The 72,089-nt window shown below is 33.2% G+C and overlaps 1 protein-coding gene across 1 annotated transcript; it reads right to left on the bottom strand.

Moving 5' to 3' along the window:
• Positions 1-14,656: 14,656 nt before the first annotated feature.
• LOC145298029 (thioredoxin-like protein 1) lies at positions 14,657-64,490 on the bottom strand. The gene is made up of 9 exons (XM_080144291.1): positions 64,287-64,490; positions 49,389-49,485; positions 47,907-48,077; positions 39,469-39,591; positions 29,485-29,551; positions 24,226-24,319; positions 22,387-22,465; positions 19,978-20,082; positions 14,657-15,125 (listed from the first exon to the last, which is right to left on the bottom strand). The coding sequence occupies exons 1-9, from the start codon at positions 64,376-64,378 to the stop codon at positions 15,096-15,098; spliced, it is 858 nt and encodes a 285-aa protein (XP_080000417.1). The 5' UTR covers positions 64,379-64,490; the 3' UTR covers positions 14,657-15,095.
• Positions 64,491-72,089: the final 7,599 nt, after the last annotated feature.

The raw sequence follows: 72,089 nt of genomic DNA, 5'->3' as shown, positions 1-72,089 counted from the left end.
TCAACTGTTTTGTTTTCAATTTTAACCCCTTGGCAGCAACTTTTGCTAGTTACAGACCAAATTGAGTGTGCTACAGGTCCAAATACCCTGTATATACAATTTCAACTCTGTAGACGAAATACTCAGAGAGGAGTTTAGTAGGGACTTTTCACACACACAACAAGATAAATTTTTTTTTATATATACATTTGTGTGCTGGAACATTCTGATCTTAAATTGTATGCAATTTTGCAGAAACTATGTATAAACAAGTTAGAAAAGCATTTCATCCGAGGCATGAAAATTGTTAAACAAAATGTTTTTACTATAGGCTTTAAAAATAAATTTGAAATTTATTTATCTTCAAATTGCACTTTTATAAATTTTTCAAAGTAAGGTATAAAAATTTAATTTAAATTGAATCAAAAAATTACCCTGGATTTATTTTATGTAATGTACATTCTGTTGCACTTTAAAAAAAAAAATCATTGAAAATTTTATATCTATATCATTAATTGCTAGATGGAAGATTAGACCTCTTCAAAATTGACCTTTTTCTTCAAACATATGGAAACTGCTATTATTCCCATTCTCCAAGGTCTAAATTAGCTAAATATACCAGTTATTGTGATCTTGGACCTTGGCTATGCCTGCCTCAAGAGCCATATAATTTTATTGTTGACGTTTTTGAAAAACGCTGCAAAATTTGGGATATTATATCCTTATTTTCATTGTAGCTTTTCAGAGGTTGATGCTATAGCATTGAAAGTGGTACCAAATGAAAGCTAATAAAATTTTCTTGCATATGGTAGTAAACACATGAACAGCTGTGTTAATTTTAATTAATTTTAATGCACAAACATATATATTTTTAATGCTTGGAAAAGATGCCATCATATAATGCATAACTTTATCTCAAAAATGTTACTCTTAATGCATGTATATAATTTATTATCACTAAGTATGTTTTATCTCTTCATTTCAGATTGTAAGTTAAAGCTGATTTGTTAAGATTTGTGAACTGCTGACAACATGGCATCTGGAAGACAACTACGCTGTGGGGAAAGTGATCAGCGATACAAGTGAACGGGATGAACCAACTGAAAAGAGAAGAAAGGTGGCAACTCCTGCCACAAGGTCATTCAGTGATGTGTATCTCATTGGGCAACCCAGCTCCAGCATCAGGGGCTCTCAACTTCCTACTAATCGCCAGGTGTTCCAGTATTTCCTGCATTTGAGGAATGATAATTCCAACAGTGACAATAGGTCTTTAGCCCATGATAAAGTGGATGTCGTTTTGCCATTCTGGAATATGGCAAGGATTAAAACACTAACTAGACCAAATGCAGTCAACCGTTTCATGATCCTCCATGAAAAGTACAGGAAAATTGTTAAAAACACGGGAAGAAATAACTAACCAAAGGAAGAGAAACGAGCTAACTTTCTGAAGGACTTAGACAAGTTATTTGATATTGGAGCAATGGATGTTGTAGAGGAGATAAGAAGCAACAGGCTGCTCACAAAGGAGACCAAGGAAGAGGACGTCAATTTCTACTTGGACCAACAGACCACTCGCCTGGCACACATGTCAGGTCATGATAAGGTGTTTGAGAAGAAGTCTAGAGAGAAAAGCTTCCGAGAAGAAAGAGAAGAGAGAATGTTATCATCAGTGACTGCTGCAGCAGCAGAAGTTGGGAAAATTTCAAGTGATGAAGACCCAGAGAACAGTCAAGGCTCTGGTACTAGTGAGGGTTCAGAATACACTGAGACAACACCAAGCTGTTCATCAAAGCCAAGTATGATAACCTTACACTTTCCACACTCAGTTATGACCAGTGAAGAGATTTGTAGCAATGCAGATCGGTTGTCACTCTCTGACAACCAGACTACAGCCATGGTGTCTGCAGTATTGAAGGCAGGAGGCGCAGATCTTGATGACTTTGTTATATCAGCCTCTACTACAAGACGAAATAGGATAAACACTCGTCATAACTTGTGCCAAAGTTACATGAATAACTTCAAGGAAAGTCCGCCAGATTACTGCACACTACACTGGGATGGAAAACTTCTACGGGATGTTCTTGGTGAAAGATACCCAGTGGAGTCTTGCAGTGCTCGTCTCTGGTACTCCACAGTATGAAGAAGGGAAGCTGCTTGGTGTGCCCTTCATAGAAAGTTCCACAGGAATCCAACAGTGTAATGCTACATTGGAACTGATAGAAGCATGGGGTCTCACAGACAACATTGTAGGCTTGGTATTTGATACCACAGCAAGCAACAGTGGCATCAACAAGGGTGCAGCAAAGCTTATTGAAGAAAAACTAGGCAAAAAGGTATTCTACTTCGCTTGTCGCCATCACATATCAGAGGTAATAATTGGAAGTGTATGGGAGGCTGTGTTCAGCAAGGTCAAGAGTCCTGACAACCCAATGTTCAGCAATGTGAAAGAGAAGTGGGACAAGTTGGTTAAGGACTGCCCAAGAGTTCTAGGCCTAGTTGAACAAGACTTGAAACAGAAGAAGACAACCACAATTGCAGTCTTAAGCAATTTCCTTGAGGAAGCAAGTCCGAGGGCAGATTACAGAGAGGTGGCAGAGCTGTGCCTGATCCTGCTTGGTGAGGAACCTCCTCGAGGTATCCACTGGGCCAAGCCAGGTGCCATTCACCAAGCCCGCTGGATGGCCAGGAACATTTACTGTATGAAAATGCTCATGTTTTCCAAGGAACTAAAATACAACACAGACACTATCTTCAAGCTGGAGAGGATGAACAAGTTCCTGGCCTTATTCTACACCAGCCACTGGGTGACCACCACATCTGCAGCTGATGCACCTATCCATGACCTCCAGCTTATGAAGAACATGCTGCAATACAAGCAGTACGACTATGAACTGGCAACCTCTGTTCTCAAGAAAATGAACAACCACCGCTGGTATCTGACCCAGGAACTAGTGCCATTCACCTTGTTCAGTTCACATGCCAGCATGACCAAGTCTGCAAAAGAGAAGCTCGCAGTCCAGCTGTCAGAAACAGAGAAACCTGAGAGTTACAGGAAAGGCAAGCCAGTGTTTCCTGTCATCAATGCAGCTACAGTTCTCACAGACCTGGTAGGGCCAGAGTCTCACTTTCTGTTTGATGCTCTTCGAGTGAAATGTGACTGGCTCACTACTCCTGCTGACAGCTGGGAAGACAATGACAGCTACAGGAATGCACAGAAGTTTGTGAGGTCAGTGAAAGTGACCAATGATGTGGCTGAGAGAGGTGTGAAACTAATGAGTGACTTTGCAACTCAGATCACAAGTGACCCAAAGCAAAGAAGCTGCTTACTACAAGTTGTGGAGTACCACAGGAAAAAATTTGACAGTTTCAAAAAAAGCCACATTGAACAAGTGATAATACATGTATTAGTAACATCCTATCTGACAGTTTCTTATGCAATATATGTGTCAGTGCAGTGCTATCATACTACCAAACTGATTTTTTGTAGTGTCCCAGCTGTTTGTGCATTAAAATTAGTTAAAATTTACACAGGTGTTCATGTGTTTTATTGTGCTTACTACCATATGCAAGAAAATTTTATTAGCTTTCATTTGGTACCACTTTCAATGCTATAGCATCAACCTCTAGAAAGCTACAATGAAAATAAGGATATAATATCCCATATTCTGCAGCGTTTTTGAAAAACGTCAACAATAAAATTACATGGCTCTTGAGGCAGGCATAGCCAAGGTCCAAGATCACAATAACTGGTATATTTAGCTAATTTAGACCTTGGAGAATGGGAATAATAGCAGTTTCCATATGTTTGAAGAAAAAGGTCAATTTTGAAGCGGTCTAATGAAAGATAATGTTTTTAAATTGCAAGCTGTGAAGTTGAGAGAGCTGTTAGGTATTAGAAAACTGACATAAAACTTTTTTCACATTGAGGGGCAGTGTTGAAATCGTTAATGTAAATATAGATTTTAGCTGAAATCATGTTTTAATATTGTGAAAATTGTAAGAGTTGTCTTCCTTTTCACAGCTAAAGATTCATCCTTATTTTTCAGTGACACAAGGATTTTAAGTTACTTCCCTTTGTTTTCTCATCTCTCTCTCTCTCTATATATATATATATATATACATATATAAAAAATGAACTCATTTTTCCCCTATGATTTTGACCTTAATAGGATTAAAAATCAAGACATTTCATGCGAATGTAATATGCACAAACTGCAGCACAATATCTGAGATGTGTTATAAACATATTACCTCTCCACTTCCTCGATAATCGTAGATTCCTATATTTTTTCTGCCGAGAGTTAACTGCCACAATCAGTTAAAATCAATGGAAGTAGTAAAATCTTTTCTCTCTAACTAATTCCTCCTTCCCCGCACCCCCCCCCCACCGCTTACACCGTTTCCGGGATTGTTCACAAGGGACAGTTATGAAGGAACACCGGTTTAGGTTTTCTTTACTTCGTAGTTGGTTAAAAAAACTGGAATGGAATTTTAACGTTCCTTTTCGTTCTATGCTTTCTACTGGGTGAAACGCACCATAGACTTAACCGAATCGAAGGGTTATTTATGCCATTTTTTTTTCACTTTTTGCTGTGTTTTTTGTTTTTCCAAACACGTTCATCATATTTTTTCCCTTATTTTTGCCTTTTCCGATTTCTTTTGTAAAAAAGTTTTACGTGTTTTTTGGTTTTTCCAATTTTTTTTAAGAAGATTACCATCGTTTTTTTTTTTGTTTTTTTTAATACTAGCATTTCAGCCCCGTGTTGCTCGGGGTGTTTGGAGATGTATGTTAAGCAAAAAAAAAAACGTAATTTTTTTTTAACTTTGACCCCTATTATTAGCCCTTAAAATTTATTGTTTTGGGCTCAAATCAAGTTATTAAGTTAGATCCATGTCCAAGGAAACAATATCTAAAATGTTAAGTGTTTAGACCCAAAATTATCGGAGAAGTTTGGTAGAGTTCTCAAAGGTCAATTCGTTGAACTTTGACCCCTTAACAGCCAAATTTCTGGCCGAAACCCGATCACATCGATTTTCCCAAATCTCAGTACCCTGTACATCAAATGTTGAGTCTGTAGACTTAAAATTGACAGAGTTATTGCGAAGGAAAATATACAGACAGACATGTTCACTTTTATAGATATATAGATTTAAACAGGGTTATTACTTCGCTTATTCTTTATTTTAAACCCCCCCCTTACACACACCTCCAAAAACCCGGGCAACGCCAGGTACCCCCACTAGTAACTATATAAAGTTGTGATTATGTGTATTTTCCCTCTCTTTGCATCAGAATGTAAATAAAACAGACGTGTCTCTTAGTGTCTATGTGTTGAATGAAAAACATGTTTACGTGTTAATTTATTTTTGTTGACGTTGGTTGCCTTCTGCAGTTTGAGTTTTATTTAAAACAAGGTATGTTTTATTTGATTCTTAACTTTCATATATAACCATCAATCTTAATTTATGCAGATTTCTTATTATACAACAAAACCTCTGTTGATTATTATCCAATATATAGTAATGATTTCAAGTTATAAAAAAAAAAAAAAAAATGACTTGGATACTATCTGCTAGAATCGAAACCAGAATGTTTAATGCTCCAGCTTTAGTCATTATCTCTCGAGCGTGGTTACCATCTGCTTTATTGACCGATGGATACAAAAGGTTAAAAATTAAACAACGTTGAGCTATGAAAGTTTAATTTTGCGTATGTGCAAAAGTAACAGCAGGAGTAATGTTTTATTCGACTTACCCTGGCAAGGTCCACTATTTTGCTTACAATTTTGAGCCTTTAGCAATAATTTTTGCTGGCTGAAAACCAAATCGAAAGTGTGCTACAGGTCCAAATACCTTGTTTCAACTCTGTAGACTAAATATTCAGAGAGGAGATTACTTTTCTGTATGTATGTGTGTATAACGATGCATTTGAACAGTACTAGCTCAATATACCAGCATTTAACAAATCAACATAGCTTTCCCCCCTCTAATCTTAGAAAGGTCCTCGTGGACAACACAAGGATTTTGCAACGAGAAAGTAATTGTAAAAAATTAAAAATACTTGAAGCACTATATATAAAAACCCAGCACCCATCTATAAATAGCATTAATTTTGAAAGTAGCAATAATGTGCTGAAATGTTTAGCATAACCAGTATATGACTGGTTTTACTAACATTGCCTTTCATCATCCTAATTTTTAATCGAGTTTTTTATCACTCGTAAATGTATATTTTAATCGACTTTTCATTGACTCTTTTTATCATTCGTAACTATATATTTCACTTCTATTTTTAATATTTTATCTCCACCTGATGATGATTCAAGAAAGAATCGAAAGCGCTCGTGTGAACCATGGAAAATTTGTAAATACCTTCCATCTTGAAGTTAAAAAAATCTTACGAAAGATCGAAAAAATGAAAAAAAGAATCATTAAGCAAGGTATCTGTTATTTTTAATAATGTTTGCCTGAATATATATATATATATATATATATATATATATATATATATATACACACACGTTTTATTTTTTATTACCGTTTTTTTCTGTTTAATTACATTATTGTTTCAGCTACTCAACCGTTTTTGGCCGTCTTGTAGCCTCCTCAGACTTTACAGAAATTTTTGTTTCTGTAAAGTCTGAGGAGGCTACAAGATTGCCAAGTAGCTGAAACAATAATGTAACTAAACATTAATAAATGGTAATAAAAAAATAAAACGCATATTTGCTCTACAACAGTATTGAGCACTTTCTTCAGGTTTTTATTAATTACCATTCCTACTATATATATATATATAAAAATATTTCGGTGTGCTAGAACATTATGATCTTAAATTGTATGCACTTATTCAAAAACTATGTATGAATAGAATTCAGTATAATAGTGAAATTAAACTAATCATCCTATAAGAAACCATAAAAAAATGAATTAACGCTTGTTTTTCAAAGGTATATGCAAATTAGTTAACCTTCGTGTAGTTGCTCACATATCAATGACTGAGTATATTAATAATTTTGTGATAAATTTTAAATAAAAAAAGTAAGCTTTTAATATCAATGTCAAAGCAAGAAAAAAAAATAACTCAACTTCATAGGCATATAGATAAATAATTGAATCACAATCAGATAAACGTCCATTGTTCTTTCTTGCCACGATACGCTTATTGGTGATGTAACAGAAGGTATTAGAGTAGAAGGCCTTCCAGTACCAATATTTCAATGTCAGGTCATATTTGAAAGAATTATGTAATAAGGTTTCAAAGTGGGACCAACTGATTTTAGCGTGATGTAATATATTTAGTAATGCTCAAATATTTCAAGATTTCAGGGTAGTTCTACTAAAATGATTCATTTTAAGAACCAAAACTCTTCAGTCCTCAAAATACCACCATTTTGTTCAAAAATGAATATCCTTTCACATGCTTTAATAAATAATATACACAATATATCTGAAGAGTTTTTCAGGAAAGTAATGATAAAAATATTAACTCTATGAAATGGCCATTTTACCTCAAAATCTTCTTTTTTTTTTTTACCAAGCGGTGTTTAAAACCTTGATACCATTTCTTTATAAGGAATTTAGTCATGAAATTTGGAAAACAATCAGAAAAAACATAGATCTCACTTATTGTCAGGGTACAAAATAAACAAGTCCATTCGTTTTTTTTTTTTTTTGTCTTAAAAACAAAACTTCAACATGACAGGTCTCAAACTTTTTTTTCTAAATATTTTGTGTATTCCAACTAATAAATAAAACAATATTTTCATTATTTTAATGTGTCAAAATGATAATTCTATGTTGATTTCTCTCTTGGTACTGGTGGTTTTTAATGATGCTACCCCTAAAATATTAACCCCTTTTCAACAAAAGTAAACAATGTAACTAGTAGCAAGCTGAAGCAGCAGTTGTTTAGTTTAAAGTAACAAGTTTTGTGAATTACGTTTATTTTGAAAATCAAAACTTGTTTAAAAATTAATTCCATTGATGATTCTTTTATAGAGAAATAGTGCTTTTTAAGTATAGTTAACTTTTGTGATTTAATGATAGTAATAAATAACTTTACAGCTGTCAGTAAAAAAAAAATAAAATAATAATAAATTATACTTCTACTCTTTTAAGTAGTTATACATGAATACCCTAAAAAACTTAGTGGAAAAAAATAACAAAAATAATTTAGAATTTAGAGAAGACAGGGAATCATTTTCGCAAATAAATTTAATTTATAATGGTCACCCCCTTTCCCAGCCTTTCTTGCCTTTTAGAGTAGTTAATACTCCAAATTCTTTTGATATTTTTTTTAATTTGCAAAGTTAGTGTGAGATATATATACATACATATACACACTGGCGGCAAAAAGAACGTCTGCACTTGTAATTTTTCAAAAACTGACAATTTAAACTAAATTTAATGTAATTGTTTAAACAAACTATACCTCATTTGATTGGCCTTTTATTTTTCTATAATTTTACCTGTTCATTATTGACTTTTAATTGAAATATTCTAGCGTTCACATCAATTTAAAAAAATAACTTCAAATTGAGGAGGCAAAAATAAAGTCTGCACAATGGAAAATTGTTATTTAAATGTAACTTTAAGACATTAATGCGACACAAATACAACAGGAATACAATGAACTAGTTAATATTTAGTAGCATAGCCCTTCTGCAATTTGACAGCCTGCAATTTTTTGGGAATTCCTTGAATTAGACTGCAGCAATACTCCGGGGAAATGGCATCCCACTTTTCTTTAATTTTTGTCCAAAGTTCTGCCAAATTTGAAATTTTATCATTGCGTAACTGTTGCTTGATGTAATGTCATACGTTTATGATAGGATTGAGGTCTGGAGATTGTGCAGGCAACTCCAAACACAGAATATCATGCTCTTCTTTCCAAGAACCTCTTGACATTGCCAGCTGTGTGAATGGGAGCATTATCTTGCATGAAGATGGGATTATCATCCAAATTCCGACCAAAGTAAGATAGAAAATGCTCAGTCAACATATTAATGTACTTGGTCGAATTAATTTGACCTTGCAAGCGAACTATAGGCCCTGGACCATTGGTACTAATAATGCCCCACACCAAAACTGAACCTCCACCACCTTCCAGCGTTGAAACTGACCATCTAGGATTAAATTCGTCTTTCCTCTGACGGACGTACTGCCTAGCCTATTGAACTTGCTTTTGTCGCTAAAAAGCATTTTCGACAAATATGAAGAGTCATGATCTTCATTGGATCTGACAAAGTCCAGACGACGCTTTCTGTTTACAAAAATCATTGGCTTGTGTCTTGCAACATATCCTCGCAAATTAAATTCTTTTAAGCTGTTCTTGACAGTAGAAAGAGAGCACTTTTTAACAAGATTGCACCGTTGTTGGATTTGAGGAGCTGTTTCAAATCTTTTTCTTAGGCTGCGGATCTTGATAGCATTGTCTTCCCTGTTAGAAATAAGTCTAGTACGACCAAGTTTAGGGGCATCATGAACATTGCCGATGTTTTTGGTGCTTTTGTAGTCTTTCGTCTCGTTTTCTCATCACATTTCAATCTGCAGCCGATTTCTCGATTGGATAAACCAGAAAGCTGGAGGTTAATGAGCTCCTGAAGATCATTAAGAGAAAGTCGTGGCATATGGACTAAATGTTATGTTGTATAACCTGGAACAACAAAAATTACGATTAGAGATGCTTTGTTGCCTGTTGGTGGATATTTTAAACAGATTCAAGGGCGATAATTTAAGCGAATTTGTTGCTGCGAACTTTCTTTTTGCCTCCTCAATTTGAAGTTATTTTTTTAACTTGATGTGAATACTAGAATATTTCAATTAAAAGTCAAATATGAACACGTAAAATTATTGAGGTTTAAAAGGCGAATCAAAGGAGGTATAGGTTGTTTAAACTGTTGCATTAAACTTAGCTTAAATTTGCAGTTTTTGAAGAAATTACAAGCGCAGACTTTCTTTTTGCCGGCACTGTGTGTGTATATATATATATATATATAAAAATGGGAAATTTGAAAACTGAAGTGTCGGATATAATGATAAAATCATTTTTATTTACTTATTTTTTTTTGTAAATCCGATCTTTCACTTATAGATAACCTCATCAGGGTAGAAAGTCCGGTCCATGAATGTTTTTTTCTTTTTCTTCATTTTGGTGTTATGGCGAAGAGAAGAGAATGTACATGCTGTTCTGGTGATTTCAAGTGTATAATGTTCCAGTTTTGAGCGAGATTTAAAGTAAAAGATGGTCACACACTTTTTAAAGACACTTATTTTTAAAGTAAAATTTAAATGGGAAATGGAAGTTTTCAAATTTCCCATTTAAATTTTACTTAAAAAATAAGTGTCTTCAAAAGGTGTGTGACCATCTTTTACTATATATATATATATATATTACATACTAGCATGGGAGTCCGGCGTTGCCCGGGTGATTGGAGGTGTATGCTGAGCAAAAAAAACAAAAACAAAAAAAACAAAAAAAAAACAACAACAACAAAAAAAGGGTCAATTTTTTTAAATTTGACCCCTATTATGACCCCTTATGATTTATTGTTTTGGCCTCAAATCAAGTATTTAAGTTAGATCCATGTCCAAGGAACCTAGATATAAAATTTCAAGTGTTTAGACCCAAAATTGTCAGAGGAGTTTGGTAGAGTTCTCAAAAGTCAAATTGTTGAACTTTGACCCCTTAATAGCCAAACTTTCTGTCCGAAAACCGATCACATCAGTTTTCTCAAATCTCAGTACCCTGTATATCAAATTTCGAGTCTGTAGACTAAAAATTGACAGAGTAGGGAAATGTACACAGACACGTTCACTTTTATATATATATATATACTAGCATGGGCGCCCGCCGTTGCCCGGGTGTTTGGATGTGTATGTTGAGCAAAAAAAAAAAAAAAAAGTGGTAGGAAGGCAGGCTTGAACCCGTACCGCAAAGGAGGAAAAGAACTGGGTAAAACCTAACGTTTATGCTATTACAACCACTGCCAAACCGGAAGCGACATTTTTAAAAATTAAGGCTAGACAATCTAAAGAGGATAACTTTCAAAAATATCGGTGAAAAAAGTGACCCCCCCCCTGTAGAAAAGTGCCTAGTTGAAGGGGAAGATATTAGTGTTTTAAGCCAATTTTTCGATATTTGTCGTATGAAAGGTCGAACTTTAAAATGATACTGATCTTGGTAAAATCCGTTGCCTCTATCTATACACAGACACGTTCACTTTTATAGATATATAGATAGATATATATATATATTACACTATCACTAAATCTAGGTCTGAGTAACAAATGCTCCTCTTAAAAGTGCTTCTCTCGGACCCATTGTACTATTAACCTTAAATCTGAATAATGTCCCCACCTAAAATCTCCTTTAACCCTACCACTAACCCCAAGTCCAAGTGGCAAGCCCTCCCCATCATACAAACCATTAAAAACACACATAAAACACAATATTTATCTCTCATAGAAAAATAAATTAACTGCCCTAAAAATGGTGGATTATTTTACATCAAATTTATATGTGAAACTATTCCCTCACTCTAAAATAATTGTTTTTGTCTTTCTATGTTTTTAGGGTGCTCACATGTAATTGCCCCTAGTCCTACCACTAACCCGACGTCTGTGTGGAAAGCCTCCTCCTTCTACATAGACCCTCTTAAAACCACACATAATTGTCTAAAACAAAAAAAATAAATAAAATAAATAAACTTACAGGATTATTTCCCATAAAAAAGGATTAACTGCCCTATAATGTTATCATATCCCTAAAATCTAAAATTATCTTGCATTACATTTTTATATTAAATTATATATATATATATATAATATTTCTGCCAAGTTTTTCAGTGTGTTCATATGTAATTGACTAAAATGAGAAAACCACATATTTTGGGGAAGCAGGTGGGGCAATTTAATAGGTGTTAATCTACAATAATACCAAAGAAATCTTTTAATATATTCATTTCTATCAGTCTTAGTATTAGATTTCAGTTTCTTGTTCATAAAATGCATTACCATTAAACTTGGTGTTTGAACTGAGTCAGTTGTGAAATGGAGCCTGTAGAATGTCGAGCAGTGATCTGGTTTTTGTATTTGAAAAGACCGCACTCCACAGGAGACTTTTGATGAAATGGAAGAAACTTATGGTGATAATGCCCCATCATATGACCCTGTAAAATGCTGGCATCGTGAATTCAAACATGACCGGAAGTCTGTGGAAACAGCTCCCAGACCTGCCCCCCCCCCCTTCTGCCATTGATGAGGCATATATCTATCAAGTTAAGGCTGCCATTTTGGAAGATCGGTGCATTACTATTCACTAAATAGCCCAAGATGTCAGGATTAGTACAGGGTCTGTGGAAACTATCATTCATGACCATTTGCATATGCATAAGGTGTCTGCCAGATGGATTCCCAGGTTGCTAACACCATTCCAGAAGCAAGAACGTGTTGAGTGCTTGAGGATGAATTTGGAGATGTGCCAAGAAGATGAGTCAAAGTTTTTCAAAAGACTGATTACACAGGATGAAATCTGGGTCCATTACTATGATCCAGAGACCAAAGTCCAGTCAATGCAGTGGAAGCACTTGGACTCACCACCTCCAAAGAAGGCAAGGGTGCAGCCCTCTGCTGGCAAGTTCATGCTCACAGTCTTCTGGGACCAGGACGGAGTAGTGATGACAAATTTACTGGCAAAGAGTACCACAATTACAGGAGCCTATTATGCTTCACTTCTGAGGAAATTAAGGGAAGCTATCAAAATCAAGAGGTGGGGCAAGATCAGCAAAGGTACCCTCCTCTTGCAGGACAACGCTCCGGTCCACAACTCGCATGTCGCCAGATTAGAAGCACGGGCGTGTGGTTATGAAATCCTACCCCATCCTCCCTACTCTCCTGACCTTGCCCCCTCTGACTTTCACCTCTTCCCAGCCATAAAGTTGTTTTTGAAAGGAAAGCGTTTCCCAGATGATGCAGCCTTGATTTTTCAAGTCACGTCGTGGTTGGAGGACCAACCTGGGATGTTCTACAAAAACGGTCTCCAGAGCTGCATCAAACGATGGGAGAAATGCATAACTCTGGGTGGTTCCTATGTAGAGAAAGACTAATAACTGTGCCAAGTTTCGTTGCTCTACTGCTATGGGAAGTGGGTCAGGGGCATTACTTATTGCATGCCCCTCGTATATATGTGCATTTACTGCAGATTAATTGGAAACCATTAATTTCTGGAAATTTTCAGTGCCATATTCCAATTCCTTGCACAAAAAAAAAACACTTATGTGGCAATTTCATTGCTTAATCCTATGTTTTAACAAAGATATAACATTTTTACTGAAAAAGTATTGTAAAAAATGTGACGAAACGCATATGGTCTTAAAGAGGAAAAATATCTAAACGGCAAGGCACAAAAAAACCATAACTTCCTTATTTTTAGTCAGATTTAAAAAATTAAAAGATTCTTTCTTCAAGCTGTATGTATGTCATTATTAAAATATTTTAAACAATTTAAATTTTTTCGTGTGTATTGCTAATAATATATTCATCTAAAAATATTTCAACCTAACGAGAACAAGCTATCTTAAATATAATATCTTTATATTAAATAAAATTACTAGAAAATTTCACATGCATGCATGTACATATATTTTCTATTTCAACATAACATATTTTAATCATTATTAATAGAATATTCAGTGAAATAAAATATAATAAACTGAAATTTTTTTTATTTTCAAAATCGTTTTTTAATTTTAATTATGAAATTAAATCAATCAGAACAATACCATCATTAAATTTAACTTTCAAAATCCTATTTAAAAAAAAAAAAAGAAAGAACTCCTTGACAACACCAGATAAGTACAGCTAGTATAATGCAGAGTTAAGAAATAGCTAAGCTTAAGGTGTAGTATCTGTGCTCATAATTGACTCAGTTGCTTCCAATATTCCAAATGCGAGAGGGATGCTAAACTGAATAGATTCTACAGGGTAACACAAAAATTAAAACAGAGCCCATAGTTTTTTTTTTTTTTTTTTTTTTATATAACAGTTAATTTTTATTTTTTCCTTTTTCAGAATATAATAGTCAACCTTGTGCTTAACATATTGGAAAAATATTCTTCTCCGACACGTTATGGTCAATCAAGAAAAACATATTTGCATGAAGGCCAATTTAACCAACAAAGCCATTTCAGGAAAAACTAATTAGCATAAAATGTGACGTTGAGTTGACACCACACTCACCAGCCTTGAATCCCCCATATTTTATCTACCAGAATACCTCAAGAATAATGTGTACCAAACAATGCTCAAACAATTAGTGAATTAATTGCAACAATTACAGCAAAAATCAGAGAAATCCGAAAAGAGGAATGTGTTTGAGTGATTGACAATTTGGCATGACATGTACAAGTTCGTCTTCAATGCAACAATGCCCATTTGGAGCATATTTTAGACAGAAAATTTCTTTCATGCAAAACAATCAGGATAACTGAAACTTTAAAGAGTAATCATACAAAGACTAACGATTAAGTTGAAAAAATTTCTCGAAATTTTATAAACGTTGATAAAATTCAATAAAATTTATATGGGTTCTGTTTATTTTTTTGGGATCACCCTGTATTTTTCTAAATATCCTGTTCGAAATGCTTTCATTCAAATGAATAAAAATAAAAGATAAAAATCTTCAAATAATATTTATATCCCAAAAATAATTAAAAAAAAAAAATATTTCTACATGGTTGACAGAGTACATAAAAAAAAAATCCTTTATTTTTCATTGGAAATAATTTACCACCCTCAGTTAATTCCAATAGAAAAAAAAATTTATTGTAAAAACAGCAAGCAGTAAATGTTTGAAGGAATGCACATTTTAAAGACGCTTTTATGTTGGATTTCAATCTTTTTTTTGCCCTTTTTTTTTCTTTTTAAATGTATTTTGAAAAGAACTTCCAGAAAACGAAGTGAGCATATTATATAAAAAAAAAAAAAATGAAACAATCTGAGTTATTTTTTCCTTCATTCAAATATTGATTTGAACATAAGCTGCTACTGCTGCCAGAGAGGTTGAATAGTAAACCCCACAAAAAAAATAATAATAATAAAATAAGACATCAATCTCAGTGACTTTCTCCTTTTTTGCCAGCAACCTGTAAAATAAATAAAATAAAAATAAATAAATAAATGATCAAAATATAACTAAAAACTAAATCAAAATATTTTTGAAAAAAAAAAAAAAATAAATCAATAAAAAGTAAAATAAATTTTAGAATTTAGATCATTCATACTACTGATTTTATCTTGAGTGTCATTCGCACGTTTCGACAAATGTAACCTCCAACCTTCTTCAAGTGCATCTTGCCGAATTTGAGAATGTGCGTTGTATATATATATATATACACATCAAATAGGATCCTTCATTCCTGAAGTTGACAAAAAAGATTCCAGAGTTCAATATACACCTGAAGAATGTCAGAGGTTACATCTATAATATTGTACACGTTTACACAAATGTGTTAACACGTAGACCCAGCACATTGTGGACTGTCACAAAGAAGACAAGGAAAAAAATTCAACTCGCTGTTTCAGGTTTTAAGAAATTTTTTTTTTTTTTTTTTTACACATAGGAGTCACCACTTATTAAGGCCTGGAGGCAACTCGTGGATAAGGGTTATCGAGTGTACAGTAATCAATGGGATAATATCGTAGTAATCGTTAGTAATGGACATTTGGGAAATCGGATTACTTAAGGGGGCGGTTCATCAAGAATTTGTTTATGTTGGACTTGAAGACAATCAAGTTGTAGTCAGCTGGGAAACCGGCAAACGGAAGAGAGTTCCACAGGTGTGCAGTTCTAAGAAAGAAGCTTTGTTCGTGGAATCTACGTTTTGATTTCGGTAGTTACCTCATTTTCCGGCCACATGTGACTTCACCCACGTCCTTAACATGATCATGACTGATCCTCTCGAATGTTGGTCTGTGGACACATTCTTTTTTTATAGTCTTTTTCTTTAAAGTGACGTCACTTCACACACGACTCAGCATTTGCATACAGCTGCCATACACGCATCCGCTCATTGTTACACATCGGCTGAAACGCCATACGAATAACGCTCATCTCGAGAACAATAGTCCAAATTATCAATCTTCATCTCAAAAATTTAGAAACATAAATAAAAAAATTTTTCAAATAAAAAAGTAAAAATCAGAAATTTAACTTTGAAAAATATCTATGTTAAAAAAAACAACATTTTAATAAATGAAGTAATATGGTGGGGGGGGATGTGTTAAATTATGTGGAAAGATTAAATTTCTGCTGAATATTCGATTTAATGTGTTTTATGGCTGGCGTGTGTTTTGAACTGTACTGATGAATTGTTCAAGGACAAACTGACCGACAGGTTTAAAATGGTCAGATTAATAAAAATAGTAACGGGAGGGGGGGGGGAGAACCACATGAAGAATGACAGGAGGAGAAAAAAAAAATAGTGCATGTCCAGATTTCTTCTCATATAAAAACAAAAATAAAATAAAGGAAAATTGAAGGTACCTTCGATAAGTTTCCAGACTATTTTCGTAAGGGCACTTTTATTGAAAGTACACACATGAAACTCGAGTTCCATTTGAAATAACCCCTTCAGCTTCAATGCACTTATTGTATCATTCCAACAACTTCTGGAAAACCCCATGGAAGACATTTTGTGTGAAAGTGTCAATGACCCTTGTCACATTCTCTTTCATCTCCTCAATTATCTCATAAAGACAGCTTCTAAAGTTTTCCTTAAGCTTAGGGAATAACCAAAAGTCACAAGGAGCAAGGTCTGAAATATAAAGAGGGTAAGAAACTGTCTTGATGCCAAAATCTTGGTGAAATAGTCTGTGACAAGGATGGAGTTGTGGACTGCACCTTTGGGACAAACTTTGCACAAATATTCTGCATCTTCAGTTTCTCGCAAATAATTGTGCGTACAGTTCCCACACTGACATCAAACTGTGCACTTATTGTCTCTATAGACACACGATGCTCCTTATCAATGAAATTCTTTATTTGGCCAATCAACTCAAAATTGATGCTCAATTCATGCAAGATGGCCCAAAAGCAGTCTGAAGCATTCCACACTGTGGCATTTTTCTCAAGTTTAAAACAGAATTTTACTGCATATCATTCTCCTAAAGTGTTCTTATGTCCAGATTGCATTTCTGAAACTCACAAGTTTTCAAAATCAGGCTTTAGTAGGGTGTATTTCAATTCTTGCTGCAGCTGTTCATTTGAACCTTAAATCATAAAAATTGGTCAGTCATCTCATAAAATATTTTACAATAACATACTGAATTTTCAAAACTATACAACAATTTTAAATGCCTGTACAAAAAATGTCTGGAAACTTATTGAAGGCACCTAGTACATAACTGTGATGAAAAGAAAATATTGTACACAAATTTATTAAGTAGTTTTATTTTTAAATAAGAAAATCAAATTTTGTGACTAAAACAGCAACAATCTTGTGATGCCATCTTGAAAAGAAGTTGAGGGAACAAGGGAAATAACTTTGAATAAATCAAACTTATGAGATTTTAGAAAGCCATTCTTAACATGGAACACTGAAAAAGCTTGAATTCCCTTAAAAATGATTTTATTTAAAAATAAAACTACTTGATCAATTTATGCGATTTTTGATATACAATAGTTTCTTTCCATGCATGTATCATACAGATATATCTTTATGTTGCAGAGGTTTACTGAATAGACACTGACAAAAGAAATGCCCTCGAAATATACTATACAGAACTTCGATCAGATCACATAACAATGGTAGGGTGTTCTATTTAAAGGCAGCAAAATTTTAATTAGCGACTCTATTTTCTTTAATTACAAGTTTGGCAACTATCATTTATTTTGAGTTCAGCTTAGTTTGGCAATTCATCATGTGGTTTCAGCAGGACAGAGCTACATATGCAAGACAATCCATTTACTGAGAGAAGCATCTGATGAACAAATAATTCCACAAAATGGATCTGGCAATTGGTCACCTCATTTGTGTGGTTTAACCCCATGAGATTATTTTCTTTGGGGACATGTAAAGTTTCTACGCTGATAAACCAGACAGGACAAATAATAACTACTTTTTTTTTTTTTGTAACAACATTTACATTTCTTCATTCTCCCGCTATGTGTGACTTCTCGTTATAGTTGTGACATCGCCCACGTTTCTAATGTTATATCATCTTTACTGGTGCCTGTCATCTCGAATGCTGTTTCAAACATACTCCTGAACATGCTCCTTTGTTGCACCTGTTCATTTTTATTGTCTTTTTACAATAGACACTACGAAGACAACATTAGACATGTTAATACTGAAATACAATCCAATTTAATGCATAGAGTTTGTGAAAATTGGACCTCTAGATTATGCCTGTAAAAAAAAAAAAAAAAAACACCCCTTATAAATATACTAGCAGGAAAACCTGATATTATCCAGGATTGAAAGCGGATCAACAAAAGTTCTACCATCCCATACTTTTATTGCAGTTGAAATCAGTGAAATCGCCATTTAATTGAATCGATTGATTCCCCCGCCCCCAATGTATCGAGAGGAAGCTACACAACTCCTTACAGTGACTTAGCCCACAATACATTGTAGTCTACATTACACTCTAGAGAATCTACTGTTGATTTTATAAAATTATCTGTAAATAATCACTTCACATAATGTTTAAAATGCAAAAGTCAAGTGCCATGGTTCAACTGTGCTCTAAAAAGAAACATTCATTGTAAATGTACCCTTGTTTTTTTTAAAAGGATCTATAGTTGATTTTATAGGCTGGGCGTTTTTGCTTGTGCGATGATAAAACTTCCAAAATACATTTGTGGTGTTAGGTTGTATGAAAGTGTTAACTTTAGTCAAAACCGGACTTCTTCTTTAATCGGATTTTTCAAATATCAATACTTATCAGACATATTCTGATACAAAATCTATGTAAGAACACTCCCAGACACATCAAGTACCTTCATGTGAAATTTCAAAGAAAATCGGCCCAGCCATTTCAGAGTCCATAGGCAACGAACTCACACTAACGAAGACAAAGTTCCTTTTATATAATAGATAAAAGATATAAAAAAATAAATACATATATATATATATATATATAATGAATTAATAAAAGGTCAATCTGCATAGTGCATTCCTCCATTATATTTCTTGATTTACTTCAGTGTCGACCTTTAACATCATTTCATTGTATTGTCTTCTATTGTGACAGAGTGTGGCCACGTGTGTGCAAATGCATACAAAATGCGAAATGACATCACCAGACTATCCATTCACGTGAAATCACCTTTTTCTTCACCATATTCCCTCTGCTTCACTTTTTGTTATCAAGTAAGATCTTTGACTTACTTGCAGTTTCATCAAATACTTTCGTATGCAAAATCCGATCCCGCATTTTGCTCATTCCTACCCTCTGATGAGAAGGAAAGTATTTCTTTGAAACTTCACGGATTAAGGACTATCGACTGATTAAGTGTTTCCTTTTCAGATTAAATATGTAACTCCTTTTCAAAGTGTTTTATTAACTATTTGCTCTTATTATAAGCTCTATCTCCTATTTGGTTTTATCGAGCTTTTACATCTCGTTGAGATTACTTTATAAATATTAATTCTTTAATATTTATAATATACTTTAGTTTTACCATCTCCGATCATTTTGGTAAACTGAATTGTAATTTTTATTTTATATCATGTGTGTGTGTATATATATATATATATATATATATATATATATATATATATGAGCAGGATAGCTGATAAAACAAATAAAAGGATGAATATAAAGACATGTACATCAAATGGTTATTTAGAAAAGTAAGTCAGCTCTCATTTTCTTGTCAACATTCCATCTATCAAGCTTCCAACACGAACTTCCAACAAAACCACGGATAACAATAGAAGAGAAAACAACATAAATGATTCAAAATAATAGAAAATATAGTTCATCACTGACCCTTTTGAATTCAGACATATCCGTTGAAGAAACGGGGGTGCCTATAAAACACAGATAATCCATTTGTGTTGTTTCTGTTCCTCCCTGGTTGTCTTTAATGAAGAGCTACAAAGAAAAAAAAAAAAGGAAAACAAAAACATTGCTGAGCAGGTATAGTTGGTGTTATGTGCACCTTTACCAATAGATGTATACAATTCGTTACGCACATGGGTTGATCGTTTCATCATTGCTGCCACCATCATTGGTTGTTGTGCATTTATTGATGAAAACTGTAGCAACACTTGTTCGTTTCAAACAAGGACTATTCAAAGAATAAAACAAACTTTGCATGCTGTGTGGGAGAGATATTAATTATATAAAGAGAGAGATAAAGAGAATGAGAGATGGCAGGGGTGAGAGAGAGAATGAGAGATGGCAGGGGTGAGAGAGAGAATGAGAGATGGCAGGGGTGAGAGAGAGAATGAGAGATGGCAGGGGTGAGAGAGAGAATGAGAGATGGCAGGGGTGAGAGAGAGAATGAGAGATGGCAGGGGTGAGAGAGAGAATGAGAGATGGCAGGGGTGAGAGAGAGAATGAGAGATGGCAGGGGTGAGAGAGAGAATGAGAGATGGCAGGGGTGAGAGAGAGAATGAGAGATGGCAGGGGTGAGAGAGAGAATGAGAGATGGCAGGGGTGAGAGAGAGAATGAGAGATGGCAGGGGTGAGAGAGAGAATGAGAGATGGCAGGGGTGAGAGAGAGAATGAGAGATGGCAGGGATGAGAGAGAGAATGAGAGATGGCAGGGATGAGAGAGAGAATGAGAGATGGCAGGGATGAGAGAGAGAATGAGAGACGAGAGGTAGAGAGAGATGAAAAAGATGAGAGATGCAAGAGTGATGAATAGGGCTATTACAAGAGAATATTCTTTTCATTATTTTGACTTTTGACTATATATCAGTTAATATCTCGTATGTTTTTATATAGAGTGATGTGGTTCTTTGTTGATTAACTGCATCTGACTGTCGGATATATACTAGAGAGTCAAAACAATAAGAATATTTTCTTGTCACAGCTCTAGTGATGAAAAAGTCAAGAGAGACGAAAGTGAAAGACATATGAGAGATGAAATAAATCTGATTGCCCCAGTTTTGAGGATGGCACACAAAAACATGTCATTTCTCATTCAAATCTTGCCGGCTAAGGGCAGTGGAATAGGGCCTTGTCTGTAATTTGTATAGTTTTCCTTATTTCTATTTTGTGCGCTCCCCCCCCCCCCCCACTCGAACTCCTAACCTACAAACTTTTCCAACAACACAATCTAAAATCTGAACTTTCATTTCAACTAAAGAAACTGTAGGTGGCAATACATACACTATTATCTTTTACACAGATTTAAAAAATTAGATTGAGCGATCATCATATATTATGCTTAGGAATTTCATGTTCTTATTTACATTATACACACATTTACAAAACTGAGATTGTCAGATCAAAGATATTGATTTATCTGATGTCACTAAGGTAAAAATATTAAAATGTATTGTTTCTAAATCAAATTATGTCATCCTGTCAACTAAAACAGTACAATTTTAAATAAATATATTTCGAAAAGTAACATTTATTTTATTGGTTTGAAGAATATTTAGCTGACAATTATTTTGGCAGCAATAAAATATTTATTATTTTTAAAAGAATTAAATTGATACAATTTAAAATAAATAAGGAAAGACAAGACATTTGTTTTATTTATTTGAAGAATATTTAGCTGATAATACCCATTATTTTTATGGAAAAAGAAAGGAGTTGTTGATCCTGACATACTTTTATTATAAAAAAAAATATTATTAACAGTAAATTATACAGACGAATGTAGAAAGCAGCAGGAAATTTTTACAGGGTTGCACTAGTCTATATAATATTCTGTTCATTCCTTCCCTAGTTCATACGTTATGCTTTGAAAAAGGTCTAACTGCCCCCCCCCCCGGCCAAATTCGTGAAGTTTGGCTTTAAAAAGGCCAATTTGGCAACCAGGGATAAGAATATGAGAGTGACCTCCCTTTAGCATAGTCTCATTTTCAAATATCATAATAAATAATACTCATATATAATCATTGTTGTAATGATGTAAGAAAAGAACTTGTAAAGACAAAAGTCTGCAAAATGTCACATAAAAAAAAAAAAATGTCAATTTATTTGGAACTGCGATTTTTAACCATGTAATTTTCATATATGCCCCATACTGTATAAAAATCAAATAATCACTGACATATAAAAATCTGCATTTATCTATTTTAAATTGAAGAGTATAATAAGAGTTGTCTACCTTACGTTTAAAAATGTGCAAACAAAATTAGAACTAAAATGGCTTCTTGGCATCCTGGTGAACATCCGATAGGCACAGCTATCGAGATATAAAAATGTTATACTTACCGTGACATTTTGCACATTCTGATATTTCACATAGCGTAACTCGATAACATTTCCTTCTTCTAAATCACTCGGTTCTAGACTGGAAAAGAACAAAAGGCAAATTTAGTTCTGATAAAAAAAATTCTTTTTAATAAAGTGATATTTAATCAAGCAGATTTAATAAAAACTAAAGGACACCCTCTCCAGCCAGATATAGATTTAATAAAATATTAGCTGAAGTACCCACCTACTTTGTTTTTTTATTTATTTATTTTTTAGTGTGTAGATGATGAACAAATATATCAGCAGTTGCTCTCATGTCAGGAAGAAAAATTATGATTGAAAAATTCAAACAGGTTCAGTATATTTCATACAGCAATTCTGGTACCCAATTCATTTGTTCTTATTGTCCCTGTCTATAAATAGAATCATCCAAATCTTTGTGATCATACCAAGTACAATTATGCCAAAAGTATTGCGACGCAGGAAAATGAGGAAAAAATCATGAACTGGTACAAACATAATGCACACAAACGGCAACATTATTCCAAAAACGGGAGATTCTGAGAAGCTGAAGAACAGTCAAGACTAAAGATAGTTGACTATGTTCTCTACAGGGCTACCAAGATGTTCCTGTGGGAAGAGGCGTGGAGATAACAGATCTGGTTTACGCAGATGATCTTGTTATTCTGGAATCAACAACTGATGAAGTTTAATCTACACTCAAGAGGGTCGATTACTGTAATTTTACATAAATTCAGTCAAATCCAAGGTTATATTATCATTTGTTGCACTGGTGGATAGATGATCAATCACGGGAGGTGAATTGGAGGATGTGCAGCCCTTTGTTTAGCTTGATAATGGTACTATCTCGTCATAGCATAACTGAGGTTGGACTCTGCACTAGTGTTGCAAGTCTTCTGCTTTCGTATAGCGGTGCTGAAACGTCATTGGCTGCCAAACCAAAAGGCATATCTAGCAGGCAACTGCCCAGAGAATCCTCATCTATCATTCCGAAACCTGGTCAACAATGGTTGCTGATCAATGGAAGCTTGAAGCAATTAACAACAAATTTCTTTGTAACAACCTGCACTGTCGTCACATCAATCAAATGTTAGTAACTAGTTTGTGTCACTGACTGAATCTGACCATTTTCCAAGTTGTTGCAGCACCATCAAGCAAGAAAATTGGTCAGAGATATTCTCCACCTCCCTCCACTGACCAATTGTTGCAAATACGTTAGCAGGCAGCTGAAAACTTAAGCAACTACTATCAAGAAGCGTGACAAAATCTCCTACTCGCATTGATGAAATAGGAATTATCTTGCCATGTCAGTCAAAAATGCTGTGCAGACAAAAGAAGGAGCCAGCTTTAGTTGTCAAGAGTGAATGTCACAAGAAATAAAAGATACATTAGATCAATATCACAAGATGGCTGAACTTTATCTTGACCAAGCTTTTGACAGCTTATGGTGAAGGAAGAAATTCAGTATAGACCCCATTACACTAGATTTTTTATTTATTTATTTTTTTTTTTTACATAGGCATAACCACTTATCAAGGCCCAGAGACCACTCGAGGATAAGGGTTAGATAAATGTAGAAAAAAAAAAAAAAAAGAAATAATGGGGTATTTTTTACCATGTACTACTTTTGTGTTTAGAGTCTATTTGCCTCCTCCACAAGGGCAGAGTTGGACACATGGTAGTTTTTATTCATTTTATGCTTTTTTATTTTTTTAGAGTCAGGACAATTTTGAGACTCCCAAAGGAATTTTATGGACACTTGAAAAAAAGAAAAAAGTAATATATAATTTTAAGTTATTTTTAGGGTGATAAAGAGAAAATAAATCTATAACTCACCAAAATGATTGAACAGGTTCCATGGTTTCAGCTTTATCAAAATCAAGTGTTATTGGTTGATTCGTGAAAATCTTGATATTCTTAGGACCATTTTCTATTGGATAAAATCATTTGTATTATAAAAAAAGAAAAAAAAAGTATTGGTTGGGTTGTAACTTCGAATAATTGATCTTATCCTCTTACAAATGTAAAACAAAAATGCTATTAAAAACTTTTTTTTTAATTATGAAAAGAAAAACAACAAAAAAAAAATTTAGAATTAAACTTAAAAGAATCAAATTTAAAGCAAAAAAAAATATCATTTCTCATGTACCAGTTTGAATTTTACTGTTAAAAAAGCATTTCTTTCTATTTCATTTTGAAATATTTTTATATTAGATAAAAATGTTTTTAAAAATCCGAGTTTTTCCTTTTTAAACAGAAAAAAATAGTTTTTTTTAGTTCTTATATAGCTAAGCGGCACAAGTGAAAATTGCAATTCCAAATAAATTAACAGGAAAATTCTTTCATATACGTAAGTAGCAGGCAAAAATAAGTATCTATATAAAAAATTAGGAAAAATTATTGCATAGAATTTTAATCTATATATATAAAAGCGAAAATGTGTGTATGTATGTATGTGTGTTTGTATGTCCGCTAAAAACTTTCGACAGACAGAACAAAAATTGACAAACTTGGTATCATATTGAAGCTCCATCCTTCGCCCGAAAAATATCGAAAAATTGGCCAAAAACATTAATTTTTTCACCCTGAAATCAACAATTTTCTACAGGGGGGGGGGTCAACAAAAACTGTCCTCTCATAACAAGATCGGTTCTACGCATGCATCAGATGACGTCATGACCTGATTTAGTTTAAATAGTTGAAGAACTGACTAAATTTCATGTACGTCATGTTAGCTCAGTTGGTTAGAGCGTTGGGTCATTATCTAAACATTTTGGGTTCGAATCGTGGTGTGAGATTTTTATTTTTTTTTTCGATTTTTTAAATTTTAATATTGAAGCAGTGTTATTTAAGCCATTTTTCACGTAACGTTCGTTTTTCTGTTTTTTTTTTTTTACTTCGCTTATTCTTAGGTTTTCATTAACACCCCACCCCCACCGACCACACACAGCCAAAAACACCCGGGTACCCACCGATTTTTTAAATTTTAATATCGAAACAGGCTTATTTAAGCCATTTTTCACTTTTTTTTTTAATGTTCGTTTTTCTGTTTTCGTTTTTGTTTTTCAGATTTTTACATTTAACATTGTTTGTTTGCCTTACGTTAGTTTTTTTGTTGTTTTTTTTTTGATGTTTTGATTACCACCCACCCCCGCTTAAGTTTGTTCGTTTTTATGTTTTATTTTTTTACTTCGCTTATAACAAACAAACCTGTTCATGATCCTCATTAAAAACAACTGCTGAATAGCTATTGCTTACGTCGTCGTCGTAACGTTCACACAAAATCTTAACTCTACAACTTCCGTGCGGGCACCTGTCAATTTTGTTCTTACTTAAATAAATTCAAACATCTTTCAGTAACTCATTTTGGCTGGCCGAACGGTTCATGTTTTTTTCACATTTTATTTTCAAACTTCACCTCAGGGCTTCGGGTTCGATCCTACCAACTTAGCAAAGCTTTTTACCCCCCCCCCCCCTCCGGTTTCTTTTTTATTTAAGAGCACACACACCTTGAAACACCTGGGCAATGCCGGGTACCCCCCCCCGCTAGTCTATATATATAAAAGGCAAAATGTGTGTGACCATTTCGTGTATGTCTCACAAAGGCTTTTTTCGCACACGCTCACAGCGAAAAAACAATTTGTTATGATACCGAGCAAAAGCTTTGATTTTTAGCAAGAAAAGCTAGTAATAAAGATGGGGAGGGAGTGTCGGTGCTTTACATGGAGTTATCTCCCTGTGGTGTGTTAAAAATTTTCATAATGGCTGATCAACGCACTCTCATAAAAACGTGTTTGTCCGCTGTAAAAAAAAAAAAAAAGAAGAAAACTACCTGATCAAATTAAATTAAATTTTTTTTGAGATCTTCAGTCCAAAACGGATACGTACAATATAACCTTTTTTCGATATTTTTCGTTTTTTAATGTCTTCATTAAACTGTACAAGTACCTAAAATTCTACTCAATAACTTTTCCTAATTTTTGATGAGGATACTTATTTTTGTACGATATGCAAGTATACTGAAGAGTTTTTACTTGTGAAAATTGCATTCCTAGTAAAAATTCTTTGATACACTTGTGTGTGAAGCAAAAAATAAGCATCCTCACCAAAAATTAGGAAAAATAGAGTAAAATTAAAAAAGAAAAAAAAGAAAAAATCAGTTTTTGTACTTTTGCCAATGTCATTCATTCATTATTTTGTTAAATGGCAGACTGACTTATCTCCCCCTACGTAACAGGTATTTCCGCTTTTATTAAAGTCAGATCTGCAAAATACAATAAAACTGATTTTTAATTAAAATTTTACTCAATTTTTTCTAATTTTTGATGTGTGGATATCAATTTTTGTTTGCTAAGTTCATCAAATAGTTTTCCTGTTGTTTGGAACTGCAATTTTCACCTGCATAATACCATTTTCATCTGTGCCTTTTAGTGTATAAGAGCCAGAAAATATTATTATTATGAACAATGTATACTATGTTTATGGTGTTCCGTTTGCCAAGGATGTAATCTATATATCTATAAAAGTGAACATGTATGTGTGTGATTCTGCGTGTCTGTACATTTCCCTACGCAATAACTGTCAATTTTAAGTCTACAGACTCGAAATTTGATATACAGGGTACTGAGATTTGAGAAAATCTTAGTAATCGGTTTTTGGACAGAAATTTGGCTAAGGGGTCAAAGTTCAACGATTTGACCTTTGAGAACTCTACCAAACTCCTCCGACAATTTTGTATTTAAACACTTGAAATTTTAGATATAGGTTCCTTGGACATGGATCTAACTTAACTTGATTTGAGCTCTAAACAATAAATGTTAAGGGGTCATAATAGGGGAACAAATTTTAAAAAATTGACCACTTTTTTTTTTTTGCTCAACATACACCTACAAACATATGGGCAACGCCGGGCTGAAATGCTAGTCAAAAATAAAGCCCTATAGCAAGATTCAAACATGTCTATGAATAAAATTTTATGAAGAATCCAATGACAGTATTAATCTTGTTATAGAATTTTAAAATAATATTGTGGAAAGAGCATAAGATAATGATTCACTTAATTTTATTACAAAGTTCTGTAACAAGATAAAACCAGATTTTTCCAGGTTATATTATTATGAAAAATCCAATGATAATCATTAAATCCAATCAGTTTTAGGGAATACACAATTAAATCTACTAAATGGGGGGAAAAAATGGTTATAACTTTTGCAATAATATATATCAGTTATCATTCCAAAGCCAAAAGATGTAGTTAGTTCATATATTTTTTTTTATTTGTTTGTTTACTTGCCTCCCCACAAGGACAGAGTTAGACACAATGTCGATTTTTAATGTGGGGATGGGAAAGGAAACCAGCTCCCCAAGAAAGGGCACTCTGGTTAGTAATAAAAATAAAAATGTATCAGTCATTAAGAATTCTCCACTAACCGAGACCAAAAAAGTGAAGTGCAGCATCAAAACAGATACTACACTTTGATCCTGAAGTCTTCATTTATTATTATTTTTTTTTTTTGTGTTTTGTTAGATAGTGACGACCACTAAACAACTCCTCATAGACAACTGTATCTTCCTCAAAAAACTGTCAAAAAGTTTTTTTTATATGGAACGAGAAAGGATTTAAAAAAAAATAAATAAATAAATACATAAAAGCATTTAATTTAAACCAAACAAAATGTTTATCTCTAAAGTCTGCAAAAACAAACAAAAAAAATTGAGTTCAAAACACGTGAGAAAATGTCTTGCATCACCATATTAAATTTCAAAAAGATTATATGTATATATATATATATATATATATATATATATATATGCAATTTTAAAATGAATAGAATCATCTGTTATAAGCTGAGACTTTCAATATCTAAAGACATCTTTTTTGGAGCAAGATCACACCCCTCTCATCTTGTTGGAGAGGGGGAATAGAAGATGTCTGGCAAGGTATAAGTTGGGGCTATGTGTTGTGCTTTGTGGCATATATTTAAATAAAGAAATGTTCACAGCTTATAAAACATCATGTATGCATGAATATCTATAATAGAAATTGAAATCAAAAAAGTATGCAATTTTAAAATGAATGGAATCATTTAAAAATAAAAAAAAATTTTTTTTTAATTAAGTCGCACATGCGTGGTCCCCCCTCTAGTGCTGCATGTGAGATGACGCCACAAAAAATAGTGAAGAAATGATGAATGTGAGAAGTGTGAGGAGCCAACGTTGCCTTCACATTTTTGCCAAGTTTCAGAAAAATCTAATCGATGGGGCAAAAGTTATGGGGTAAAAAGTGTAATTTTTACAATTTTGGGGCATTTGTGACCCCTTCTGAATTCCTGGGAACACCAGATCCCACTGAAAATGAATAAACAGTGTAGTTTCATGCATTAAGACATGTATAGTTGAATTCAGCACCATGGAAAACCACTATGTAGACATACATATCAAGTTTTTGAGTAATATGAAAAAAGAGCTCCAAAAAGGCATGTTTTTTATAACCCTAAAAGTTCAAGAGGGATGCGAACCAGAATTTTGCCAGGGTCATCCATACTGAATTTATATTAAGAACAATGGGCTCCACATTTTGGCCAAGTTTTAGAAAAATCTAATGGATGAATCAAAAGTTATGGGGCAAAACGTGTCATTTTGGGCCATTTTGAGTTAGTTTGACCTCTTTTAGCCCCTGGGGGTGCAACAGGAATTTTCGCAAAAAAACATTTACTATACATATTTATTTAATGAAATAAAATTTGCGGCAAAATTTCAGGAAAAACTAATGGACGGTTATCTGGCAATTGTCCGGAATAACAGACGCCACTGAAAACATAGGTCCCTCTCCGATAAATTGGGGGACCAATAAAGTCTTGCTTTGAGGAAGATATTCTTATATAATAAAAGGTCTCAGTTTGTATATTAAAAAAAAATAAAGAAAAATAACTATATAGTATTCTATTCATCCTTCCGTGGGATTAATACCAACCAAAAAAATGAGCTGGACATTTATTAGTCACAACATTTGCCATTCGCAAATGTACCATAAAAACATGCATCTCAGCACATGTTTACAGATAGATAAACTACTAATAGATAATAATTACTAACCTTTTGGTGCATGAATTTTCAAAGAGTGTAGCTTAACTGCTTGAGAAAAAGTTATGAAGATAATTAGCTGAAAAAAAAAAAAAAATTATTAATAATTTTCAAATAAAAAATTTTTTATTGAATATTTTCAGTAAAATTTCTTTTTGCGTGAATAACAGCAAAATCGATGAAAAGTAATATTTTATTGAAATTACATACATTTTCTTTATATCATTAATACTAGAGAAAATTATGGACCAAATATATTTTAAGCACCCTAGTTATATTAGCAGCTAAGTAGATTTAACAAAATACTGTATTGACTTGATATATACAGCATAAGCATATTAACATACTAGATCTTATTAGGTCACAAAAGTTACGTAAGTGACGTAGAGCCTGGTCAGTACCAAATGAATAACTATTTGTGAATACTGTATGTGAGAGGATGGGGACACCTTTCTGTTATAAGTCTATACCTGAAGACATCTTTAACAAGTACTTCAGTATAACTTGCTAATCCATACATGTAAACATAAATGACACAACAGAACAATCAATCAGCCACTCAAGCAGGCATTCAGTTCTCAATCCGTGTAGAAAAGTGTTCTAGAATATACAGAAAGTTTTTCTGTTATTTAGCTTTGCCTTATCCATCACTCAAATAACATATCTTTTCAAACTTGAAATGATCTGATTATTTTTTTTTATTATTGAAAATTCAAAACAATTTCTATTTAATTTGTATAAAAATAATACTTGTAACTTAAAATATATATAGAAAATTGGTTAGTTTTTAACAATCCCAATAAAATGGCATATGCAAATTAATTTTTAATTTAAAAGAGAGTAGAAAGCGGACCCTTAGATTACTTTCAGCGGCCTCATAACTTCCGCTTCCATTATTTTGTTCTCACATTCCATAAGCAATGTTTCTGACAAAAGGGGAAAAATAGTGCAAGTCTATAAATGGGCCACAACAAATCTTTTATACAATAAAAATCTGGAAAAAATCTTTGTAATGTACGTACTTGTCACTGCATGAAAATGTCATATTCCAAAAATCACGTAAATCGATCAAGTAGTTTTTTTTTTTATTTAAGAAAATCAAATATTATCGGACGATTCATCGAAGAAAAAGCCACGCGCCATCTTGTTTGAGAGATAATGCAACTAACGACCCCTGTACATGCAGACCATCGAATATCTTATCAATCAAGTACTTTTATTTATTTATTTTTTTTTTAAGAAAATCAATTTTTACGATTTCTAGGGATAATAAATAAATAAATTGACTTCTTTTAATAAAGAGAATGTGTCTTTGGGTTTGTATTACTGTACACACAGATTTGAAAAAGTTGTCAAAAAAAACAAATAAATATTATCAAAGGCAAGATAAGTTACTTTTCTACTTAACTGAATAATTTTTTAGTGTTTTTATTCAATGTAACATATTTATTCAGTTCGAAATACATACAGTATTTACCAATGTATTGGAAAATTTAAAATGGCGCCGGCTTCTCTGTTGAACACTGTATGTTTGGGAAAATGAGTTAAAAATAAAAAATATACAAAATACTGTTAAAAACCCACCAAATATATGTCACGGTAACATATTGAGCGACTTTCTAACAGTATTTTGTCTAGTTTTTTTTATTTATAACCCCTTTTCCCAAACTTACCGTATGAAAGAGAGTCGGGCGCCATTTTAAATTTTCCAATACATCGGTTAACCCTGTATGTTTTTCGAGCTGAATAAACATGTTACATTAAATAAAAACGCTAGAAAATTATCCAGTTAGTTAGAAAAGTAACTTTGTTAAAGAGCATCTCTCCTCTCTCTCTCTCTCTCTGGCTCTTTCATACTCTCTCTATTTTCTCTCTCTGTGTCTCTATTAGATAGTAGATCGAGAGAGAGAGGGAGAGGGTGGGAGGAGGTCAGAGAGATATTTTTGTAGTTAATCCACGTTGCAGGAAGTGACGTTTCATCTAACCGGATGTCATGTGATGCTACGTGGCAAGGTTGGTGAAACGTTGAGTCTCTCAGAAAAAGCCGAGTCGAGCAGAAGTCTAAAATGGTTCTCTCCTAAGTAAGGGGGGAGATGCGCGCCCCAGACGTGGGACGTGGTAGGTACCCACAGTGGAGACCATCGATGGCGGCATCTGCAGATCATGCCTGGGAGAATAAAAGGTTGAAAACCCAACATCTGTCTTCATCTTGTGTATTCCGGCGAAAACAGCAAGAGAGCTCCACCCAGATGAAGACTCTCCCAGAGCAGCGGACCAGGTATGAATCTTCTTTAATTCAAACACATAAATACACAACAAACGTCCTAACTACTAGACAAACGGTTTAAGGGATCTTGGGTCCCGTTCTCTCGTCTCTTAACACTCGTAATATCTCTCTCTCTCATCGTCGTAAACTTCTTCTCTTCATTAGTAAAATGGACACGTCATCACCAGGGTACCAGTATCCCTCAAGTAAAGTGTCCAAGTCAAATCCTCTTCTTCTCCCTCCCTTATGTAACATATCTGTTATTTGGTGCCGTTGACCTTCTTGCCCCTGCATGGGGCATATATCGAAACCTGGATTGCCACGGACATAACGAGAAAAAGAGATAACGAGGAAAAATAAAGACAAGAAGAGAAATTGAGGAAAAAAGAGGGAGAAAAAAAAACGGAGAAGAGACAGTGGAATAAAAAGAAAGAATAGTGAAAATGAAGAGAAAAAGAGAATAAAGAAAGAACAGTGAAAATGAAGAGAAAAAGAGAATAAAGGAAAAACAGTGAAAAAGGGTAGAGAGAGAGAAAGATAGAGAGAGGGGAAGGAAGAAGAAGAAAAAATGATTCAGTTATGTGTTGAAAAAGATAGCAAAGGCATGAAGAATACCATACGCATTTAGAAGAAAATTAAACTCCAAAATTAAAAATACGCTGTGAACTTTGAAAACGATTGAAAAACAGAAGAGTAAAGAAAATTAATTTACCATATTAAAAATAAAAACTGTGGAAATTGAAAAACACAGAGAAAGAATTGAAAACACAGAGAAAGAAAAAAAAACGTATATATATATATATATATATATATATATATATATATATATATTTAAATAGACAAGACAACACAAATGAACATTTGTTGAGGCAAAATGACATCGAGGTTGTCCACAGTTTATAAACCTGTCAGTCATTTGACATTGTTGAATTTAGCAAAGTGTTACAAAAATAAGGGACAGTGAACTTTTAAATGCATTCGGAATAGCAAGATGTCATTTTAGATTTGAAAAAAAAAAAAAAAAAAAAAAGAAGAAATTACACTATTGTCGAAAGTATTAGGTGATAAATAAAAATCAGATTGGTGATGTGGCATCCCTCCGGATTAATTTTAAGTAAATTATAATTATATGAATAGAATAGAAGCGGAACTTTTTAATTTAATTCTGTGGTTAATTGTAAAAGAATAATGATTTTTTTTTAGTTTCAGAAAACCCTTGAACTTTGCTTACGTGGACAATTTGATCAGTGATAATTTTGTTGAACTTTGCTGAAAGTTGTTAGTTATAAGTGAATTAATTAAGTATATATTAATTAAGTATTATTGAATATTGTTAAGTATTGTTGAGTTGCCATGTGTATTTTTCTGTATTTCTTTTTCTGTATTTTTGTTATCTTGTATTTGTATAGCAGATGGGGGCATCGATGGTCTTGCCACGTGGTGTCAATGTAATTTAATTTTTTAAAAATAAGATGATGACAGGATAGAGGTATATCAATTATCAATAATAATTTTTGAGATAATGGGATTATGCAAGGAAAACATAAATGAGAATTTTTAAAATGGGATGATGTCGGAAGACAAAAGAATAAGGAATAAGGATTTTTTTAAAATCGAAATACAGTAGTTGGACAGGCAGACGGTTTGCTGGATTATGAGTAATGAGGTCAGGAAGTCAGTCGGTATTTATTCTAGTTTCGAGGTGGTCATGTATACATATTTTTTGTTTGTTGTTTTGTTCTTGTAGTTTCGACAGATTTTTTTTTGTTCCGGATGCGTAATTCGGTGGAGGGCGGTACAGAACGTCCTCGTAATAAATAAAAAAAAAAAACATCCATATTTTGGTAGGTGCTCAGGGAAGCACAAGATAGTTATAGAGAAATGGGCGATCTCTGTAACTAATATGGACAGTCGGAGGACGTGTCCATTGTGTGTTGACCTCACGGGGGGGGGGGGGGGGGTAAATGGGGTAGAATAAATAAAACCGACTTGATTACTCTTGGACCAATTAAGTATAGTCATAGAGGAGGTAAATTAATTAAGAACATTTGATGTGAAATGGTGAAGGTTTGGGATGGGATTTTTTTTGTTTTTGTTTTTGTGCTACCTAGGAATAAAGAAGATTATCCGTAAATCCTGAGATGTAAGTAGGAGGCAGATGGACCTCGATTTTGTGTTTTATTGTTGTTTGGCTAGGAGCCGTGAAATTATCGACCACGAGTAGTGTCGACCGGGAGCAAAGGATGCTCCGGAAGTCCCGAGATGGGTACGAAGAAGCCATGGGGTCATAAAGGAGTTTGACCTTGAAAAGCGCAGGGTAGCGCTACATGGCAGTTTTATTGTTGTATCTATTTAATTTTGAGTTTATTGATTTATCGTAGGACAGTCTTCTTGCCAGCGGGTAGCGTATGTATTCCCTCCTTAGTTTAGTTAGTTAGTTATTAAAAATGTATGGCTTTGCCATACATTTTGATAAAAAAGGGGTGGAGTAATGTTAAAGAGCATCTCTCCTCTCTCTGGCTCTTTCATACTCTCTCTCTATTTTCTCTCTCTGTGTCTCTATTAGATAGTAGATCGAGAGGGAGAGGGTGGGAGGAGGTCAGAGAGATATTTTTGTAGTTAATCCACGTTGCAGGAAGTGACGTTTCATCTAACCGGATGTCATGTGATGCTACGTGGCAAGGTTGGTGAAACGTTGAGTTTCTCAGAAAAAGCCGAGCCGAGCAGAAGTCTTAAATGGTTCTCTCCTAAGTAAGGGGGGAGATGCACGCCCCAGATGTGGGACGTGGTAGGTACCCACAGTGGAGACCATCGATGGCGGCATCTGCAGATCATGCCTGGGAGAATAAAAGGTTGAAAACCCAACATCTGTCTTCATCTTGTGTATTCCGGCGAAAACAGCAAGAGAGCTCCACCCAGATGAAGACTCTCCCAGAGCAGCGGACCAGGTATGAATCTTCTTTAATTCAAACACATAAATACACAACAAACGTCCTAACTACTAGACAAACGGTTTAAGGGATCTTGGGTCCCGTTCTCTCGTCTCTTAACACTCGTAATATCTCTCTCTCTCATCGTCGTAAACTTCTTCTCTTCATTAGTAAAATGGACACGTCATCACCAGGGTACCAGTATCCCTCAAGTAAAGTGTCCAAGTCAAATCCTCTTCTACACACGTCAGCGTTCGTCTCCCCCCCATTGAGAGGAGGAGACAACGGGAAGCTGTCTGTCTTCTGCAAAGCCCAAATCAAATCTCACAGATCTAGCCAATCTGACCACGTCACTCATACGTAATCTGGTCAGCTGACCTTCGGTTCTGGTAAACGTGTCTACCTCCACGTTTACTCACCTCTCTCTCTCTCTGCTAGCTCTATTATCTGTCGCGCGTCTGTTCCTTATATGGCATTCAGCTCAACTTTCCGACGTCACATGTCCTAGAGCTAATTTACATATAACCAACAGAATATTTAGGTCTCGGCTTCCATGTGAGTCCTTAGCACGTTTTTGTTTAATTTAAAAAGTCGGACGATTACTTCTGCACGTGCCGAAAATTCACCTGTCATCAGAAAATTCCATTCATTGCTTTTCCGTAGAATGCCGTGCAAAATATGCAAATTCCGGTAACCTGCTTTTTCGTTTTGTCAACAATTACGATCGTCCGACTTTTTCTATTTACACTGCAAATTCTTTTTCTTTAATTCATACTAGTGGACTATCAACATTCGAAGTCCACCTATCAATTTATTAAAAAGGGATTTTATTTTAACCTTTATGTATCGGTTGACCCTAGCCAAACGCTACATAATATGCCTCCCTTTCTTTTCTTTTTTTTTTGGGGGGGGGGGTTCCTCCCTTATGTAACAACTTATCTTGCCTTTGATAACATTTATTTGTTATATATTTGTTTTGTGACAACTTTTTCGAATCTATGTGTACAGTAATACAAACCCAAAAAGGGTTTTCGACATTAAAAAAAAAAAAAAAAAAAAAAAAAACTAAAAATAGTCGATGGTCTGCCCTCCGCATTATCTTTATTAAAAGACACATTCTCTTTATTAAAAGAAGTCAATTTATTTATTTATTATCCCTAAAAATCGTAAAATTTGTTTTTTTCTTAAAAAAAAAAAAAAGTACTTAGCTTATTAAAGTCTGTTTTCAGACGAACAAAAAAAAAAAAACTAGTGTTTTCCACATTCTCTTTATTAAAAGAAGTCAATTTATTTATTTATTATCCCTAAAAATCATAAAATTTGATTTTCTTAAAAAAAAAAAAAAAAAAAAAAAAAGTATTTGATTGATAAAATATTCGATGGTCTGCATGTACTGGCCTTTTTTTTTCTTTTTTTTTTTACATAGGCATCACCACATTATCAAGGCCCAGAGGCCACTCAAGGATAAGGGTTAAAGAGTGTACAGTAGAAATTGGACAATATAGTAATCATTAGTAATGAAAATTTGGTAAATTTGATAACTTATATGGAACGGCTCATCAAGAACTTATTTACTTTAGACTTGAACACAACCATATTGTAGTCAGCCGGAAAGCAGGAACACGGGAGACAATTCCACAGGCGTGCAGTTCTAAGAAAGAAGCTTTGTTCATGGAATCTACGTTTAGGTTTAGGCACAGAAAAAGAGTGGGGGAATTATTGATAGTGTTTGTTAACCCATATTTCCGCCAGGGGTCGTTAGTTGCGTTATCTCTCAAACAAGATGGCATGTGGCTTTTTCTTCGATGAATCGTCCGATAATATTTGATTTTCTTAAATAAAAAAAAACTACTTGATCGATTTACATGATTTTTGGAATATGACATTTTCATGCAGTAACAAGTACGTATATTATAAAGATTTTTTTCGGATTTTTATTATAGAAAAGATTTGTTGTGGCCCATTTATAGACTTGCACCGGAAAAATTGTTGTTTTCTGGGTCGGAATCTATTTCACTTATCATTGGCTAGTGTTTCACTATTAAATAGGTTTCTTATTAGTTCCTTCATCAAGTGGCTTCATACCTTGTCTTGAGCGATTTTCATTAAAAAAAAAAAAAATCCCTTTTAAGTCAACTCTGCCTTTTTTTTAATTGAATGTACATTGTACAACTACATGATTGTCTCCCTTTCATCAAAGCATCTTCCTTGAAGTAAACAATCACAGGGATGCTACACTGCAGCGATGGAACAGAAGCTGGAGCTGAGTAGACAGTATGGGACCTATCAGATTAGTAACTCTTTTTTTAAAAAGAAGAAACTAGTGACAGGTAGACAAGCCCAGATATAATAACAATATTCCATGCAGCAGCAGGATATGGTGACTCTTCTCCCTTATTATTTCTTCTCTTCTTTCTCTTCCATTTCATTTCTTCTTGCTCTTATTCTTCTCAGGCCTGCATTTCTTCATTTTTATACCACTTCATAACAAACAAAATAAAGGTACCTCAGTCTAGGAGGATTTTTTCTTCACTGACCGATACCAGACTCAATGGTTTTACAATGACTTAAGGCAGTTTTTGGCATTTATTTGTATAATAGGATGGGGCGGGGGTATTCCAACTTCCACTTACAAACCACTTCATAAAAGCAAAACAAAACAAAAGAAATCCTCAGTCTAGAAAGATTTCTCTTTCATTGCAACACATCAGAACCAATGGTTATACAAGTAACACATTTTTAAACATTTATTTCTATTGACAGAGCTTTATTTCTTAACTTATGAACAATGTATTCAAAATAAAACAAATAACTCAGTCTAAATGTAGCTTCCATTATTGAATGACACCAGAACCAAGGATTTTGGGATTGCTTAACATGCTTTTCGACATTTCTTCATATTAGGTAGACTTCATTTCATAAACACAAAGCAATACCTATCTCAGTCTAGAAGGATTTCTAGTCATTGTAAGACAACAGAACAAATGCTTTTAATATTGATTATAAAGACTGTTTCTGAAGACATATTTTAATCAATCCTGAAACCACAGGTTCTGGTGTTTTTACATTGAATGATAAATCCTTATAGAATAAGGTGATTTCTTTTTGTTTTTCTGAAGTAATCAGTAATGACCTGGAATGGAAACTCTCACATCTGGGTTGGTAGAATACAATATGTAAAAAATAGTTGTTAAAAAGGCTGAAGATGTAAAGTTTTGCTAAAAACTGTGCATAATGGCCATAAAAACTGTGCAAGCCCCACCCATTATGTGAAAGCAAAAAATAAAAAATGTTTGCAAAGAAATATAATAATCAACACTAAAACCATTTGTTCTATTATCTTACAATGACTAGAAATCCTTTTAAACCGAGATAGGTATTGTTTTGTGTTTATGAATAGAAGTCTACCTAATACAATAAAAATGTCGAAATGCATGTTAAGCAACTTCCATTTTGAAAAGGTATAAAATGAATATCTACTCTTTATGCTGCCGCTTGCTCTGAAAAATATTTGAAGAATATACCACCTACAGTCAAGAATATACCATCTATAATCAGGTAAATAAATATTTATTGAAAACTATCGAATTATTATTATTCTTATTTATTTATCTGTTTACAACAACTGAATAATTCCTGCATTGACACGCCTTCAAACACCTTTGAACATACAGTTTTTTGTGAATATTATAACACCAGAGAGAAATTATTAATTAGAAAAAAATCTTATTAATTCTTCCTCATAAATAATTTTATAAAATTTTTAAAAAATACTTGCTCAAAAATTTATTTTTATGAATAGACAAAAACTGAACATTTGTGAATGTTATAGAAAAATTATTAAACAAAGTTTTAAAATCTTATTAACTCCACCCCATAAAATAATTGCATTCATAGATTCAATATTTCTACATTGAAAAGAACCATAAAATTGTAAATATAAGAAATCATTTTTAAAACCAAATTTGATACTAAAGAATTTTTTTTTTCAATAAATGCAAATATAAACTGATATTTCGTCTGACTCCAACCTTCCTCAATTACAGACATTGTTATTTTTTTTTTTCTTTATTGTCGAGCTATAACAACCAATGTCGGTGATAGCCGACCTTCTTTAGTGTCAAATCGAGACAGTTAATAATGTTTACATTTTGTGTAAAGAGCATGCTGGTGACGTGTATAGATAACACATCCAATATTTCTACACTGAAAAGCACCATAGAATTGAAAACATAAATCATTTTTAAACCAAATACAATGCTAAAAGATTTTTTTTTTCAATATTTTCAATTGCATTTGTTAAGAAATTTGATTAATGTTTTTATTTTTCATTCAAATTTTGAGTGCTTATTTACTATTACACTTAATTAAAAAATACAGAAAAATCTTTATGGTGTACATACTCGTCACAGAACGAAGATGTCATATTCCAAATATCATCAATTGATCAAGTAGTTGTTTTGTTTTTTTAAAAAAAAAATTAAATTTTACAATAAAAAAGTCTTAATTATTTTGAATATAAGCAAAATCTTTAGTCAAATTAAATTGTCGCCCTTGAATTTTGGCAAAATTTAAAACAATGTCTTCTCCCATTCCCCTCCTTGTTTCTCATAAAAAAACTTGATCAATTTACGTAATTTTTGGAATATGACATCTTTGTTCCATAAGTACATACATCAAAGGATTTTTTTTGTATTTTTTTTTTTAAATAAGTGTAATTCTAAATAAGCACCAAATTTGGAAGCATATTATGAAATAAAAATTTAAATATTATGAAATAAAAATTTAAATATTATATACCTGCTCATCACAGTCAGATTCGAGGTAATTGTTGTCTTTCTCCAAGCAATTTGTAAATGGGAAAGAATCGGACCCATTTAAACATTCAGAACCATTTTTGCTGATAAAAGGTGTTAAATCCACCTAAAGAAAAAAAAAAAAAAAAAAAAAAAAGACAAAGTATAGCAACAATAACAAAAAAGAAAAGAGACAATAACTATGCTGAACCGCCTTGACATCCGTTCACCCCAATGCTAGTTAGAGTTTTTTTAAAAACCCACTTTTCACCAGAAATGTGGAGTCAAAGCAAATCTTTTTTCTTTAGAAGTTGGAGTCAATGAAAACTGGCCACTCCGACTAAAAATAAATTTACAATGATAAAAATGACCAACACAAAATATCAAAGTCAATGTCATTATTAAATATAAAAAATTTATTCATTAAAAAATCAGTGAATTTACAGACATAAAAAACACATCCATCCATTTTAAAACCAAAATGCAATATTTAATATTAGCTTTATCTACCCGTTGTTGTCCAGGATGCTATGAAGTAACTTTAGTTTTTAATTTTTGTTTTCACGCCTGTAGACTTAAGGGGAGGCAACTCCTTTATATTCTTCAATTTAAAATAAGTTATCCTCATGCTGATAATTTTTATTTTTAGGTGATTAAAGCTGTTTCATATTAACAGTCATCTGAGCCAGAGTAATTTTTTAAATGAATTGTAGCTACGTACATTCTATTTCCAACAACATGATACAACAATAACAAATGAAAATTGGCTAATCAAAAGCAAAATCTGATTTATCAACTTAATGCTATTTGTGTTTAAAACCCCCGAAAAGACAATTTTTTTTTTTTTTTTTTGCGGTTAGACCAGATTACGTACCGACATGAGCATTCTCATGACAGTTTTCTATGCTTTACTATTTCTATGCTGGCTCATGATAAATTAGAAGCCGGTGTTTTGTTTGTGATGCCATCACTAGAAGGTTGCCTTAGAGAGCCAACAGATTCCTTCTATCTGGTTTTTGGTTTTTCAACAGAGCTTTCCTTTCCTAGATGTATTACCTTCACCATGGCTGAGGCACTCCTACCCCTTTATGCTAACTCTGTAAAATATTAGAGGGAGGCTAACAGGTGCAACACCTTGCAACCCGGAACTGTGCAAGGTAGGGGCATCCATCTTCCTGAGGTATTATACATACCCTCATACCTAAAAGAAATATAGATTAATTCATCACGGCCACAACAATCTGACAGACTTAGCTTGAATAAATTTTATTAGATTATCTATATATTAATGTAAAATGTTGTCCCTGGATGGCAGCATTCATGTGATGTCACTAAACTTAGCTGTTGTAACGTTAAGTAGAATGTAGTTTCTCTGCTGATGAAGAACACTGGTGTTGAACCATCTTTGCTGTTCAATCTCAAACTCCTGTCATGTTGTGATCAGAAGCCCAGAGTTCAATGCAGTCACAGAGTTGACATTAATCTAGAGAATGAAGCACATCTCATACAAGGACGAAATCAAAACAACCCCACAACTGTTTTAGTATGAAAGGAAATGTATTATCGAAAACAGAACTGTACATGAATAACATGAAGTTTGTATTGTGAATTCAATTCTTCCGTTTTTGGACAGGCACTCAAAGTTAATCAGATGGTTTTTATTAACTCTAGTCAAAACAGCAGACGAGTTGTTATACAGTAGTGTGCTTTGCAGAGGGTGATGATGGCTAAGTGGTCAACAACACAAACTCAAAACCTGGTGGTTTCAAGTTCAAATCCAGTTTGTTCCACACAAACACTTTCATCAACCTTATACATGACCTTGTGTCTAACACCCTAAACAAGAGTTAAATAAAAATTTTTTAAAAAAGCCAAGCATGCAAGGTCCCCCTCCACGAGCGAAAATTTACTTTCACCATAACTAATGTTTGTGCAAAATTTTAAAAAATCCAAAGAGTGGTTATTGAGAAAAATGCGAATGGACGAATCGGAAACTAACAATCTATCCTTTATCAGTGGGGGCAAAAAAAATCAAAAGACAAAGAGAATCATGTGTGCATTCCTTTTTACATTGTAGATCATATCGCTCTTAATGGTTTCCAAAAGGGAATGTCTGTGAAAATGTATTAAGAAAGTTAGCTAATTCCACAACCAGCATCCAATTAAATGTATGTACATTTACATCATGAATGATTGGTTAACGTAAATATAAATATTTGAATAGCAAGACGATGGTTAAGTGGTTAATTACATGAACTGAAAACCTGGGTATGTCAAGTTCAAATCCAGTTTGTTCCAGAGAAAGAGTTTCATCAAATCCCACGCCTGACCTTGTGTCTAACTTCCTGGACATGAAACAAATTTTTTCTTTCATTTTTTTTTTTTATTCAACAATTCATAGACTTATTCTTGAATCTATCTCAACATGCGTGAATTTCAAAGACAATTGGAAGGAAGTCTCTCCATTATAAAATGTGACCCATTATATTGAGGCCTGAATCCAGCAAGTCAACCAAGTGCTGCCCAGCATCAGACTCATCCTTTCTCTATTCATCACTACCACCTGATCTTATGGAGTGGCGTTGTGTCCCACCCCCACATTTAATTGCTTATCACTACCACTGCCATCCTCTGGCTTTCACTAATTACTTAAATGACAGCAAATATCAATTGTTTCATAGACTCCATTCATAAATTAGTTAAATAATTCAAATATTGTTAGGCAATGCCAGGTCGGGACAGCTAGTATTAACATTTTTATGACTAAATTCTTTTTGTTTTACCATAACATGGAAAGGAAAAAAATGAGGAAGAAATATTGATTTGAGACAAACAAATGTTTATTTTACACAATCTTTGCACTGTAATTTGGCTTATAAACGTATAACATACGTATTTCATTGTATATCTATATATCTTTGAAAGTGAGAATGTGTGTGTGTGTGTGTGTGTGTGTGTGAGAGAGGAAAACTCTTAACCTATATACTCAATGAATTTTTGATCTACGAACTTGAAATTTGGTATATAGGGTATTCAGACACGTGGAAAACTTTAATCGGTTTTCATCTGGAAAAAACGGCTGCTAAGGAGTAAAAATTTAAAAAGTGGTACTTGAGGGAGATCATTTTTATTTGTCAACTGTTTCATGACTGCACATGTGAATCGTTCACATGACAGTTTCCTTATGTTAAGAATAAGTAAGTTTAAAAACACTTCAAAGATCGTGGCAAACTGGCCTAATGGTTATTGTACTTTACTCACTGTCTTAAAGTTTTGGTTTCAGTCTCAGATTAAGTTTTTTTTTTTTTTTTTACTTAAAAGTGAACTATTTAGAAAAAATAATACTTGCATGCACATGTCACAGTTTCTTTCCGTTTTTTTTTTGTTTTTTTTGTTTTTTTTACTATATTGGGTAGTAGATGATAATAAATATGAAATCTGCATGAATTAAATATTATATTTATGCATATTTTACAATCAGGATACGCAAAGAGACCTGCTAGTATATATATATATATATATATATATATATATATATATATATATATATATATATATTAGATTATCAGTATTATTTTGTAGAGTACCTGTGGCTAACTACTGTCATTAACAATGGAAATTAGGAGAATTGCTAGAAAATCAAAGAATAACAGGTACAAAGAACTTAGAGGAATTACCCTGTAAAGAGATGTTTAAAGACAATGTGGATTTAATTACACCTTAGGATCATTCAAGTGGGTCTTTTCTTTCTTTTTTTACGTTTAAGAAAAGCATACTAGTCAACAGTCTTATTTAAATAAGGTCTAGACACAAATTACACAACCATTGTTTTAAAAGTACAAACGTGTAATAGATACCAATACTATTTCCCTGTATTGACTGAAGTACTAAACACTAAGCAGAATTCGACAAATTGTAGACATGATACTAAATATCATTATTGGGCAAATACAGTTTAATAGTATTCTAACCCAGTGTGAGTAGGTCATATTCATACAAGTCAAGGATAAATCTTTGACAATCAGTCTAACAGAGCCTTGACCATTTTTGAGTAGAGAATGACCTCACATTTGTGGGCTGAGAAATGGTTCTGGTTAATCTTAGGAGGTTCACCCGTTGCCTCCCATCTTTTTGGTGGAATAAATTTATTGATTACTGCCTGAGGTACTCCTAGAGAGGCTCCTCAGAGGTGCTGGCTTGACCTTCTCCCACCTTCTGACCTTAGGTTACATCTTACTAATGGTCAGAATCAAAGTATAGTATCTGTGCTGATATTTGATCCCCCACTTTTCTGCTGCCTCTCAATTTGAATGTTGCAGAAAGATTTTTCTTTTTTAAATTTTAAACTAGCAATACATTTAAAAACAATTTAAATTGTTTAAAATCTCTTAATAATGGCATGCTGCATTGAAAAAGCTTGATGGTTTAAGAGAGATCATTTGTAAATCTGACTAAAAATAAAGAACTTATGATTATTTTTGTATGCCACTGGTTGGATATTTCCCCTCTTTTAAGACTATGTGTGTTTTGTCATTTTTTTACACTACTTTTTCAGTTAAAATGTTACATCTTTGTTAAAACACGCAATTAAATCTTAAATTCGCCATGTAAGTAGTTTTTTTGCAAGGATTCCAAAAATGCCCCTGGAAATCTCCAGAAATTAATCGTAAATGCACATAAATTTGCTGCAATACCTTAAAAATACCATCTATCCATTAAAAAATTTTTTTTTAAAAACAGTACTAGAAGTTGAATTGTAATGTATTTATCCACAAAAAAACTAAAATCTAATAAAAAGACAGTCTTGAAATATATACACTACAAGTTTTTTTTCAAATAATTTGCATAAATTATAGATTCAGAGCAATTTGAAAAAAAAAAAAAAAAAAAAAAAGAAAAGCTTAACTCTTATAATGATTGGCCAATTTTAAAAATTTTAAGGCTTAAATTTTAAACAGCCTGGAAATGAGGGATCATTGGAAGCCTTTGGGTTGCTCTTGACTATGATAAATCCATTTATTTTTATAAAGTAAAATTGATTAAAAAATGACTTTATAGAAATAAAATTGATTTTTATAAAACCTGACAAAATAAATCTGAACAAAAGCATAAAAAGAAAAAGAGATTACAACAAAAGTCATTAAAAATATTGAATTAATTTTGTAATTATTCGCATCATTTTTTTTATTATTGTACTCATTAATATTGATATTATTAAGTTCCAACAGAGGTGGTTTCTGGCTATCTTCGTGTGTATGGTTTATTTATGTACGGAGATGTTTATATATGATGATATTAAAATATGATGCATGTTGATTTTTGTGCAAGTTTGGGATACATAAGAAACACCAATGTCAACAAAGAAGCAACAGCAATCGTATTTAAATAAGGAAAAAAACATTAAATAAGGAAAAAAAAAACCCTTAAATATTGAAAAAAACATTAAATATGAAAAAAGCCATTAAATATGAAAAAAAAACACCATTAAATATGGGAAAAAACACCATTAAATATGGGTTAGATTAGGTTATGTTGGGTTTTACGGCATATCAACCTTATTTTTTTTGGTTATTTAATGCCGCGGTCTGTCATATTTTTTTTTTTTTTTGTTAGATATTTTAACTTATTCAGTTAGCCTTTTTGGGTCATTAGGTGGTGTTTTTTTTTTTTTTGTTTTTTTTTGGTGGGGGTGAAGTTGGATCAGGTAAAATTATATTCTTTTGTATAAATTGGCTTTTTTTAGGAATGTTAGTATTTTGTTAGGATTGACTTTTTTTTTAAATAGTTTTTTCAAATTGTTAACATTGTAATAGTTCTGCCGGATATGTTCGAGGTCGCCACAATCCGAAAGAAAGTGTTTTACAGTAAAGGGTTCTTAGCACGACACACATTCTGGAGGGTTTTCTTTTTTTAGCAGAAAGGAGTGGGTTATGTGTGCATGTCCTATGCGAATGCGGGACAAAACTACTTCCTCTCTACGCGATTTTCTGAAATTTGGTAAACATTTCTCTATTGTGGATTTGATTTTGAAAAGTTTGTTGTTTTGACAATTATTCCATTTTTCTTGCCATTTCTTCATAATGAATCTATGTATTAGTTGTTTGTAGTCCGAGTGTGGAATTTTTAAATCGCTTACATCAAGATTTAGTGCATTTTTTTGCATCTCTGTCAGCTTTTTCATTGCCTTGGATTCCAAAATGACTGGGTATCCAGCAGAATTTGATATTTTTATTTTGTGAAAGAGTGTGTATTTTTTGTAATAGATTAATGAGTAGCGGGTTATTTAAATTTTGGTTCTTTAGAGATTCGAGTACTGATAGGGAGTCTGAAAAAAATTATAAATTTGTTGTAGGTGAGGTCAGTAATGAGGTCTAGTGCCGGGTCTATAGCTGTGGCTTCAGCACTAAAAATTGAAGCATAGTCTGGTAGTCGCTTCTGCAAGGTAGTGCTATTGGATATTATTCCGCATCCATTTCTGTTGCCGTCCTTAGAACTATCTGTATAGATATGCTGATGATTTGGGTATTTTTTTCTGAATGTTAAATAGCTTTTCTTGATAGTTCAGTGGGTGAGTTTGATTTTTTGGGAGCTTGTTTAGTTCAAAGATAATTTCAGGTTGTTTTAGTAGCCAGTGTGGGAGGTTGTTTTAGTAGCCAGAGTGGGAGGTTTAGTTGGTTGACCTCATGGATGTTCCTGATTGTGATACCTGCATCTTCCACTAATGGTTTCATACGAAGACCAAAAGGTTTTATAGCTTTTACCTTTTGGTCAAATAGGTTTTGGTAGTTGGGATTGAAGGCTGGATTTGATGGTTGTGATTTTTTCCTATCGCAGAAATTGTAATCTAGTGCGTTTGCAATACAATCGTAGGCAGGATTGTCTGGGCAAGAGAGAATTTTGGTTAAGTACTGTAAAGCTAATTTGTTGCGCCGAATTGATAATGGCGGTTTGTTGGCTTCTGTATATAGACTATCAGTGGGAGAAGTTCGGAAGGCTCCCAGTACAAGCCTGAGGCCCTGATGTTGAACAGTGTCTAGTATCTTTATATATTATTTTCTGGTGATACCATAAATCAAGCTGCCATAATCTAGTTTTGAGTGTAGTAGTGATCTATATAGTTTCAGTAGGGTTTGTCTGTCCGCTCCCCAGTCTGTGTGGGCAATGACTCGCATTAGCTGGAGAGTTTTGTTGCATTTATTCTTTAAGTGTTTAATATGAGGGATGAATGCGAGTCTTTTGTCTAATATTAACCCTAAGAATTTATGTTCGTCGATAACAAGAATCTGGGTATCATCTAGTTTTAAGAGAGGATCTGGGTGCAGTTTTCTAAGCTGACAAAAATGCACGCATTTAGTTTTATTAGTGGAAAACTTAAATCCGTTTTTGGTTGTCCATTTTTTCAATTTATCGATGCATAGTTGGAGTTGACGCTCAATTATATGGATATATGCCTTGAGCATTACTTGTCGCCACCTACGGCCAACAGGTGGCCCCATTGAGGGACTTTTACTCTCTGCAGGGGGGGGGCAGTCGGTGTATTCTGATACTCCACCGACAGGGTCTGGGAATGGGGGGGGGGGTAAAATAAAAAGAGGAGGGAGAGAGAGAGGGGTTATTGTTTTTGTTTTTGGTTCTGCAGAACAAAATTAAGTTTTACAAAAAAGATCAGAAAAAAAACATTAAATATGGGAAAAAAAACATTAAATATGGAAAAACATTACTGTACATAAATGAATCATAGGTCAAGAAATTTGGAGATTACAGCGACTAAAACATAGAAATCAGATGTAGAGTCAACTGGGGGGGGGGGGGCGATTCCTGCAACATGTCTTTAAGAATGGAAAAAAGAAGAAAAAAAAAAAAGCACCCAATATTGACCCTGCTCTATGTAATACATCGATCCTCTCCCTCACTACTCAGATTCAGTGCAAAGCAATATCTCAAACATTACTGGGTTTTAAATGAAACCCAACCATAACTATTGCAAAAATTGCCAACTCCTGACATTGGAATGTGAGGATTCTCACTTTCCTTATTTTGTCTTTTAGTTTTCACATTCCATTAATGATGGTTTTGAAAAAAGGAAGAAGAATTGCTGTTTTCCAGGTTGGAATCTATTCATTTTAATGCTTACTGCTTGAAGTTCAAGTAGCATTTTTTTTTTTTTTTAGTAACTTACATCAAGTGGCATCATGCCTTGTTTGGATTGATTTCCATGAAAAAAAAAAAAAAAAAAAAAAAAAAAAAAAAAAAAAAAAAAAAATCAACATTGACGTGGATAATAGAAAGAAAAGAAAAATAAATAACTCCCTGTTCCAAATATTCAGACAAAAAAAAAAAAAAAAATTAAAAATAATACTCGATACATAATATTGCAAAAACATTTAGATCTCTTTAGAATGAAAGCATCAAGCAGATTTGAGCATTTACTGGCATACTTACAAAGCCTTTAACCCTTGGCTCATCCTCTATACTGTCATCTCCAGCTGCATGTTTGTTTATCAGATCCAATAAGGCTTGCTGGTTTGCACCATGCATCTCATCAATTTTAACCTTGTTGCGGAAAAACTGGAAAGTGGGTAGTTGGTTAACTCGCTGAGCTCCACTGAGATTCTATATAAACAAAAAAACAATTTTAAAAATTAACTTCAGTACATATACAGAGGTAGTCTTACAAAAAAAAAAAAAAAAAATGATAACAAGAAGAAAATGGCTGGTACATTACTTAAAATAAATGTAACAAATCAACCAATTTAGGGTGCACAATTGAGTGAGGATATACACACATTTTATCTGGTGCATATGAATGGCAAACGCACAGTTGTTGGATGCTTGGCCAAGGGAAGAGGGGCCGGAACACAGAGAACTAAAACTATCCTTGGCCAGAGTTAGACCACCCAAAAGATATTCTCTTTAAAGAAAATAGGACTCTCATTGAGTAGGAAGAGTCTTGCGGGGATTTACTTTGTGAAAAAAAAAAAAAAAAAAAAAAACGATGTCCAGGGTTGTTCCTTGGGTGTTTGCAGGTGTGTGTTGAGCAAAAAATAAAAAAAAGAGGTAGTAGGCAGGCAGGCTCAAATCCGTACCGCGAAGGAGAAAAAGAATGTGAAAAAAAGAAAAAAAAGTGACGTCTTTGCTGTTGCACCCATTGCTAAACCGGCATTTTTGAAGGTTTAAATTAAGGCTAGTCAATCAAAAAGAGGGGATAATTTTCGAAAATATCTGAAAAAAGTGACTCCTCCCTGTAGAAAAGTGCCCAGTTGAGGGTGAAGAAATAAATGTTTTTAGCCAATTTTTCCATATTTTTTGAAAATCCGTTGCATCTGTCGAAAGTTTTAGGCAGACATACATACATTTAAACAGACGGATGAAATTTACATTATAGATGTTGATGTTTTTCGACTCACTGATTATTGTGTATGTACATGCACATAAAAATAGTCCCATATTAAAGAAAAGGTTACTTGTCAATAAGCTGGGATTAATATAATATTTTTAGTTGTCTTTCACAAAAAAATAAAATTTAAAGTTGAAAATATGGAGTAAATGAAAGTTTTGAGTTATTAAATTAGTTCTGCTTGTTTTTATACGATTAAAATCAGTTTTTTCTTTATTGATTTACTATTAAAAGAAAGTTAATCTTTACCTCTACTGTGCTTTGAATCATATTACAAAGACCCAATGTGTTAGCTCTTGAAATGAATCTTATATGATCAGTCAAAGTTAAACTTCATCTCATTTTAGATTTTTTTCAAGACGTAATAGGATTTTGCCTGATGTTTAGGTTGGCTTTTGTGGGCAATAAAACCGGAAAATCTTTATTTTATAAGATACAGCCACCATTTGGTTCATATAGGTTTAGATTTTGCATCATTTAAAATAACATTTTAAAATAAATAAAAAAACTCAGGATCAAATACTTACAGGCAGAGTATCAACATCAACTTTCAGAAATACAACATTAGTAAATCTCCGGCTAAATTCTTCAACCTTTGGTCCTATATCCGTACATGGTTTGCACCTGGAATTTTAAAGAAATTATTCTTAATACAAACTGAATCATATGTAACATATAAAGTTATTTTGTCAGGTTTTCAAAGTCAGACTTCAATAGCATTTAAGATGACAAATCAACATTCCATTATAACACCCTCTCCTACACTATGAAAACCACATCAACAACAATACTCCTCCTCGTATTAACTACACTATTCATCACCTACTCACTAGGAGTTTTCCAGATGAAAACACATTGCGCCAAGAAAAAGAAAAATCTATCTACTTTAAATTGGGGGAGGGGGATATCTGTCAAGCCGATCCTCTCATTCGGTAAAGGGTTAATCTTCCGGTAAACCCCCTGTTATACTTATGTTAAATAGGAGAGAAAGACAGAATATTATTAAAGACCTTACCAACTTTTTGGATGCCCCTCTCCCTCAATAGCAACCATTGTGAAGCTTTCTGTCGGTCACAAAAACACTGTTTGGAAAATGCCAATGATAGAATATAGGGCTTTTTACTTGACGAGTCTGAATGCAAAGGGCACATATTAGTGTCCATATGTCACTCCTCATTTGGGGCATCACATTTGTGATGGGAAAAACATTAAAGTAAAAACGTTCTTTTGTATAAATAATTGAATTTGTTCAAAAGTATCAGAAACAATAAACAAGTAAATGATATGTATTTGAAAAAAAAAAAAATAAATAAAAAAAGTACATTCCAACTTTAACAGGAATTAGCTCAGTAGTAGTGTGTTGGGTTCTAGACTCAGGAGTTCTGGTTTAGAATCTCACTAGATTCAGCCACACTAACGAGTTGTAACTGGCAAAACACATGTCCATAGATAATTAAATTAAAAAACGTTTTTCTCAGCTAAAAATGAATTCCTTCACATTTGACAAAAACAAAAAAAAAACATTATTGAAAAAAGAAGTGTGTAAAATTATAGGTGTTATTAATTAAATTTCAATAGGCCTTCATTTTGTATTAAAAATGTATTTAAATGAATAAATTTCCACCTATTCTATATTATCAAAACAAAGTTACACTTATAAAATCTTGATGCAACATATTTTTATAGTCTCTAATAAATTAATATTCTATTTACAATTTGGATTGTTATATTCTGTTATACATAACCAATAGTTTTGTTAATAGTAATATGATCATTATTGATACAAATTAAAGCGACTTAAATAAAAAACAGAATAATGTTAAAAATATTTTCTCAGACATTCAGTTTCATCATTTTCAAGGGAGATAATCTAAATGAAAACTTCCGGTTTATATATATATATAAGCGAAAATGTATGTATGTATGTATGTATGTATGTATGTGTGTATGTATGTTTGAGTGTATGTTTGGATGTCTGCTAAAAACTTTCGACAGACGTGACGAAAATTCACAAACTCGGTATCACATCGAAGCTCCATCCTTTGCTCGAAAAATATCGAAAAATTGGCCAAAAACCGTTAACTTTTTCACCCCGAAATCGACAATTTTCGATAGGGAGGGGGGTGTCAACAAAAACGGTCCTCTCGTGACAATGACCGATTCTACGCATGCGTCAGATGACGTCATGACCTGATTTACTTTAAATAGTTGAAAAACCAAACAAATTTCGTGAACGTCGCCTTAGCTCAGTTGGTTAAGCCCTTGGTTCATTATCTAAATGTTTTGGGTTCGAATCGTGGTGTGAGATTTTTTTTTTTTTTTTTGCGATTTTTAAAATTTTAATATCGAAACAGGCTTATTTAAGCCATTTTTCACGTGTTCGTTTTTCTGTTTTCATCGTTCGTTTACCTTACGTTAGATTTTTTTTGTGTTTTTTTTTCCCCGCTTAGTGTTAACGTTTTCTTTTTTTACTTTGCTTATAACAAACAAACCTACGTCGTCATCGTAACGCTCGACGACTTCCGGCCGCGCACCTATCAATTTGGTTCTTAAATAAATGCAAACATCTTTCACTAACTCATTTATTTTCAAACTTCGCCTCAGGGCTTCGGGTTCGACCCCCGCCCCCGGGTTCTTTTTTATTTAACACCACACACACCTTCAAACACCAGGGCATTGCCGGGTACCCCCGCTAGTACATCAATAAAGGTTGAATTTCAAGTGAAACCAATGGTATCTACTGATTTATCATGTCGCAGTAATGAATATATATAAAACTTACAAAAAACGATGAGGTAGAAAATAAATTATTAATGAAAATAATTTTCAAAGACAGCGAAAATATTTTTTGCCGGCTTTGGGTAGGATTGAAACCACTATCTTCAGACAATGCTCATCTGGAACCGTAGGAAGGCAGTAATTGCTGAGGATGCGGTTAGGAGATTCTGAGTTTCTATCCTGTCATGGTTATTACCTAACGAAGGCCAGATGAAATGTTGGCAGAAATGTCGTAAAACAACAGCTAAAAAGATGAGGAAGATAGTCTGCAATAAATAAATTGATAAATAATACTCATCTCGATAATAAATTCCAATTAAATAATATATATTAGGATTATGTTGTTGTGTGTTCTCTCCTTCGCTTCAGAAACATTATCATTCAAGTTGGGAGGAGGTCAGCGATAGCCTCAAATATCCATTGAAAGAGGTATTCAAATAGTAGAAAACAGATGTTAATTTTCAAGTTTTAGCACTGAATAATAGTTTAGGAGACTAACTGCTGCATTGCCAAAAAACAGCTTAGCCTTATATATCTACAGGGTGGCCCACTTAAAAGTAGCCCAGAAAATGTAGTAGAGAGGAGGAACATTCTTTTATTGTTTAAATTACCTGTAGTGTTATAAAAGATGCTGAAAGTGCTCCCCGTTGACATCTATGCATTTCTGGGCACGTTTAACAACGTTTGCAAATACTGTCTGTAGATCTTCTCTGGTGATCCTCCTGATAGCATTGGTAATGTTCTCCTTTAGTTGGTCTAGATTTTGAGGATTATTTGCATAAACTTTTTAAAGTCCCTCAAAGATAAAAAAAATCACATGATGACAAGTTCGGGGGGGGGGGGGAATATGGTGGCCATAACCCTTTGCTTATTGTTCTCTCTTTCGTAAACATGTTATGAACTCGTGTCAGTGATCTGTGAGACGTGTGGCATGTAGCGCCATCTTGTTGGAAAAATAATTACATTTTGTCTTGTGGTGTCAGTTGGTTGTTAAGAGAAAGATTAAAGAGATCGGGGTACTTTTAAAACTCTATATGTTTAGGTGTTCCCTAGAAAAAGAAAAATTAAAGAATATACATGAAATCTAAAAGTGTATTTTTATGTAAAATTTGCCTTGTAAGATAATGGAAGGGTCTCTGGATCTCTAAGAGCTTATCAGGTATATCAGGGGCCCTGATAATCAGGGCATAGTTCCCTTAAAACTGAACAGCTTTTTTTGTCCAGTCGAAAAATCAATTTTCATTAAAAACCAATGGTATCTACTTACTTTTTATGTCAATTTCAACTAAAAGCAATGTGATCTATTTAACTGTCAAATATTACTGCATTATTATATAAAAAAACATTTTTATGGTTTCACGATATAAGGATCAGCCATATTTGTTTTTGACATGAAACGTAAACAAAAGGGAGCTAACTCATCATTCGCATTTCCCTCTCATAAGAAATACAATCGAAATATTGAATTTAAATTAAGATCAATGGCATTTATTTAATTATCATGTCGAACTTAGTAACATATTCAAAAATTACCAAAAATTATGAGTTAGAGAATTAATTATTAATAAAACGAGTTTTCTAAGAGGTTTCGGGAATTGGAATAAGACATATCGGATTTATCTCCCCTGTTACCTGCGAACAGGTTTGCCAATTTAGCGGGTTTCCCACTAGATCTAGAGAGTTCGTTTGGAATCTAGCGAGTAAATTTCGGATCTAGCAGTCAGCGTTTTTTTTTTCTCTAAAATCTGGAGATTTCGTTTTGAAGAAATTCAAACCGGGGGGGGGGGGGTGCAAACAAACATTAATTAGTTTATACACAGCTAACAGGTCAAGACAAGGCTAAAAAAAGTTCAGTGTTTTAATATTCAACAATAAATTTTGCCAAGTATGTGTGAAGTTAACACTTCCAAATAGATAAAGGGTTCAGGACATACCAATAAGAGAAAATACAAATTTGGGAGAGTCAATGATAAAAATCTGAAAATAGGATCCCTAACTTGTAGTCTTGTGGCCCTGTTTGTTTCATTTTTTTATTGCCAAGAAAAAAAAAAAATGTTAATTCAGGTTTATATCATTTTTTAGCTAGCATTTTTTTAATTCTTTATTTTTAGCCAAATTATTTTTTTAAATAGGATTTTAAAAGTTAAATTGGGTTTGTTTTACTATACACATAGCTTCGAAAAAAATTGTTAAAAAACAAACATAACAAATAAACGTTAAAGGTAAGATAAGTTACTCTTCTACTTATATGGACAAGTTTTAGTCCTGTTGAAACTGAAAATAATCCTGACGACTTATCAGAATATCTTAAATTTTAATGGTAAAAAGTAATTTATTAATACTGTAACTAACTTGTGCTAATCATTTAGAAAAAAAAAAAAGAAAACAAATGATTAAAATAAATCGTTAATGAATTACATTGTTTTTTAGCATTTGAATTCTTAAATATAAACAACATTAATATGACAAATAATTTAAATAACATTAATTAAGGGTAAGGTATATTGAAGCGGTTTACTCCCCAATATTACCAACTAATTTTGTCTCTTTTTTTCAGTTATGATATAGCAAATTAATTGCCTTATTATTTTGTTGTCTGATTTTTGCAATTTCTTAAAAATGTTTATTTTTCATTATAGGAGGGAAATGTGCATTTCTCTCCTAATAATTACTTAAATAAAGACAAAGCCAAACGACATTGCTTTTAACAAAACGATAATAAAGGGTTTATTTCAAAAAGGCTGTATCCCAAACTGGAGAGAAACAAAGAAAGTGTAAATGTCTGTTTGAAGGTGTCGGCTGCCATCAGACTGCAGTTGGCAACAAGTAGCAGTGGGAGGAGTGAGTGAGAGAAGAAGTCTGTATAGGTCGCTTGCTGGCATTCCAGGGTTGCCAGACTAAAATAAATGTTTGAAGCCAAATTTTTCAGGAAAAAAGACCAAATTCAAAAGCGAAGCCACATTTCTTGATAAAAAGAAGCCCCCCCCCAAAAAAAAAGAAGCCAAATTGAAAATTAAAGAAAAATTGACTATATTGAAGTGTTTAAACAGTTTTTTCTGTATTAGTTTTGTCGTGTTTTCTTGGCAAAAACGTTACCTATGAAATTGAAACTGAAAAATATGTTAATTTAACCAATTTAACCTTGATAATCGTTGTTAGAATATCCACCCCAAATACTATAAACTAACAAAAAATTGGGGGGGGGGGGGGCAGTGTTGGTCGGATAGAATTAGATTTGTTCCTCAAGCATTCGTACAAATTTGGCGACCACTGATTTTAAGTGCGTAATAAAGGTCTTTATATCTCGATAACTACTTATATCTACCAAATATAAATGAGATTTTCTTAATCAGCATAGTCGAAAACCTAAAAAGGTCGGCATTTAAAAAAAAAAAGTGTGGAGGTGGAGCTAAGGTAAAATTTTACCTATAAAAAAAAACATAAACAGTGTCGATAAAGAGTCCGGAAAAGAGAAGTAAACAAAATACTACACAGGAAGTATAATTTGTCTAAAATCAAACATGACAGCTAATGTCCATTTTGTGAGGGGGGGGGGGAGTGTCAAAGTATTTGCCTCAAATGTAACCTTGATAATCGTTATCAAGATACCCACCCACAAATACTATAAAGCAACAAAAAAATTGGGGGATGACAGTGTAAAAAAAAAAACCTCCAAAATCGAAAAATAAAAAATGATACCCGTACATATTTTTTCAAGGTTTCTTTTTATTGGGGGAGGGAGCGATAGTAGCGTGTTGTTAATGTGTGCATAGGTAAGTTTAAGGTTATTAGTATTTCATTTTCTGTTTATGAGAGGTTATGTTTGTATTTGGTTTATTTTTTAAAACGATTGCCTCTTGTATCACCATATTTGAAAAGTTCTGGAGCATTTGTCTATGTATTAAGAGGTAGATTCCAGAATAATCGAATTGTCAGCTCTCAACCAATGAGAATGGGTGGAATTTGAGAAGGGAGAATTTATTATTTTTGAATCGGGAAATGAAAAGATTATGCTATGTCTATGAATTTATGATCCAGTTATGAGAGGTGCAAGCACAATATCTGTAGAAGCTGAATTTTTCCTCCCAGTTTTGACTGAGGGTGGTAGAAGGACTTATTATTTAGGGGGGAAATAGGAACTACTTCCTCTAAAGATGCTGCGATTGTGATGGTGTTGTTTCTAGGAGGAAATGTAGGATTTTATGATAATGACTAAATGTGTCGAAAATGTGGTTCTAAAGTTACATAAGATAGTGGCTAATAGTCAAGACAATAAATTTGTATGTGTCATCTGCTGTTGCAAACCTACAGTACTTTCATATTTTCACCTGTGTATTTTTATGGATAGGCACCAGGATAACATTAAAAAGTTTATCAAATTAAAATTAAATTGTATATATATTCTAAAGTAGATGAGGACCTCAGCTATCCCTCCTAAAGATGCGATTCTAAGTTTTTCAAATGATTACGTGTGAACATCCCGAAAAAAAATATTTTATAATTAGTTTTGCATATAAATTAAACATAAAATGATCCTCCATTTTCGGACCATCATAACTTTTTAGGGTAGGTAACTTTTTTCTATCTTTAGTCTGACTGGCAAAATCGTAAAACCAAATGAAAGCGCCTTAAAAAGTAAAAAGCACAGAATTTATCTCCCATAGCAAAAATATGCTCCAGTTTAGAAGAATTTTTCTTTCACTGACCAAGGACAGACTAAATAAAGTATAATATCAGAACAAGTACTACACTTTAATGCAAGCATTGATTATAATTTTTTTTAAGATTATGACATAATTAATGCTTTGGAAGTAACATCTATTTAGTATTATATATGAAATCTGAAAAAACACTTAAAATGAATAAATATGCTAGTATAATCGACAGATTTCTAAGATGGCATCAGTATTGAAAGGTAATTGGTTATTAGCTGAGACTCCACAACTACTTTTAAACATATGATTTATTTTTAATTTACCAAGTTATGTTTTCCCTTTATACATTGCATCCAAGATTTTCATAAACTGATGAGAGTTTTATCTATATCTTTCACTCCTGCTATTTTTTCCACATTTAATCAATTTTACAATTTTTGCTAGTGCCAATTTTTCCATGCCATTTTTATTGATACAGTTTGTACATAAGTTCCTATTTGTCTACTCTTTTTGTTTACCATATTCTTAGAGAAGAATTATTTCAGTCGCCACAATACCAAATTTACTCATGGAGGGGGGGGTATCAACTTAAAATATCTCTAAAATATTGATAAATTTAATTTTAGTCATAACTCTAAAAGTAGATTTTGTTTCCAAGAAAATCTATGCATCATTATTAAGATATAAATGTATCTATTAATCCAAGATAGTTAGAAAATCTATAATTATTGATTTTTAATGAAACTTTCGGACTTACTCAGGAAAAAGTATATAATTATTTTTAAACATTTCTTTTTAAATACAACTTTAAATAGCTATTTGAGAGATAGTTTAATAGTTATAAGTTTTCAAATTTCCATAAATTGTTTTAATTAATTTCAAAGTACTAGGTTTAAAGAATTTCAAACAGAAAACACAAACATTAATAATTTCAGAGTAGATATACTCAGTGACTGAGTGACCTGACCAGACAGAGCCAAGCACTAAAAAAAGTCTTCAAAACGGTTTCATACTCAACTGAACTCTCTGAGAGGTTCCATATAAACGTTTAGTAAGTAAGTGTGAAAACAAATTAAAACAATAGATGTGAGATTCCTTCAGTGTGTGGGGGAGGGACTAAGTCTTTAGAAAAAGATATTTTTTCTGATATGACAAATGTTAGCTGATGATTCCAGGGCTGTTTTTCTCATCCAATTCCATGAATCGAAAAACAAAGCCAACATTTCAAAAACCTACAAGTTTTGACATCCAAACTACTTTTTAAATTACTTAATTACGACTTTTTCTTTAATAATTACAATTAAAAAATATTTATATAAAATGATCAGAAAAAGGCCAAGTTTGAAAAAAGGCCAAATAGAAATTTTGAAGCCCAAACTGCTTTTAAAAAGGCCCAATTCGTGAAATTTAGCCTTTAAAAAAAAGCCAACCTGGCAACCAAAGGGCTAAAAATAGTCCTTAAGGGGACAGTTCAAATCAATGCGCCCTGTCAATGATTGGTCAGTGTGGCTGAATCACTTTGGCACCGGGCATTAATCCGCTTATAGTAAATAGTTTGTTAACTGCTATAAATTTGTTTTCTGGGGTTTTGTGGATGTAATCGTTCTGCATTATAATTGAATACAAAAATGCATTTTAAGTAAAAAAAAAAAAAAAAAAAAAAAAAACACTATTGTCTAATTTCCTGTTGAAATTAATAAAAATAACTTCAATAATTCTGAAAAATGATCGAGTAGAACACTACAATTACAAGAAAAAAAACATCTGTCGAAAAAATGCAGTTTTATGTTTCTTTTATTGCAGTCAATACCAACTGAATTATTTCCCTTGTTTTCACTTGACTTTCGCTTTTAAAAGTAGAAAATTGTGCATCGATAATAACGATTTTTTTGTTTATTTTAGTAAAAAAAAAATGCTCAAATAGAAGATCTAAGACTTTTAGATCTTCTATTTAAGCATTTCTTTTCTTTTTTGTCATTTTTGGAATTTTTACTAATTTCGACATGACATGTAATTAGGTAATAATGCTTTTACTTAAAATGTATTTTTTGAGTTTTAGATATTCAAGTATAATGCACACGCATTGTTGATTTTTTTGTTGTTATTTTTATTATGCAAATATTTATTTGAATTGTATTTTGCCGACAATTTCTTCAGTGATATTGTGATCTTAAATTTGTAATTTAATTTTTTATAAAAATTGTGATTTCATGATTTGTTTCTTAAACAAAACCTCCCACTAACCCTAACTCCAAATAGCAACACATTAATATATGTGAAAAACTAATATTTATTTGCAAAAGTCAGACACATTAATATTCGCAAAATGAAAAATAAAACAGACAAATTCATATCTGCACAGTGCACATATTTCCATAATTAATATTTTATCCTGTTACTGCTGTGAAAAAAGTAACTGATACAATTTGACAATCATTTTGAGAGCTAATTAAAAAATTGAAATTTTTTATCTAAATTCTGTAAATTAGAATTTACAATTTATTATTCAACAAGGAATATATTTTTAAACTTATAATTTATTGAATGTGTGTGTGTGAGAGAGAGAGACAGACAGACAGACAGAGGGAGTTTCCGTTCTGTCTCCACTTGGATCATCCGACCACTCTGTTGTATCAATTAAGATAAAAATGAAATGTAAAAAGTTTTCAGACGTACCTCTCCATCATACAGTATATCGATACTCTATGGCAGATTGGGATAGCTTCCGTACATTTATATCAGATCTACCTCTGCGTTCCATGTTTAAAAGGATGTGTCCTCTATAGTATCAGACCTGACAGAATGGTATTGACCGTTTCAGACCTTCGAAAAAGTTCCAGCAAAAAACCTAACAGCCAGTCGTGGTTCTCTCCAGAATGTGCTGCTGCCGCCATTGCGCACAGAAATCACTTTTTCCACTACTTCAAACATAATAGATGTACTGAAACTAAAGCTGCTTTCAGAACTGCCAGCAACCATCGTAATAAAGTACGCAAGAGAGTTATATGCTCAGTCCATCAATTCCAAAGTAGCTAAGCAACAGCTTGGTTCCCACCAGTTTTGGCAAATAGCAAACAGAATCCTGAACAGAAACGTGTGCTCTATCCCAACTATCATCAATGGACCTGAGGTAATCTCATTAGCATCAGGCAAAGCCAAACCCTTTGCCAAGAACTTTGCAGCTAATTCTACCTTTTGCGACAATGGCCACTAATCCCCAATATTTTTTTCTGTTTCAGAAAACACGCTATATGATATACAAATATCAATATGTGATGTTGCCAAGCTAATCAAAAACCTTGATTCCAGTAAAGCAACCAGCCCAATTATAGTACTCAAAAACTTCAACCAGAACTAGTGCCCATACATACGAAACTGTTTAAACGTTGTCTTAAAGAGAATTGCTTCCCATCACCCTGGAAAATCTCATCAGTATGCCCTGTATTTAAGAATTCAGGTGATCGCTCATCTCCCTCTCAGTACAGGCCAACAAGTCTCCTGTGCAACATGAGTAAGTTGCTGGAATCTGTGTTAAATAGAGAAGTAATCAACCATCTCAGCAAAAATAACCTTCTTAGTGACACACAATATGGTTCTGCTAGATCTACAGCAGATGTGCTTACAGTTTTATCTCATAGGATTAGCGAATCTCTCAACGGAGGCAACCTTTCTAGGGCAATTGCTCTTGAGATATCAAAAGCCTTTGATAGGATATGGCATAAAGGTTTACTTCACAAGATCACCAGCTATGGTATAGCTGGAAATGTCTTCTCAATTATCAAATCATTTCTCTCTGATAGGTTCATAAGAGTAGTAGTTGATGGGCAGAAATCAGAAGCTCACAGTATTGATGCTAGAGTCCCTCAGGGTTGCAGCCTGGGCCCTACTATCTTCCTGATTTACATTAATGATCTTTCAAATCACATCCTTACATCATTTGTAGACATTTATGCTGATGACACTACCATCTACGTTATCACATGTAAGACCATAAATGAACAAGTTCTCTTCGATTCTCTCGCCTCTGATCTTGAGCACATGGTACAATGGGGAAAGGAGTGGCTGATTACTTTTAATGCATCTAAAACCAAGCTTCTATCTTTACATCATCAACGCTCTGATCCCCATCTGGCATCAATTGAAATGAATGGCTCTCGTCTTGGGGAGGCCTCATATTTTGACAAGCTTCTGGGCTTGACCTTTACTCCTGATCTGAAATGGAACACGTACATCAAATCTGTTGCCAAAGCCACTGGAAAAATGGTGGGATCCTTTTATCAGTCCAGTAGATCGATCATTGTTGATGCAATTCTCTATCTATATAAGAGCTAAGTTCGTCCAAGGATAGAGTACTGTTGCCACATCTGGACAGGGGCTGCTAGAAAGAACTTACCATGTCTTGATATGTAAAAAAAAAAAATATATGGTTTTTATGCAGAATACTAATTTCACTGAAATAATAACGTTATTATTTATTATTTAGAAACCTATTCTTAACGTGGGGGAATGGGCTTTTTTTGTTAACTATTCTGAACTTTTACCTAACAATTTAATAAACAAAAGATACAGTAAAAATTGAATTTAACTTTAAATTCATGTTTAAAAAGCATGCTCCGTACTCTGCATAGCGACTAAATCTAGTGTTTCTTTTTTCTTTTTGAGATTTTTTTGTTAATCTAGTGGGTTTTCAAAATCTCTGTTACCAAAAGTAAAAAATCTAGCGATTTTCTGGAGATTTTATGTCCCCAATCTAGCGGGGTTTGGAAATCTCAGTTGGCAACACTGCCTGCGAACTCCTCGGTTTATTATTTAAGTAAACTTGCAATTACTTTGAAAACTATTTCGATTAATAATTAACTTTATACCTTATCGTTTTTCGTCATTTTTTGATATTATCGTTTTTTTTTTTGTTTTTTTTTTTACAAAGGCATCACCACATTATCAAGGTCCAGAGGCCACTCAAGGATAAGGGTTAAAGAGTGTACAGTAGAAATTGGTCAATATAGTAATCATTAGTAATGAAAATTTGGTAAATTTAATAACTTATATGGAACGGCTCATCAAGAACTTATTTACTTTAGACTTGAACACAACCATATTGTAGTCAGTCGGAAAGCAGGAAAACGGAAGACAATTCCACAGGCATGCAGTTCTAAGAAAGAAGCTTTGTTCATGGAATCTACGTTTAGGTTTAGGCACAGATAAAGAGTGGGGGAAATTATTGATAGTGTTTACAGCTAGACGAGTGTTTCTTGTGAAAGTTTGGCGAGGGGGGACCATAGATTGAAGCTCAGTTGAACACTTTCCATGAAAATAACGATACATCAGAGACAAACTCGCAACATCTCTTCTGTGAGATAGAGGTTGCAAGGAGGAGAAAAGGACATCTCCTACGAGGCTACGAAGTCTATTTTGAACTCTATCAAGGCAGGACAAGTCCTTTCTAGCAGCTCCTGCCCAGATGTGGCAACAGTATTCCATCCTTGGACGTACCTGGCTCTTATATAGGTAGAGAATAGCATCAGCAGTGAGATATCTACTGGATTTATCTGATTTCGATTTTTGTTTCAATACCAAAGGAGCGCCGAAACCCATTCAATAAATGCACCAGTAGTACGGTGTGAAAATGTTTTCATTAGTATTATTTCATTTTCAATTTGTGAGCGATTATCGATGGTCCAAATGGCTGTAACAGAATTGTCAGTTTTTCTGTTCTAACGGACTTAACACTACTTTTATTTCAAAGTAAATAAACGCTTTAAAATAAGTTAGAAGTAACACATATACACGCAAAAATAAATCTTATCCTGGTAGGTAGACGAGTAACTTATCTGGCCTTTGGTAACATTTGTAGTATATTTTTTTTCATCCCTGGTTTATTGGTTGTTTTTTTTTGTATATAAAAAAAGCTATTTTTTTTTTAATGTCAGAGTTTAATCTAAAATTATACCTCAACTTTTACGTTCACTTAAACGATTGTGCATTTTTATGTATAACCATCAGTACAAACACTAAAAATCAAAATAGTTGATTTAAAACTTGTCGATTATTAGTCGATGTTGCCCAGGAAACTTCTTACTTTCAGTTTTGTTGCACCCCCCCCCCACATTTTTTTTTGTTTTTCCTTTTTGGTTAATGAATTTCAATTTGACAGTTTAAATATGTCCAAATTTGTTTCAAATTTTGAAAGATTTTGGAAGAATCCACTTTTTTTTTTTTTTTTTAAATATTAAAAGATTAAAATGGCTGACTTGTTTTCGAGAAAACCAAAGTGCCAAAGTGGTGGATTTAATTTAGTAGCTATTTTTATGGAATTATATATATATATATATATATATATATATATATATATATATATATAAAGCGTTTAAATTTATGCTATTACATTTGATTTGGAATTACTTACTGACCGTAATGGAATAATAACGTTAGAAATCCATTCTTAACATTGAGAAAGTGGGCGTTTAATATTATTATATTTTCTGCACGAGCTGTCGACTAAGCAAAGAAAGCACCCTTTCACCTAACAATCAAATAAACAAAAGATAACAAAACTTGAATTTAACATGAAAAACGGGGCTTCTACACTATTGGGACGAGATTTTGTAGTCGATAAATGGAGTTTTCAGATTTAAAAAAATGATTTCAACTGATTTTTTTTGTCAATTCTAATAAGTTACAATGGTAGCTTCCAAATTATCCAGTCAAAATTACCTGAATATTAATGAATTATTCAAAAAAAAAAAAAAACATTAATCGTGTTAACAGGTGAAAAATTGCGGCTATCTTGATTAAATCGAAATGGAAAATTACCTCCCTTTTGAAATTTTCTGTGTCTTACGATCATTTTATCAAATTCTATTTTATATTTTCTTTAATAAATAATTTTCTATCTTATCGATTTTCGCAATTTTTGGATATAATCATCTTAATACGAGGAATACGTAGATAATATTGTTTTCATGTGAAATTCAGTTCCGATTTCCGAAATTTCGTCCCAATAGTGTAGAAGTGCCTGAAAATACACACACTACTGTCACACACACACACACACATATATATATAGTAAGGTCTGTATTCTGCTTAAGTACAATTTTTTTTATAAATAATTAATCAAGAGTAAAAAAAAAAGGTAAAACTATACAAACACCGTGACAGCGAATTACCCCTACCCCTAACCCTAACCCCTAACCCTAACCCTAACCCTAATCCTAACCCTAACCCTAAACCTAACCCTAACCCCAACCCTAAACCCTAACCCTAACCCTAACCCTAACGCTGTCACGGTGTTTGTATAATAATACCAAAAAATAAATAAATAAATAAAAAACGGAAATACAGAAATAAATAATTACGGTGTACGTAGCCGTCACGGAATGAAGATGTGTTCCAAAAATCACATATATTAATCGAGTAGTTTTATTTTAACAGAGAAAATTAAATTTTATAAGTAAAAAGGCACCGTCACGTCGTCATCTAGGAAAAGAAAAAAGAAAAGAAAAAAAACTAGGGCAGGTAAGTCCAGAACAATCCAAACTTGCGAGATCAACCTAGTAATGCTAACGATTACACATCAATCGCTTTAAGCCGTTTAAAAATGATTTTCTCTACAAAAAATAAAACTGATTGATCAATTTACGCGATTTTTGGAATATGTCACTTTTTGGTTCAATGATGGGTACGTACACCATAAAGATTTCTTGGAACCAAATATGTAAAACGTGCAAGCAAGTCACGTAGCGGCGAGAAACGCATACACAGGGATAGTCACAATTTTAGGTCTAATATATAATAAAAACAATATTAAATAGAAATTTTAGAAGATCATTTAAAAATTACAATATAAATTTTAAAAAAATAACAATAATAAAACGGAGATGATGAAATGAAAAGAAAAGGAATGAATAATGGATTATTGTTGTGCCATTTTTAAAAGCCTGTCATCGCCGTGTGTAGAAAAAAAAGGTACGAATAACCATGTGGTTAGCTTACCATTCTGCATGAAAATCAACGACTACTAATTTTGTTCCAGCATTGGCCAACTCGGTTTGAAACTGAGAATCCTCCGTAAGAATTTTTACCATCTTTTACGGTGAACCAGGCGAATATATCAAGAAATAAGACACACTGATTTTTTTTTCTCAAATGTGTCGTTATAATTTTTTTGTATTTTGTTATTTTTTTACCTCCTTATCTTTTATACGACGGTGATTTACCTTTCAAAGGGAGATAACTTAGACCTGCATTTTATTTTTTTCATAATTACACGTGTGAATTATTTGTTTGATTTTATCTAAACTTAAGACACGCATTACAGTAGAGTATCTCTTTAGTCTCTTGAGCATTGACATTGCATTGAGGATGGGAAGAGGTTAGCGATTAGTCTCTCTCTCTCTCTCTCTCTCTCTCTATATATATATATATATATAGAGCTTTTTTATATATATATATATATATATATATATATATATATATATATATATATATATATTGTTTTTAAAATATAATTATCCACTGACACGTGTTTCGTCATCTACGACTCATCAGAGATGACGAAACACGTGTCAGTGGATAATTATATTTTAAAAACAATATATATAACGCTCTCCCCATGTGGGGGTACCAAATTGGTTAAAGGGAAAATTATTCCCAACTCGCATTTAGGTAAAAATGCACTTTCGTAAATATTTAATTCATATTTTTTATCTTCCACCTGACTATCCATTCATGTGTAATCACCTTTTTCTTTACCATATTCCCTCTGCTTAACTTATTTTGTTTTCAAGTAAGATCTTTGACTTACTTGTTGTTTCATCAAATACTTCTGCATGCAAAATCCGATCCCGCATTTTGCTAATTCCTACCCTCTGATGAGAAGGAGAGTATTTCTTTGAAACTCCGCGGATTAAGGACTATCCATTTATCTAGTGTTTCCTTTTCAGATTAAATATGTTTTTAACTCATTTCAAAGTGTTTTTTAACATATTTTATTAACTGTTTGCTCATATATATATATATATATATATATATATATATATGTATATATATATATATATATATTTTATGTATCTACATAAAATGTTATGTAAATATTTTCAGTATTTACTTCAACAGTGTTCGATACGTAAGTAGAGCTATGTAGTAAGTTTGGAAAATATATATGGCAATTAAGCTACACAGAATTTTCTACATTTCATCCTTGTGATTCTCACGACAATGCCAGGGACGATAATGGAAGTGTTCCAGTATCTCTAAGTGTACCTCTAAATCATCTATCTGGGCATACCTCCCTTAAAATTTCAAATATATCTTATTTTTATGAAATTTCAAACATAGGTGTGAAATTTTTTAGGGGAAAAAATGGAAGTTGAATCTGTAAGTGCCCTCCTAACCTAAGGGAGTTGTGGGAGCTGAAACTCCTTTAAAACGTCATATATATCTTATTTTTATGAAATGTATATAAAATTTTAGAATTAAAGTGATCCTGAATCTCCACATTACTCTTTACATGCCACAAATTACATACATGTCCCTGCCTTTTGGGCAAAAAACTTCAAATGCATATATCTGATTTTAAAGAAAATTTGGTGCTTCTACACTAATAGGACGAAATTTTAGAAATTGTAATACTAAATTTCACATGAAAACAATCGTATTTACATATTCCTCGTACTTTTAAGATGATTATATCCAAAAATTACGAAAATCGATAAGGTAGAAAATTATTTATTAATGAAAATAAAAAATAGAATTTGATAAGACACAGAAGATTTCAAAAGGGAGGTAATTTTCCATTTCAGTTTAAACAAGATGGCCACAATTTTTCACCTGCTAACACGATTAAAGTTGTTTTTTTTAATAATTCAGGTAATTCCGACTACATAATTTGGAAGCTACCATTGTAATTTATTAGAACTGACAAAAAAAATTAGTAGAAACCATTTTTTTTATCTGAAAATTCCATGTATCATCTACAAAATTTTGTCCTAATAGTGTAAAAGTGCCAACAATTTAAACCATATGTCAATCAATAAGGGTTTTATCACTCAATGAGGAACCCCTCCCTGGACTTTAGTCATCTATCTTTGTCTCGAGCTATCCACTGCCATGTGGGACTCATGTGTTGTATCAGGTCGTCCCTCCATCTTGTACTTGGTCTTCACTTTGGCCTCTTATGTTCACGAGGTGTCCATTCCATTGTCCTGATAGACCATCTGTTGTCATGTTATCTGGCTACGTGCCCTACCCATCTGTGTTTGGATGTTTTGATGGCAGTATTGATGTCAATAACTCTTGTTTGTTAGCCGGATCCAGATGTTTGTCTTTCTGTCTTGTAGAGTGATGCCTCTCCATCTTCTTTTGTGCTATTACCAACAGTTCACTTTGGTGAGACATCAGGGCCTATGTTTCATTGCCGTAAATCATCATAGGTAGTATTTTTTTATTATTATTATTTTTTTTTTTTTACATAGGCATCACCACTTATCAAAGCCAATAGGCCACTCAAGGATAAGGGTTAAAGAGTGTAGAGTAGTAGTAGACAACATAGTAATCGATAGTAATGGAAGTTCGGTAAATTTGTTAACTTAAGTGGAACGGCTCATCAGAAACTTGTTCACGTTGGACTTGAAGACAACCATATTATAGACAGCTGGAAAGCAGGAAAACGGAAGACAATTCCACAGGCGTGCAGTTCTAAGAAAGAAGCTTTGATTATGGAATCTATGTTTAGGTTTAGGCACAGATAAAGAGTGGGGAAAATTATTGATAATGTTTTCAGCTAGTCTAGTGTTTCTTGTGAAAGTTTGGCGAGGGGGGACCATAGATTGAAGCTCAGTCGAACACTTTCCATGAAAATAACGATAAAGCAGAGACAAACTCGCAACATCTCTTCTGTGAGATAGAGGTTGCAGCGAAGAGAAAAGGACATCTCCCACCAGGCCACAAAGTTTATTTTGAACCCTATTAAGGCAGGACAAGTCTTTTCTAGCAGCTCCTGCCCATATGTGGCAACAGTATTCTATCCTTGGACGTATCTGGCTCTTATATAGATAGAGAATTGCATCAGCAGTGAGATATCTACTGGATCGATAGAAGGATCCGACCATTTTTCCAGCGGCCTTGGCAACAGATTTGATGTACGTATTCCATTTAAGATCAGGAGTAAAGGTCAAGCCCAGAAGCCTGTCAAAACTTGAGGCCTCCTGAAGACGAGAGCCATTCATTTTAATTGATGCCAGATGGGGATCAGAACGTTGATGTAGTATATATTCATTGAACATCTTCCATATGCATAAGATACAAATGCAGGGAGCTTTCAGGCATTTCAGCTTCTTTGAGAATTTTTGTTTCTTTTAAACGTTTTTACTATTAAGCTGAGCAGCGGTCAACATGTTTAGCAATCAGGATCATTGTATATTTTCTTGTGAGGGAAAGGTGCAGGCAATAATGTACTCAAGGGACCTTTGCACAGCGCCTTCCTCTTTTTCACCTTCTTCCTCCAATTTCAGCTACTACAATTTTTTCAGTACCTAAATGACAACCTTATAGCCTTATATAGTAGAGTATCTCTTTAGTCTCTTGAGCATTGGCATTGCATTGAGGATCAGAAGAGGTTAACGATAGCCTCAGGTATCCATCAATGGAGGCATTCAAATAGGGTAGGAAATAGATATTACTTTTCAAATGTTAGCACTAATTAATAAAGTTTTGGAGATTAATCGTTGCATTGTCAGAAATGGCTTAGTCTCTCTCTCTCTCTCTCTCTCTCTCTCTCTATATATATATATATATATATATATTGTTTTTAAAATATAATTATCCATGTACACGTGTTTTGTTGTCTACGACTCATCAGAGATGACGAAACACGTGTCAGTGGATAATTATATTTTAAAAACAATATATATAACGCTCTCCCCATGTGGGGGTACCAAATTAGTTGAAGGAAAAATTATTTCCAACTCGCATTTAGGTAAAAATGCACTTTCGTAAATAATTGAATTTATTCAAAAAAGTATCACAAAAACCAAAACAAATAATATATATATATATATATATATATATATATATATATGATTTTTTATTTTATGTATCTACATAAAATGTTATGTAAATATTTTCAGTATTTACTTAGCCTTTCAAGGATACTCTGTTAAAATTTCAACATATCATTCCCCTTTAATTAAAAGGCTAAAAAACCTTACCCAAAGGTGGAATTAAAAGAGTTTCAGAGAAACTACTTTTCGAAAAGAGACCTTTTAATAGCAAGAAAGCTATACAGAAGGCGAATTCATTTGTTGAAATACTCTTTGAAGGACCATTTTTATTCCAAAAGAAAGAATATTAGGGTCAAAAAGCCCTAGAAGATTCCACGGAACCCCTTTTAAAGACAATGAAGACGGGCAGGTTATCGGCTGTCCCCATACAACTTCCAGGAAAAGAAATTCCCTCTTTATTCAAGGAACTTCAAAGAAGATACAGTTTTAGAAGATAATTTAATTCAAAGTGATTAATGAAAGAACTCCCCTTTGGAGAAGGACAATTTTTTATTTAAAAGAAAAAAACCTCAGGACCAGAAGATCCGAGAAGATTGAGAGAGCATCTCTCAAAGAGAAAGGCTGAAAGAAGAGAACATTTAAAGACCTTTTATATGTTTGCATGCTTCTTGCTTTTCAGGTTTTTATGTCAAGTAAGATTGTTCTTTTATTTTAAACACTTTCGTGCCCATTTTGTCTTTTATATATATAGATAACAAATATTTTCCTTGTTTCTTCCTATAATTTCTTGCTATTGTTTGGACAATAAATTGGACTCTGTCGCTCCAGTCGATCGACCTACTTCTGGAATAGTCTCTCAAATAGAGACCCTTTTTATGTCGGTTTATGTGATGAATTACTGGAACTCTCCAGTCACTTTCTCTTGCTGTTTGGTGCGGAGTTGCACCCCTTTGTTTGTACATTTTAAAAGTCATCATATTAGTTAATGTACGCTAGTGGCTGTAAATACATATGTAAATTTGTTAGCAGAATAAAGTTTACTTCAGCTATTATTGTCTTCCGTTTGTCTGCATGCTCTCTACTCAGTCCTCTTCCTTTACTATTCCAAAAGTTTCTATTTTTTTATTTTTTGTAATTGGTGCTTTAAGGGTAATTTGATCCTAGCTTTGGGAAATAAAAGCAATAGCATTTTATTTCTATTTAATAAAACTTGAACAAAATTAACATACTTTTCAGATCTAGTTTTCATTTGGTCTGTTGGTATTTTGCTTCCCTTTGCTTTATTTTTCTCCCCCATTTTTTTTTTTTTATATATTTATTACATTATTTTGGTAACGACCCCCCCCCCCCAAAAATATGTTATTTCTTCTGACTATATTAATGAGTGAAACAAACGTAGAGAGGTGTAGACATGGCAAAAGATCTACTTTCTCTTCTATGTATGTAGAAATGGAACTTTCCTCACTCGTTCCAATGTGCTGAGTAACCATCTTGTAACATCGTCTGTTTACCATCTGTACAGCGAAACTCTCCTAACCCGACTCCCAAATGACTAAAAATACCATCTGAGCATAGGCTCTGCACACAAGTTCTTGTGAAAAATAAAAATAATAATGTTTCTTTCTCAACTAACCAAAACATTCCTCATCCAAATCTTCCCCAAGTCAGCCGTAGCTGACCAGAAGCCCCCTTGGGGTTATAAAAAGACCCGAGCAGAACATACGTCATTCAATTCCCAGAAGCCCGTTATGTAGAAACACTGTTAACTGACGTACTAACCAACCATCATGACAGACGACCCAACAGTTCAGCTGTACCGCCAACAGACCAACATAAAGAGACTAGAAGCATCTTGATAACAAACAGAGATTAAAAGAATGAGGTGTCTTTAATAAGTTTCCAGAGATTTTTCATATGAGCACTTTTATTGATAGTACACACATAAAACTCTAGTCCCCTTTGAAGTAATCGCCTCCGGTTGCAATACGCTTGTACCGTTCCAACAATTTCTGGAAGGCCTCATGGAAGTCCTCTTGTGTGAGCGTGTTAATGCCTCTTTCATCTTCTCAATTGTCTCATAACGACCAACAACCTCTAAGGTTTTCCTTGAGTTTAGGAAATAACCAAAAGTCACAGAGAGCAAGGTCTGGACTATGAGGAGTGTGGTCAAATAGTCTGTGATCTTCTCTGAGCACCCTTGAACAAACTTTGCACAAATCTTCCACATTTTCAGTTTCCTGCGAATAATTGTGTGTACAGTTCCTACACTGACATCAAACTGTGCACTTATTGTCTCTATAGACACACGATGGTCCTTATCCATGAAATTCTTTATTTAGCCAATCAACTCTGGTGTTCTGACTTCCTTAATCCTCTCATATTTCTCATCATCCCTCACAGGCTCCCTAACTTCCTTGAATCTCTTATGCCACTCAAAAACTGATCCTCGATTCATGCAAGATGGTCCAAAAGCAGTCCGGAGCATTCCATACGTTTCTGTGACATTTTATCCAAGTTAAAACAAATTTTTATTGCATATCGTTTTTTGAAAGCGTCCTCATCTCCAGATTGCATTTTTGAAATTCACCATCTGTGATAATCAGGCTTTAGTAGGGTGTATTCCAATTCCTGCTGTAGCTGTTCATTTGAACCTGAAATCATAAAAATTGGTCAGTCATATCAGTAGATGTATAGCGATAACATACTGAATTTTCAAGAGTCTATGAAAATTTTAAATGCCTGTACAAAAATGTCTGGAAACTTATTCAAGGCACCTTATATATAAATTTTATCACCTCTTTTTTTTTTTTGTATTTTTCCTGCGACCATACGTTTATTTATAAAAGTGCTAAAATGCAAACCCGTGTGAGTTGAGACACAAATCTGACAAGTGAACGTATTGTCTTCCTCGTTTCCGTACAAGAAATGGTGGCAGACAATATGCAAGCTCAAGACAAACTGGGACTACTATATCAGTACTATAATGCTGACAAAATTGTTTTACATGTTTATGTTCCAGTCTCTATATGTCCCTATAAAAGATTAATTTAGATCATTGCAAAGAAGACGTTAGTGCTTTCTTCAAACTTTTGTGAGTTTTTTTTTAACATTCAAATCAAATACATACAGACATGGTCAATTCAGCAAAGTGGCTATCTCCTTTCGACACACTCAAGGAACAATATCTCCACTCTACAGGAGCAGTAACATCAAAGACAGTAATCCAGTGTTGTGAGCATATTGAAAAAGTACATATTAGTGATTCTCATTCAATCCTGAGCAACGCCAGGTCTTCCTGCTAGTATACTGTGGTAATGGTGTGGGGGGTATAGAAATAAGTGCCCATGGTTGGCCTGTGTCTGTTATAGAGAAGCACTGGTACACAACCTGGAACCTTTTCGATACAAGAATAATAAAACTATGCAAATTTAGGTGCTGTTTGAAGTTCAAGCTGACAAAGATTAATTTTTTTTTATTCAAGATGAGTCTTTTGTTTCTGAATGTTGCCTCATTTGATTGTGAGTTTGTTGTCAGTTGGAACAGAAAAAGATTAAAAGAACTTCTGCTCCTTAGGTGAATAAGAGAATGTTTCGTCATGGGAGAACAAAAGACAGAATAATCCGACTTGAGTATGCATTTTGTTTTTAACTCAAATGAATTTCCAAACTTTTGGAAATAGGAATTAACCCCATGAAAATATTGTGTGTATAGACATATATATATATATATATATATATATATATATATATATATATATATATATATATATATATATATGTCTTGGAAGTTTTTAACC

This window comes from Euprymna scolopes, chromosome 2 (genome assembly GCF_053919585.1).
Source record: "Euprymna scolopes isolate OS-2025 chromosome 2, ASM5391958v1, whole genome shotgun sequence".
Taxonomy (NCBI): Eukaryota; Metazoa; Mollusca; class Cephalopoda; order Sepiida; family Sepiolidae; genus Euprymna; species Euprymna scolopes.
This window is presented reverse-complemented; position numbering and strand designations above follow the sequence as displayed.

Coding starts and splice junctions, on each gene's coding strand:
- LOC145298029 (XM_080144291.1), bottom strand. CDS start 64,378: ATGGTAAAAATTCTTACGGAGGATTCTCAGTTTCAAACCGAGTTGGCC. Junction 48,078..49,388: donor TTGATGTTGATACTCTGCCT/GTAAGTATTTGA, acceptor TTGTTTATATAG/AATCTCAGTGGAGCTCAGCG. Junction 20,083..22,386: donor AGAATGTGCAAAATGTCACG/GTAAGTATAACA, acceptor TTTTCTTTGTAG/CTCTTCATTAAAGACAACCA.